Here is a 70,427-nt window from a genome sequence, read left to right on the forward strand (position 1 = left end):
GTGGCTTGCCTTTTGGGTAACACTATATTTCTACTGAGCAACACTGCTCCGTAACCACAAATATCTCCAGAGACAAATCAGTTCTTGGGTGAGCAGCTTAACAGTTCCCTGTGAGGTTGGCTAGAAAGTCTGTCCTCCTGCCCTCTGAGCGAACCTGCAGCCTAGTGTTCTAAGAGTCTGACTCTGGGCTGTGAGGCCACACCCAGACCCTGCCTCAGGGTGCGGCCAGGCCTTGGTCTGGGATGTGTCACACACTGGGGCCTCAGTTATTCACTGCCCTTTACTGCCCAAGTGCTCCCCCCACCCCGCCATGTTCTCTGGCTTCCTTAAGGGAACTGCAAATTCTCCCAAGGTGGCATCTGTAACTTCCATTTCTATTCCCTTCTTTGGCTATCTTGCTTGAGGCAGAAAGAGGTCTGGAGATTCTTCCTCCTAAACCTTACTCCCATCCATTCCCTCTGCTTCACTAACCCCTCCTGCAAGTTCTGCCCAGGCTCTGGCGCCCTGCCTGGATTCTTTCCCAGGGCTCTGTTCTTGCCCACCAAGCCGCACTCAGGTTCTCTCTGCAACAACGCTTCAACCTGTGGGGCCCCTACCTAACCCCACCCCACAAAGACTCCCCCAGGACTGCTGGCAGTGCTATCCAGAAGGGGTGGGGAGCAGGGGTGGTGTGCAATCGCCCGAGACCGTTCTTTCCTCCATTACCTATTTCTGTACTGATTTACTTTTTCACAGTGGACATGAACTGTTTGTAATCAGAAGGTAACAATTAAAGTCAACCCTAAAAAACACAAATGTACATACATGCTTGCATATGCAGACCGGTTGAGGCAGGACACGCAAGAAACAGATAAGCCACGATCATTTTGAGGGAGAGGAACTGGATGGCTAAGAGTGAGGGGTGGAAGAGCGATAAAGATTTGGGCTGCATGCTTTTAACTGCTACACTGTACTGTTTCGCAGTCAGAGAGTTATTTTTCTCAGCAGTAGAAGAGATCTTATGATCAGGTATCATTTTAAGATTCAACCAAGGCTAAATGCAATGTGGTATCCTGGATTGGATGTTGGAACAGAAGCAAAGACTTTATTATAGTGATGTAAGATGTTAACCAGAGAGGAAACTGGATGAGCGACATATAAGGGGATCCTCTATCATTGCAATTTGTCTATAAATAAAAATTATTCCAAAATAAAGATTTCTAATAATAATAAAAAAAGATAATGGTGGCAGTAAGAAACCAGGAAGGTGGAGCAGGCCAGACCATGCAGGAAGGGATCTAGAGGCCATTTTAAGAATTTAGATTTTGTTTTGTTCTAAATATATTTAGAATAGATTCTGATTGGGAAGCTATTGAAAGAAGGCACCAAATAACCAGCCAGCCTTGCCAGTTAGTCAAGGCATTAGAGGAGTTCCTTGACTGTGCTCTCGTCAAGATTCCCACACCTAAGGGGATGGCAGGGATGGCAGGGATGGCACTGAGGAGGTGGAACCCTCATCAGCCCCAGCTGCTTGAAGCCAGGACCAGAGGGTCTCTCAGTTGAGCGAGGATTTTTAACTTCCAAGCAAAAGAGGCTATAGAGAATGTGCAAACCCCTGCAACTGCACACTTAGGTTTCGTGTATATCTTATTTTCAGGAGTGAACCCTGAACTTTTATCAGCTTCTCAAAGGAGTCTCTGGCCTGAAAAAGATTAAGACCCACCACTGTATGAGGGACAGGATGTATAGTATGCTACCTCTGTGTAAGAGGAAAAAAGCAAATACTAACCTAGAAATAAAAATAAATTTGGGCTGATTCAATTTGCTGTGGGCCAATTAAAACAAAAAACTTAAAATCTTTAAAGCACATATGCACACCTCCTGAGTAACTCCAGTTGCCTCCTGCATGAAGCCCAAATTCTCCTGAGCCTTGTAAAATAGGCTTTTACAATCTGATCCCCTCCTCTATTTCCACCAGCCAAACAGCAGCATCTGGTCCCACTTATGCCTTGTTGATTCCAGCCCTCTGACCTGAAACCTCCCCACCCTCTGATGCCCAGCTGAAACAGCATCTACTACCTGGGTTTCTCAACCTCAGTACTAGTGCTATGCTGAAGCGGGTAATTCTTGGTGGTGGGGGCTGTCCTGTGCACTGCAGGGATGTTTAGCAGCGTTCCTGGCCTCTACCCATTAGCTGCCAGTTGCACTGGATTCCCAAGCTGTGGCAATCAAAACTGGCTCCAGACATTGCCTAAGGTTCCCTGGGAGCAGAACTGCCCTGGTCCGAAAAGCACGGTGACAGGAAGCTGGCTGATCTCTCCTGCCCCCACCGTACTTTTTTTTTTTTTTATAGCCATTGCACAATTTATCCCACTGGTCCACAGTGAGCCACATTTGGTTTTCTCCCCCCACTGCTACGTACAGGTGCCTCAGGGACAGGCACCAGATTTCTTTCATGGCTGGAATCATACTGAAAGCTCTCTCTGTACCACTTACTTGCTGTGTGACCTCAGGAGAGTTACTTGACTTCTCTGAGTCTCTGTACCCTCATCTGTAAAAAGAGAATAACTACCCCATCCCAGAGTGCTGTGTTCTGAGTACCTGAGATGCACAGTGTCTGGTGCACAGCAAGTGATGGACAGAGGTTGGCTTATTATTAACAAATGCCCTGAAGTGTTATCAGTGCTAAGAGAAGAGTCTGTCTGAGGTATGGTGGAGGCCACAGAAGCACCAGGAGTCCTCTGACCTCACATTTGCAGGAGAGGTGCTCTCCTGCACCAGGAGTCCTCTGACCTCACATCAGCAAGAGCTTCGGAGAGGTGACACCTGACACAGAGCTTGAAAGGTAAAGAAACAGGCCCCCAGAATCCAGTGCCTGGCTCATGTTAAGGATTTACGGAATATACAAAGGACACAACACATGTGGCTGGGTTTCGGAAATAAAGAACTCCAAGTCTCCTGACACTGCCTCTGCCCCTGGAGCACACCAATCGTGGGCTCTTAAAACACCTCCGCCAGGTTGCTCGCATATGCCCATGGCCAGGCACCCACCCCAAGCATCTCCCACTCAGTGGTTTCAATGATGTTTAATAGAAACTCTCCTGTTTCTGACTGTCTCTCTTTGGAGTCCTCTGGGACAGGGTGACCCAGTGCACTATGTGGGCATTTCAGTCCCTTTCTCCCACAGCTAGGGTCACAGAGGACCAGGACCAAGCTGTGACATAAATAGGTGTCTTTGTCATCTCCCAGCAGGTTTTCTGAGTCACCAACTCCAGGGTGTTCTGCTTGGAATGTCAGCAGTCCCAGGTCATTGCCAGGGTTGTGGTGTGAGTCTGATTCAGGCCTCTTTGACTACCCTGAGGCCTGGAACAGGAAATCCCTGGGTCTGTAGCTCTGCCTGGGGGAAGCTCAGAGGCATGGATTCTTGTCCCTGGAGTCTCTCTGGGCAGCTCAGGTAAGCCTCTGCACTGCTCAAATCTTGGCCCATGGAAGCAGCAGAAAGGAGCTCAGTTTTTCAGGAAGACAGGTTGGAGAGGACACGTGTCTACAAGCAGTGAATGTGAACAGTGTCTCCAGAGGCTGGGGTTAGAGCACCGTAGAATGCCCAGCCAAGGAGATCTGCTCCGCCTGTGGCCTGAGCACCCAATCTCTCTGACTGGTGGCTCCAAGAGCAATGGGAAATCAAGAGCCTGGAGGCTGGACTCGGTTCTCATGGACCTTGAGGTCCCAGAAACTGTGGGCAGTGGTTGTCGGTGAAAAGGTCTGTGGTGGCCAGGCCTGAACAATTAGGGGTCAACGAAGGAGACGGCGATGTAGCGGGTGCCTTTGGTGGTGGGGAGGCCCTCATGGTAGTGTGTGAGTCGCCCGGGGTGCATGAGGGTCCAACCCTTTCGTGGGGCACGAACGGAGCAGTCATAGCGCAGGAACCGGCAGCCCCCACCCTGGGAAACAGAAAAGGAAGCATCAGCAACCCGGCAGGAAGCGTCAGCTCCCCAGCAGGAAGTGTCACCAACTTGGCAGGATAAGTCACCAACCCAGCAGGAAATGTTAACAACCCAACAGGAAACAACAGCTCCCCAATAGGAAGCATCAGGTCCCCAATAGGAAGTATCAGCTCCTCAACAGGAAGTGTCAGCAACCAAACAGGAAGCACCAACGCCCGCTGACCCTGTTCAGCACAGCCTGCCTGGGGATGGGGGAGTGACAGCCACATGCTGCCTAAGGCAGACTCAATAAAGCCCGAGTTATCAAGAGCCCTGGCCTTGAGGTCGGGTCACCTTGTACAAATGTCGGCTCCACCATTTACTAACCTTGTCGTGAGCCACAGTTTCCCCACCTGTGAAATGAGGAATAAACTGCACAGGCTTGTGAGAATTAAGTGAGATAATTCAAGTAGGAGTTAGCTAAGGCAGGGGTTCTCCACCTTGGGGCTGCTGATATTTGGGGCCAGATAACTTGGCCTGGGGGGACTGCCCTGGGCATCCCTGGCCTCTCCCTACTAGATGCCTGTAGCACCCCTACAGCTGTGACAACTAAAAAGGTTTCCAGGGATTGTCAATGTTCCTTGGTGGACAAAATCGCCTGAGGTTAAGAATTCCTGGCTTTGGGCAGTGCCTAGTATATTAAAAGCCCCCAGAGAACTCTTATTTTCATGAGTGTCCTTTGTAGACCCTAGACCAGAGCTGAGTCCAAAAAAGACTCTGAAAAGATCATAATTTAAGGAGTGAAGGAATGAATGGTGGCTCCCTCGCTGGTCACACCTAGAGGCCTCACGTGGGACCATGGGGTCTCGAGAGGTGTTCCCTCCCCACCCTCATATCCTCTGGGTTTCCTCCGCTCTCCCCTCTAGCCACCAGCCTGCAACCTACCCCAAGACCAACACCTTCCCAGCCATCCCCAAAACAATCTCTCCCACAAAATTGTTACCAAGAGCTATTGCTCGAGTGCTGGTATAAGGTCTGTGTAAGAATGAGCTGGAATATCTCATTTAAGTCTCCACATTTCGTGGTGGGCACTATAATCCTTCGCATCTTACACAGGAGGAAACTGAGACTAAGAGCTCAGAAGGGGCAGGCCAGACCCCAGGTCCAGGCACCGTGGGCCTGGACTTCCTCACTCATGCCAGCTCTACTGCCTTTCACAGACCCTCCCTCCTGCCCTGAAACCACTGTTGCAGGAAGCCCCCTCCCCAGGGGCGTGGGGCTCTTTCTGGATTTCCGGCACAGGCATGCCCAGGGCCCCTCTGCCTCAACCATGCAAAGCTGCTCACCAGCCGGCCCACCCTCCACCTGCCCCTGCTCACCTCGTAATCCACCCCCACGCGGTTCAGGGCAATGTTGATGGTGAAAGTGGAGGCATCGTGGTGTGGCATCAGCGAGGGCTGCTCGTCAGGCTTGTAGCGGACAACAAAGGCCAGGTCGAACTGGGCCTGCGCCACAGAAGGGGGACCGTGTCAGTCAGCGGGAGCCGCCAAAGACCAGGTACAAAGGCCAGCTGCGGCAGGAGGGAGACGGGTCCCTCATCTAATCTGCTGGGACGTCAGCACCCTAAGGGCAGGTCTCCTCAATGCTGGGTCCTCCAGTGCCCAGGATGGAGAAGGAACAAAAACGTGAGGAGGGAAGGAAGGAGGGACAGAGGAAGGATGGATGGATGGGTGGGTGGGTGGATAGGTGACAGGGTGGATGGGTGCATGCGTGGGTGGGCGGGTGGATGGACAGGTGTGTAGGTGGGTGGGTGGATGGGGAGGGAAGGAGGGAGGAACTCAAAGAGGGCGTCAACAGGTACAGGAGAGCAGGTGCTAGAGAGAAACTGAGGGAGGAGGTGGGCATGGCAGCCAGCTAATGGGAGGCCTGTTTGCTGGGCTGGGGTAGGGGCCATGCGGTGGGGTTGAAGGACATGGAGGAGGGAGCTGAAAGACGGGGTGAGCTCAGAGTCTTCTCAGTGGCCTTCCTCACCCCAGACTCTTCCCCGAGGCACTGCCGGATGGGGGAGACCTGCCTCCTGCCTGGGGACCAGGCTGGGAAGGCTTCACGTGCCCCCGCCCCAGGCCCAGGCCATGCCACCCGCCCCGCTCCTGGCGGCAGTCCGTGCCGGCCCACCCGGGTGTAGTAGCCGGGGTAGAGCTTCTCCGTCATGGGGGCGATGTACTCCAGCAAGAACTTGTGCCACTCTCGCTCGAAGTTGATCTGGTTCATGTGGATGTCGATGGTCGGCACGTTTTCATAGCCACCCTGGATGCGGTTGTCCTGGAAGTGACCGGGAGGGGGTGGCACACAGAATCCTAAGCTTCTGGCTCCTGTGTACAGCCCCCCTCCCCCGTGCTCCCCTCCCCTGGGAAGTGGGGAAAGGCCTGTGAATTTGACGAGGTAACGTCATCAGGCCAGAGCAAGGGGATTCTGCAGATGGAATTAAGGACCCCAATCACCTTTAAAACTGAACTTCCCAACACAAGTGCAGCTCTGGGCCTCCTCCTTCAGAGGGCGCAGCCTCTCACATCCCCCCACTCTGGGCTCTGGGGAACTCACGGCTTCCTAACGGCTCCCGCACCCCCACCAGCCTGAGAAAGGGTGCTAGCGCACCCTAATAAGCAAGCAGGGGTGAAAAACCACTTCAGGTTCAGGCAGCGGCACATCACCCACAGCTGATGGCAGCTTTGGGACCAAGGCTCCGTGTCCAGTTCCCTGGCTTCCCTCCACTCCTAACTGCCCGCAGGCCTCCCGGCCGGTGCCCCCATGTGAAGGAGCCCAGAGAGGTGGAGGGGCGGCCTCCCCTGCCCATCCTGGAGCCCACCTTGTTATCGCCCAGCGACCACTGGCCGTAGTGCTCCATCTCCTCCACCAGCTCATCGCAGGCCACCTCCGTGAAGATGGGGAACCAGTAGACATCTGGGCAAGGCTGTTGCAGGTGGGACTTGGTCACAGGGTGGGGGCACAGAGACCACCCCTCCGCTTCCCCCACCCTGAGCCCTCTGCGGACCCAGCCCAGGACCCCACCCTGGCCTGTGAGCCCTCAGGGTGGCCCCAGGGAGCAGGGGCGTGGTCAATGCGGGACAGGCTGGGTGAGCTACGGGAGGGAGAGGAGAGCAGAAGCCCTGAGGGGGGCCTTCCTGGAGAGGCCACAGCACTCCTGCCCAGCGCCAGGGCCGGGAAAGGCAGGCGCGCCTGAGAGAGTGCAGCCCTCGGCCTCCCAGGGCAAAGCAGACACTTCTGGGGCAGAGAAGCGTCCTGGCTCCTGGCCCAGGGGCCATGGCCCACGCTTGATGGTCCATCTGGAGACTTCTTCCTCCTTCCTGCCTGGACCAGGGAAGGGCCCTGGGCGCCCGCCATCCCTGCAGGCTCCAGCTGGGAAGGGCCACACCGCCGTCCATTCCCTTCCCCTCCACGGCTGCCAGGGCAGTCAGAGGGGTGCCTCCTCCTGCTCCCACCACCCTCTGCCACCCTCTTCCCACGCATGGGGGCTGTGGGTGCAGAGGCTTCCTTCCCTGACCTGCCAGCCTTACCGTCTCTATCAGCTTCCCCGCCAGGGCCATGGTGTAGTTTTCATGGATGTACTTCTCTTTCCAGTCCTGTGGGGAGGGGGAGGCGGCTGGGCCCGGGCCTGGCCTGAGCCGGTGGGGAGCTCACCGCTTGCTGACCTCCTCGAAGTGCATCGCTGTGAGCAACCGGGACAACTGGGGGTGGGTGTGCGTGTGCCTGGGCTGCTGGGGGCACTGTGGGAGCGGGGTACAGCATATACCCCAGAGCCGGTGTCTGCGTGCGACACCCAAGTCCGCTCCCAGCTAAGGGGCGCTGTCACAGCTGCCACCCTGCTCTGACCATCAGGCTGGGCAGGAGACCCATTGTACAGCTAAGATAACTGAGGCCCGGAAAGGTGAGACTCTCCACTAGGTGGCACTGCCTCCTGCCTCCTCTCCCCACCCAAATCCTCCCCTGGGGGGCCCGCGGGGGGCCCAGCCACACTGGCTCTGAGAGGGGTGGCCTCCCTGCCCCGTGCAGGCCGCACCTCGGGGTTGCTGAACACTTCCCAGAGGTCGTTGTGGAGGTGCGAGGTCTGGTAGCTGTCCAGGGCCAGGAGGTGGCCGAAGGTGCGCCGGTTGGTCAGGAACATGAACACATCCTGGGGAGAGCAGACCCGATGGCTGAGACCCTGACCCGCCCCTACATGGCCCAGGGCGGCCAGTGAGGGGGCCAACATGCAGCCCCTGGGCCCACTGGATTTGAGTTCACAAGGTCAAGGACCGAATGCGGGTCACCCTCCATGCTCCAAGAGCCCAGGCCAAGGCTGACACAGGAGAGGGCTCCCTGGGCAGACATAACGAGGATAAAAGAATGAGTGCACAGGGGAAAAGAACGGTAGCTTGATGCTGAAGTTCGGACCAGAGGGGAAAAACACTATTGTGTTATCGTTCTGGAAAATAAATGAGTCACCAAAAATTTCAGGAAGGGGCTCGGGGACAGGCGAGGGTGTCTCTTCGGCACAGTACTTGGATTCTATTTAGGTGGGGAGTTTATCTTTAGGCTTCTCCCTGCAGACCACAAGGGCAGGCCCCGGCAGTCCCCCTGGAGTCTCAGCGGCTCCTGGTCCCACCCTCCCCGTCGTCAGGGTCCCCCGTGACCTCCCAGCTCAGGCTGACCTGCTGCCGGACGTTGGCGCAGAAGGCCATGTCGGGGTCCAGCCTGCGGTGGCGGAACAGGTCCGTCTGCTGCAGCTCAGCCCGCAGCGCACTGCCCTTGATCAGGTAGACGTTCGAGATGTAGGGCACATTCCAGACACCACTGTGAGAGGGAGACGGAGGGGGTCACAGGCTGGAGGGGGTCACAGGCTGGAGGAGCTGGGTCCCGGGGGAGGGCGAGGGTCAAGGGGGCCTCACAGGCTGGTGCTGAGCGAGCCCCCACCCCCACCCCGGGCACACGAGCCTGGTAACTGTCAGGAAGTCCCCGTGTGCCTGACTGCTGTCTTTCTAGCTTCATGTTGAGCAGGGACGTGAGGGCTCAAGGACAGGAATAACGGAGCAGGAGGTGCTGCCAGCCCAGGAGGACGGCCAGGGCGCCCCCAGCCCTGACACTCACAGGCGCCGCCCCTGCACAATGTCCACGTAGTCCTCTGAGCGTGCGTAGTAGCCGTCTGCACTCAGCGCCCCCCAGAAGTTTGACCACAGCCTCCCGTGGCGGGTCATCAAGGGGGCGATGACGTTCCTGAGGAGGAAGGCACCTCAGTGGGAAGCTCCCTGCCCATGGGGGGAGGGAGGGCAGACCTAACCAAGGGGAGGGACGTGGGGGGGGGCCCAGCAGCCTCCACACTGGGACCCCCAGGCTGGAGGTGAACTTGGCACGTCCAGGACCTGCTCCCTCCCAGAGGGCAGCGTGGGAATAGGGTGGGGCAGGGACAACTAGGCCAACAAGGGGGTGGGCACCATTCGCCATCAGAACCTGGAGCTGGGGCCAGGGACCCCACAGCCCAAGGTAATGGTTCCAGAAGCCAAGGACAAAGAGAAAGACTCAGGTCCACCACAGAGCAGAGCTGGGCTGGGCTGGGAGTCCTGGCTCGGGGGGCCCACCCAGCCTGCCTGCCCTTCGCACAGCTCACTTGTTCTGCTCAATCAGCAGCCGCAGGGTGTCGGGCTCCGTCAGGGCCACGTCAGCATCCACGCTGAAGTAGTAGGTGCAGCTGCGTTCCTGCCGGCACAGGTCCCTGCAGGGCAGAGGCTGGGCTCAGCGGGCAGCCACCCCACCCAGGGTCCTGGAGCTGCACCCTGCTCGCCCACATCTGGCCTCACTACATCCCGGCCGAGAGGACAGGGAATGCCAGCCCTGGTGGGGAGGGGACCAGCAGCTGGCAAGGCCCTCCCAACTCCAAGACTCAGACCGAAGGCCCAGAGCTGGGCAACTGCAATCGCGAGACCTGAAAAACCTGGTGCTGGCGAGACCAGGCAGGTCCCCACACTACAGGAGAGGGGGATCCCCAAGAGTAAACTGGCTTTGTCTTTCCAGAGGGCAATTTGGTAATTTGTACCAGAAGCCTTAAGAATCTGCTCTTTTTGTTTATCTGGTCTAGAGCGCAGCAAACTGTGGTTCGTGGTCTAAATCCCAAGAGGTAAGAATGTTTTTTGCATTTTGAGATAGTTGAAAAATCAAAAGAACATGTGAAAATTACATGAAATTTAAATTTCAGCTCCATAAATAAAATGTTGTCAGAACACAACCCCTGTTTATTCATTTGTGTATCATCTACAGTTGCTTGCACCCCACGAAGGCAGGGCTGAGCAGCCACGACAGAGCTTGCAAAGCTGAAATGATTTACTATCTAGTCCTTCAGGGGGAAGGTTCGCCAACTTCAGATCTGGACTAATTCTTCTACTTGGGTCAACACAAATAACTTAGTTGTTTTTCTTTTTAATAAAGGGAAGACACCCAAGTTCACTGCTCTAATTGTCAACATGTGTCTGCTTCCACCCCTCCAGCACTTCCTCTTTCCCTAATTTGCTTCCTGAGCCCACCTGACCCTGCTCCACCATGCCCAGGACCACTCCAGGCTGGCAGAGTGGAAACTGTTTCCCCATTTGGCAGGTGGGAATGCTGCAGCCCAGAGAGGGGCAGGAACTGGCTGGAGGACTCGCCAGCCCTCCCGTTTCCCAGCGCGCTGCTCCTGGCCCCGGGGCCCCTGTGAAGCCCATCAGGGGAGATAACCCTGGGCCCCCCGATCCCTGACTCACGCGCCCGTGTTCCTGGCATCAGCGCTCGCTGCCCGCACCTCGGGCCCCACCAGCTTCACGGAATGGTACTCGCTGCCATGATCTGCCAGGAACTGCTCCACCTGTGCCTTGTGGTGCTGCTCCTGGGGGTGGGGCGGGGATGAGGACAGAGGCACCACCCTGGGCCCACACTTGCCACTGCCAGGTGCCCCTGCATCCCTGGCACATCCCTGACCATCTACTTCCAATCTCTGGACCTCAGCCCAGGCCCAGACCCTCCTCCTGCAGTGCCTGTCCCAGTATGGCCAAATCCTAGCCATTCCCTAACCATCCATTCCCCAGGCCCCTCTCCAGGGATCTGATTCTGCTGGTCTGGGGTGAGGCCCAGCCATCTGCTGTTAAAAAAACGCTCACGCTGTGAGAAACAGTCCCTACCGAGAACCCCTCCACAGGGAGGTGAGCAGAGTCAGAACCAAACCCAGGGTTTAAAGCCAACCCCAATCTGCCATGACAGCCGCGTGCCTTCAAACACCCAGATGAAGAGAAGCTTCATCTGTCTCGGCCTCAGATTCCTCATGTGCAAAATGAGAGGCTACTCGCGCCTCCCTCCCAGCACTAATGAAGCACAGCAGTGCACAGGCGCTCATGGCTGCCTCGAGGCTACACTTTTTCAATGTGAAGTCAAAACTGTGCATGTGCTGTGCACGTCTCTGGGATGCCGTGAGCCTGCTGAGGCAGGGCCGACCCCCCCCACACACACACGGCCTCCACCTGGTATGCCTGCTGCACGGCTGAATGAGTGACGGGTGAGTGACAGGGACGAGAGCTGAGTGAGAGCTGAGGGAGCTGGGACCACAGCTCCCGGGGATGGGAGGCCCAGCCTGTCAGGGGTGAGCAGTCTCAGAGAGCAGAGGGGGTGGGTTATGGACTGAACTGTATTTCCCAAAAGAGACGCTAAACTCTAGTCCAGCACCTGAAAACATGACTTAGTTAGAAGTAGGGCTGCTGCAGATAAAATCAGGCCATGCTAGAGCAGGGTGGGCCCTTAATCCAATATGACCGGTGTCCTTACAGGAAGGAAACCTTGGACACAGACAGACAGAAAGAGGGGAGAATGCAGGCCCACCACCAGCAGAAAACCCCGACACCTGAGAAGGTACTCAAGGAAGGAAAACCAATGTAACCATCTGCGCTGTTCTGAAACTGCAGTATACCCCAGAAAAGCCATGCTCTTTAATCATGATTTAATATTGTAGGGTGGGATCCTTTTGACTGGACAGTTTCCATGGAGATGTGCCACACCCAACTGCAGATGTGACCTTTTGATTAGAGGGAGATGAAACTCTTGATTAATTTACTGGAGTCATTTAAAAGAGGAAATTTTGGAGAAAACACTGTTGCTTCAGAGCTGACAGAGACGCAGACATCTGGAGATGTTTGGAGTGCCGACAGAGAACAGAGGCCTAGACATGGACCTTTGGAGATGCAGAAACGAAGCCATGTGCCTTCCTATGAGACACTAACCAAGCCAGAACGTGCCCCAGAGGCGCCAAGTGAGGGCCCACAAACACTTAGGAAACCCCTGCACCAGGAGCTGGGAGCAACGGAACCAGGAACAAGGACCAGGAGAGACCAGCCACGTGCCATCCCATGTGACAGGTATCAGCCTTCCTTGAGTCAAGGTATTGTTCTCTGGATGCCTTAATTTGGACATTTTTATGGGCTTAGATCTATAAACTTGTAACATAATAAATTTCCCTTTTAAAAGCCATTCCATAGAACCTAAATTTTCTGTAGCACATAATCTAACTCAACCTTTCTGGATAGATCATTTAAACAATCCAAACACAGGGAGCCCAGAATGAAAATGAGAGCATTTAATACTGTACAGCTTAAGTTAATGCCTGGATATATCCCAGAATATATAAAGCAGATGAAAAGTACTGGCAAAGTCCCTTGAGGGATGGGTAAAAAAATATGGAACTATTAAACTTTACCACCAGGGAAACCCCTGATTCTGTGTCAAACATTAGGGACACCCAAATCAATAGGCCAAGCCCTCAATCTTGAGGCTTGCTCTTGTAGAAGCTTATGCCAATAGCGGAGAAGCTTAGCCTACCTATAGTTATGCCTAAGAGTTACTTGTGGAGGACCTCTGTTGCTCACATGTGGCCTCTCTCTCTAAGCCCAACTCAGCAAGTGAAATCATTGCCCTCCCTGCTACGTGGGACATGACATCCAGGAGTGAAAGTCTCCCTGGAGACGTGAGAGATGACTGCCTTGGATGAGCCTGGCCCTGGCACCAGAGGATCAACAATGCCTTCCTGACCAAAAGGGAGAAAAGAAGTATAACAAATAAGGAACAAATAAGGAGAGTTCAAATAGAGTAGAGAGGCTACTCTAGAGGTCACTCTTACACAAGCTTCAGTTAGACATTGCTACTTGTCATAACTTGCCAAACCCAACCAAAACCATTCCAGCCAATCTTAAAGAACACCTAGGACATTACATAAGATTCCACAAGGGTTCCATGCACTACGGTAACTTCCCAGAAACCCACAACCTCCAGTTGGGTCCCAGAACCAGATAAGTCCTGAAATGCAGAGGGGCCGGCCTCTCCAGAACATCAACTAGTTCCATCCCCCATCCCATATAATCAACAGCCCCTTTTGACACGAAAAAGTACAAATGGGCATAGCGCAAATACCCCTATAAGAGTGAGAGAAAGATCAAAGGTGATGGTGGAGTTATACAGAGAGAAGGTCAGGTTTAACAAACAAGTATGATTAATGAATCATTACATTGATTTTTCTTTTAGTCTCCAGTATCTTAAGAGCAGCTAGAAGTAAAAACCTAAAACTGTGGAACTGTAACGCATACCAAACTCTGAAGTCTGTTCGACAACCAATTGTTGTGATGTGCTTTGAAATTTATTGCTTTTTTGTATATATGTTATTTTTCATGGAAAAGAAAAAAAAAGTCTATTGTGATAATGAATGCACAGCTATATGATGATACTGTGAACCACTGATTGTACACTTGGGATGATTATATGGTATGTGAATATATGATATATATCAATTAAAAAGAAAGCAATTCCATTTCTGGTATATTGCGTTCAGCAGCATTTAGCAAACCAAAATACCAAACTAGGAAGGATAATAGCAACAACCGAGAGCACCCACTATGTGCGCGCCACATGCCAGGTACTCTTCGATGTGCTTCACACATAAATTCGTCTAATCTTCATGGAAATTCTATGTGTTTGGCACTATTACTTATCCCCATTTTATCGATAAAAGAGCTGAAGCCCAGAGAGGTTAAGTAACGTGCCCATGCTCACACAGCCAACAAAAGCAGTGGGGTCAGGGTTCAAATCCAGACACAGTGACATCTCTGGGCGTCTGCTACTCACATTGTTGTGGATGAAAAGTCGCATCTGTTTCCGGGGGTAGCGGAGGCGCAGGAGCCGCTGGAAGAAGAGGGACAGGAACGGTGTGGGCTGTTCAATGAAAATGCCGACCAGGACAGTGGGCAGAGCTTCTTCCTGCATGGAGGAGGGGAGACAAGTCCGGCAATGTCCACCCACAGTGCCTGCCCTTGAGCCCCAGGGTGGCCCGAGGGAGTCAGAGGCAGGGGTGGAGGCTGTGGACTTAGCTGGGAGAGGCACATCTGGGCCAGGGAAAAGCAGAGCTTACAGGTGGGCAGAGGTAGGGCCCGGCAAGCAAAAAGGAGGAGGACATCCCAGGGTGAGAAAACAGTGTGCACTGGGGCTCAGGGAGAGGACCAGGTACACGGCAGGGGAAGGGGGCTGCAGGAAAGCCTTAACAACCAGGCAGACGAAACCAGCCCTGAGGCACCTGGAGGAAGCTAGAGCCACACGAGTCTGAGGAAGCTTCCAGGAGATGGTGTCAGGGTAGGAACAGGGACAACCCCCGAGAGAGGACAAGCCCTCTTCCTCCTCCAAAGCCAGCAGGGCCCACAGCAGAACCAGCCATCCTCCCATTTCCCAGAAGTCCGAGAGCCCCTCACCGCGATGCCCTTGAGGCTGCGCAGGCCCTCGTCACACACAGTGCAGCCCGTCTCGAAGGTCCAGAAGCGCGGGATGTAGTTGCCCAGGTAGTTCAGCTGCAGCTGGTGGGGAGATGTGGGGGCTGGGAGGTGCCAGGCTAAGCCCACCCACTGACAGGCCTGCTGGGCCCACCGAGTCCCAGCTCCGTAGTCCTGGTGGGTCCGCACAGACCAACCCTCCCCACTCCAAAGAGGGAGCAGGACCGTGATTTTATCTGGGGCGGCACTTGGAGAGAATGTTCCAGCCCCTGGAGAGGCACCGCTGCTCTGAGAGGCAGATGGAGGAGTCTCTACTTTATGTCTGTTCATCTTAGGATCTCCCAGGAGCCGATAAAGGGCAGATTTCTGAGCTTCTCCAGTTGAGGTGATCTTAGGTGGAGTCAGGAAATCAGCCTTTCTAATGGGCTCCCCCCACCCCATGGGACTCTGGCCCAGGTGGTGGGGACCACTCCGGGAAGAAGCTGCAGTGTGAGATATGCCTTGCGGGGTGCAGCTCCCCAGGGCCCGGTGAGGTCCACTGCGCTCCTGGCCATGGTCTGCACCCCAGCCTGGGGCTCTGGGAGGGCCGGGACCAGTCTGTCCTTGGGGCAAACATTCATAGAGGTTTGTTGAATGAATAAATGCACATGCCTGGAGTTGGCTGGGAGGAAGCCCAAGGTATATGTCCTGCCATCCAGCAGGGTCGCCTGGGGTGTCAGTGACCGCCACAGCAGGGAATGAAGCACCATGTGCAGCTCGGACGTGGGATCCGAGGCAGCGAGTTCACAGCACAGCCCCGGTGGGTGGCCCCCTGCCCCAAGGAGCAGCGTGGCTGGAGTTCCGGCCCCCTCCCAGCCCCCCAAGAACAAGGCCCCTCCGTACCTTGGTGGGCCCGTTGCCGTGAATCAGGACGGGGAGGGTGTCGTAGGCCAGATTCCGCGCTCTCACATGGCCCATTTCGAACTTGAGCACGACCTCATCTGGGGGTTAGAGAGCACAGCGGCCTCAGGCCGGGAGGCCCAGGTGGGGGCCTGCAGGTGGGGCCCGGCTCAACCCAGCAATCGGCCTGTGACCTTGGGCAAGCCACTGCCCCTCTCTGAGCCTCAGTTTCCTTAACTGTAAAGGGGACAGTCACTTCTGGGTGGGGTGAGTGCAGGGCCACCATCTGGGGCTCACAGCCCAGCATGAGGAGGTGGGGAGGACCTCCCAGCTCCAGCCACAGCTCAGAGACAGCCCGAGGACAGGCACAGGGGAGCTGCACCAAGGACTGGCCCAGGGAGGCCTGGGCAGATGGGGGTCTGCAATGGTCACTTCTGTCAACTTGGTGAGTGAGACTCGGTACCCTGCTATTTGCTCAGACACTAGTTCAGGTGAAAGAATTGGTAGATGTGATTGGCACCTAAAATCAGTCAACTAAAAATAACGGGGAGGGCCTCATCCAATCGGTTAAAGGCCTTACGAGCAAAAACTGAGGTTCCCTGGAGAAAAACAAATTCTGCCTCAAGACTGCAACCTCAAGTCCTGTCTGAGCTGCCAGCCTGCCCAGCGGATTTCAGACTTGCTGCTCGGCGGGTCAGTAGCCACCTTGTCTGATGGAAATCACATGCAATGGGGCCTTCTCTTCTCAGGGGCTGTGCTGAAGTCGGGGGGAGGCAGGCCTTTGGTGGGTGACCATGTGAGGGGAGTGCAAGCATCTGGCCGGTCCAAGAGGTGAGCAGAACCCCACTTCCTAGCCCAGGTTCACAAACCCCCAGAAGCCAGACACAAAGAATGTGAGGTTTCCGCATTTTCCTGGGAGAGGAGTCACAGGGTCCACACACCCTAGAGAACCACCAATCAGTGATCTGGGCCAATTTCCATTCTCTAAAGCTGCGAAAGCTGAGGCCCAGGGTGGGGCGTGATTTGCCTGCAGACTCAACAAGACACTGGCATCAAGTCTTCACCAGCCACGAGCTTAGAGCCAGGTCCAAGGGTGTTTGCAGCTTCAAGGGCCAAGCAGTTTCCACTGCCCAAACTGTCTATCAACTTCCTGCCAGCTCAGTCCCCAACCCCAGCCAAGGAAGCCTTCACCTTTGAGGTAGGAGGGCAGGGGAAGGAACAGGAGCAGGCTCACCTGTAAGGACCTGTCATGCAGGCGGGAGGCTGGACACCTGCTGGGTGCATCAGCCAGCTCCTCCCTGGCATGGGCTCTGTGGACTGACCACTCGGGCCTCCCTTCCCCACCCTCCAGCAGAGTGGCTCTGCCCCAGGACATCCAGGTGGTCTCTGGGGGCCTGGAGGTGGGGCAGGCGACCTCCCAGCACCATGGTCAGGTTTTCCTCCTTGAACCCAGACCCTGCCTCACCCCCTCACTGACCTCAGGTTCAGACTCCTTGATCTGCCCCCACCCCTTCCTGTGGGGGCTGCTCACCCAAAGCTCCGTCCAGGTTCTGGAAGATGCGGCAACGGTGGTCCAGGGTGATATTGATGTGTTTCTGCAGGAAAGAGACACGGGGCTGTAGCAGGGACAGGCCCTGGGTGGAAGACAGGGCTCCGTCACCCCAGTACGGGAACCTGCCCCCATGCCTGCCACTTCCTCTCCCCACACCTGCTCTTCCTGCCACATGAGGGCAGCGGGGCACCCTGGGGATGCCAGCCAGTGGCCAAGCCCCTGGTAGCTACTGGTCTAGCTGGGCAGAGAACCAGGGATTCTCAGAATAAGAAGGAATCTAAGGAAATCACTGGTCCAACTACAACGACAGCCATCGTAACAAATACTTGCTTAGCACTTTACTACGTGCCAGCCAGTGTTCTAGTTCACTTCATTCAATTATACAACATCCCCACAGGAGAGTACTATCGTTGTCCCCATTTCATAGAAAAGAAAAACAAGGCACAGAAAAGTCGGGTAACTTTCCTAAAGCCACGCAGCTAGAAAGTGGCCGGGTTTGGATTTGAACTCAGGCAGTCTGACCCTTTAGTTCCTGTTCTTAACCACAACATGCCCTCTTCAAGTTTCAACTGTGTCTCATGGAGTCCTAGGCAAGGAAGGGCAGGTGGCACTCTAGGCTCCAGCCCCATCCCAAATAGGGCAGCTCCGCTTGGATGTTTTAGAGCGTGAGCTTCTGCAAATGATGTCACTGAAGGCAAAGGAGGAGGAAGGACACATTTAAGGAAATGATCATGGTTTACCCTGCATAAGCCCAACTGCTTCAGTTTATGGACGATAAAAACTGAGGCCCAGAGAGGGGAAGTGGCTTACCCAAGGTCACAGAGCACAGCATGGGAGGGAGGAAAGTGAGCAGGGCATGATTCAGGAACCCTGACCCCCTAGGGTCTCGCTGGGTCTGAGCTGCCCTGACCAGGCTCTGCTCCCTCCCCCACCAGCTCCCCTTGATGACCCCTGCCTCAGAAGGCTCTGAGGCCTGGCTTCTGGGGCTCATGCAGCCAACGTCTCATCAGGCCCCCCGGGAACCCCTCCCAGACACGGTGGGGGAGGGGCTGTTTCTTTCATCACTAGTCACCACTACGTGACATGAGGTATTGTGACCCCATTCTGTCGAGCAACGACCCCAATTGTCCGTTCACTGCTATAGTCCCCATATCTGACAGTGTCTGATGCATAATAGGTTCTCAATAAACAACCGCTGAACAAGTGAGTGAATCGATGAATAGATGGATGAATGGGTGTCAGATGATCAATCCAGGGGTCCCCAGAGGGACCTGTCCTCAGGCTGGTGCCCTGTCCTCAGCCCCACCCATGCTTCTTACCCTCTTCTCCGGGTCTAAGAAGATCTTGGTATAAAAGAGCTGGTCGCTGTCACTGTCCTGGCCCTCCCACTCAGCCACCAGTTTGCTGAGGCTGGGGGCGTAACCAATGAAGCCTGAGGGGTTGTGGGGGACACACAGAAACAAGACACTGAGCCTCCAGACCAAGGCCTCCCAACCTCCCCACTCAATCACCCCCCACTCTTTAACCAACCACCCCCACTTCCTCCCAGAAGTCCTCCTGGATTGAGGGAGGTGGCATCCGCAGGCTGGTCATGGGCCTGCCAGGTAACACCACGTGCTGAAGATTTCCCTCTGACCCCAAAAGAAAAGATGGATGATGGCATGGGACCGGGTGCCACACAGGTGGTCTGTGAACAGACCAGGCCAGGAAGCCCCTGGACAGTGCAGCACCTATTACAGTTATCTGGGAAAACTTGGCCCAGAGAAGGTCAGAGGCTTGGCCAAGGTCATACATTGGGGGCCAAGCCCTGGCAAAGTAGAGGAATCCCATACAGACTCCTGGCTAAACAGCAGACTGGTGACAGGAGAAGGAATGAGAAAGGGGAGAAGGTGGGCTGTGGCTGTGGCAGGGCACATCCCAAAAATCCCCTTTCTGCTGGGGCCAGGCCCAGGCTGGCTGGTCTGTGCTCACTCTCTCAGTCAGTGGAGAAACGTGGCTGCGGGGTCTGATCCCTGTTCCGAGGCTGGACAGAGACCTAGGGATTTAATTCCCCATGCAAGGGGAAACCACTGACACACGTGTGCGGATTCCTCTGTCTGCTGGTGGGGGTGGGGGAAGAGGCTGAAATGCATGAGGGTGGAGGCTGGTGGAGCAGTTGGGAGAGGATGCCGGCTAAGATAAGATGGTGGCAGTGGCATGGATGTAAGAGAGCAGATTCAAACCATCTTTAGGAGGAAGGAGCGATGTGTTTTGCCAATGGAGTGGAGGGAGAGGAGGGCGAGAGAGGGACAGAAATGACTCCATGGGTTTTGCCCCTTGTAGATGAAGGGGCTGTTCATCTACAGCCTGTTGTTCCCTGAGACACAGAAGACTACAGGGAGAGCAGGTGTAGGGGCTAAAAAAGTAAGGAGGTCTCTCCGGGACATTTTCCAATTGAGACAAGTGAGACCATTCACAGGGGTGTTGAGCATGGAAGATGCTCACGAATGCAGCGGAGGGGCCCTCTGCAGCCCTGCCCAGCCCCCACGCCACACCCAGGTCTCGCACCTCCAGAGCCCAGGAACCTCTTGCCATCAGAAACTGCCGGGTACTTGGCCTCCAGCCTGCGGTCTGGGTAGATGAGCTCCTCGGCCGAGAAGACCACTTGGCTCTTGGCCTGCCGGAACTTCTTCAGGAGCTCCCGGGGCCCAGACGCAAACACCACGTCGTAGCTGCGGCCAGAGTCGGGAGATGGAGCCGGGCAGAGGCGAGGGGACAGGCAGGAGGGGACCAGCAACGAAGGCCCTCCACGAAGCCTCCCTGCCACACATCGCTGGCCCTGCCTGCCGTGCACCCACCCCCGCTCTGGGCAGAGAGACGGCCCCCCTGAGCTGTCTGTGCCTCTCCTGCCCCCAAACCTCAAAGCCTGGCTGTCTCCAGGCGGGTCTCCACTCTCATCTTTCTACCCAGAGTGGGCTGGGCTACCCCAGAGGGACTTACCCTGGGGTTCAAGGGGCCCCTAAAACTGGAGGCAACCTCTAGTTAGAGGGATCCCCCCTCATCCCCAATGTCCCGGGGGAGGCCTCGTTTTAGGATATTCTCTTATCTCTCTGCTGAGGCATTCGGCTCAGGGAGCCACAGCCCACCCACCTGTCTGTGAAGAGAATGACCAGGTCCTCCTTGTCTGCGTGTTTCTCCAGAGCTCTCTTCAGCAGCCGAACCTTCTGGCCCCCACCGGCTGACACCTCCTTCTCCCCACCATGCCAGTCCTCCCCCAGGCCAAGCGCCTGCCAAGAAAGGACCCTTAACACATGCCACTGGCAAAGATTTCCTCCCCTGCTGGGTGAGTGGACGTCTCTGCTCTCTGTGTCCAGCACCTCTGCCCCTGCCCTGCATAGAAACCCTCCTGAGGCACATGTGGGGCTGACTGCACCTGGGGTGGTCATGTGACCCTGCCTGGCCAATCAGAATGTCCCACAAGCCCCACAGCTATAGGTTTGAGCATGTGACCACGCACAACCTATCACAGTCTTCCCTGGGACTGTCCTGTTAAAACTAAGGAAAGGCTGCCTTGTTCTGCTGAAGTTGCAAAGCCAGTTGCAAAGCCAGGGCACAGGAGCCTGTGGCCGGTGGTTATCCTGCCACCAGGCTGAGAGACCATGTCTGCGAATGAAAACAAACAGGGCCTAGAGATGGAGAGACAAAGTCCTCACCACGCCATTTGAACGCCTGGATCCAGCTATGCCTACAGCCACCCTTTGTTTCCATCCTCATTCATGTGAACTAACATACTCTCAGGCTCAGGGACAGCAGATTGCAAGCTCCATTAGGGCAGTGGCATGGTCTATCTCACCCATCACTCCATCCCTAGCACCTAACATTGTACCTGACCCAAGGAGGGCACAGCACACCCAGGTGAAGGGACGAATGTTTCCTTGCAGGGCTCAGTCCCCAGGATGGCACACAGGGGAACCCCAGGGAAGGTCTCAGACCATGCCCAACCCAAAATCACAGGTGGCGTGTGTGTAGATTGTGAAAATACAGATTCCCAGGCCCCACCCTGTAAAATAAAAGACAGCGTCATGCACCCTAAGGTTTGCACACCGCTACGTACCTCCCCAGCCTCACCTCTCCCCACACTGTCCCTCTTGCTCACTCATTGCACTTTGCTCATGTTTGGTCCTCTGCCCCCTCTTCCTTTTCCTAACGAACTCTTCTTCATCCTTCAAGCTTCCAGAGCCTTCTGCATGGCCCCAAGTCAGTCTGGAGGGCCAGCCCTGGCAGTTTGGGAGGGGAGGACACCAGCTCCTGGATTCTCCCATGGCCTTCTGGCTGTGTCTGCCTTACCCAGGGCGCTCCTTACCTGGATCTTGTAGTTGAAGAACTGAGCTGAGCGCCTAAAGCGTCGGAAGCCCTCTGTCTCCTTGGTGGCCACTGTGAGGACGAGGAGGTTGTCTGGAGACAGAGGAGGGCATGGTCAGCAGAACAGAGGATGAGGGAAAGTGACAGGAAGCAGTGGGTCATTGTTTCCAGTGAGCTGTCGAGTCCTTGCAGGTTATATCTTCACGTCAACCCACTACAGACCCAGGTAAGAAGAGATGGACCTAAGGTCTAGTTATGACAGAGCTTGGACATACCGTGGTCTCCTGGGCTGACCCCAGATCTCATTCAGCTTGGTAATGGACCAATATAACAGGAAGCATCCACAGGAGAGGTGCCTGCCCCTCCTATTGAGGAACTGAGTCCCTCTGGCCTTGGGAGGGCTCAGACCTCCCACGCCAGGCGGGAGTGAAGGGAAGGATTTGCTCTGCATTCTGAATACCAGGAGGACCTCTCTGTCCAATACTAGGCATGAGCCCAGGGGTGGGGAACACACAGTGCAGATACCACCACTCTCCATGCCTGCACCCAGTCTCTCCTGCCGAGTCTCCCATGAACTTGAGTTCTCCCAGCACAGCTCTCCAGGTGGATGCAACTACTCAAAGTAAGTCCAGGGTGGAAACCAACTGGCGATTCCTCTATCGGCCACCCCGACCTCTGGCCAGAGTGGTTTTTATTGCCTTCTTCATGAGGGCTCTTCCTTGGGCTTGGCAATGCGGCTTCACCTCTGCAAGGGAACCTGCTGGATCAACTCCCCACATGGCATCTGGTTTGGGGGAAGCCTCTCCCAGCCCACATTTTAGGTCTGTGTTCTCTAAGTTCTGATTAGAATCCCAGCTCCTGCTCCTTACCAGGTGTGACCTAGGGCAGGTCCCTGACCTCTCTGAGACTCAGCTCCCCCTTCTACGTGAGGATAATAATGTCCAGGTGCCAGAGCTGCTGGACTGAGTAGATGAGATCAGGTCTGTAAAATCTTCACTGGAGCGCCTGGTGCATGCTAAGAGCTACTCCTGGTGCTGACTAGGGAGGGTCAAATGTCTGGCCCTGGCATTCAAGGCCCTTCCTGATCTGGCCTGATGACTTACTCATCCCCTGCCCCCCACCTTCCCCTAATTGTGCAAGTTGTCCTCCAGCCAGAGGGGAGGGCGGGGGGGTCTCTCCTTGCAGGGCTACCCCACCACCACCACCACCACCACCATTCCCTCTCCCTGACCTTTCCTGCTCTTTTCTCCTGGTCCCAGAGCCAGTGACAAAAATACTCCCACTACCACCACCTCTATGAAGCCTTCTTGGATTTCTACTGCTCTCTCTGGACTCCAGAGTGGGAGGCCAGAGTAGGCCTCAGAGGCAGGATCCCACTTTGCAGTGGTCGCTTTTGTTCTGCTTAAGCCTGAGCTCCCTGGGCATCGGGCACTTAACCTTTCCCGGGTGAACACACACGCCAAGTGGCCGGAAGCAGGCCCACAAGGCCCTTCCCTGCCCCAACCCAGGAAGGGGAGACCGGGCCGAGAGAACAAAGGGGTCCGGCCCGCAGAGGCTGCAGAGTAGAGGGGGCGGTCCCTACAGGTGACCTCCGAGCAGGGGACTGGCTGGCGCCAGACGGCCCAGCAGGAATCCACAAAAACAAACCAGTTACTGGAGCTGGGGGGCAGAGAGTAGGGTCCTGGGGTTTGCGGGGGGGGGGGAAAGGGGGCAGGAGGGGCAGCTTCACTAGGCAGGCGCAGTCAGGACAGTCCTGATCCCAGGTCCCAAGAGGGAGGCAGCGCTCCCCCGACTCCTGCAGGCTGCCCAGCCTGCCCCCAGGTGAGAAGCGTCACAGCCGCCAGCTCCGAGGCCCAACAGCGGCAGGGGCTGCTGGTAGGGCTGCTGGCCACAGGAAGAGTGTCACATTTCAGGGACAGAAAAAGCCAGAGTGTGTGTGTGTGTGTGTGTGTGACTCTGGATTCCCAGGTCTCTCAAGGCTCCTTTTCCAAATTCCAGCTCCTGAATAATAACAGCAGCGGTGCTGGCTTTATGGAGAGCTTGCCCCAGGTCAGAAGCTGCTCTGAGCCCCTCGCAGTACTGACTCCCCACTTCGTGTTTAGGAGCCAGGGCTCAGAGCTGGTGAGTAACCTGCCCAAGGAAACTGGGAAGTAGCAGCACCCGGATTTGGGTGCAAGATGCCTGGATCCAGAACCCCCTCTCTTAATTTCTGCCCTGCCCCGCCCAGGCCTGGGACGGTAGCCAGACCGTCTTCTGAGGGGCCCCGTTTCCCTACTTGTCTAAGGCAGTTGTCTCGGCTGTATGGGAACACCCAGGCCGCATCAGACCCTCTCCAAACACCCACCTGCCTCCCGCTCAGCCTGTCTCCTGTTGTTTTCCTGGGTGCACCCGGGCACTTCCAAGAACAAATCCTGGGTTCCTTGGGCAACGCAGCATCTGCCTCCCTGCCCAAGGACACCGTGAGATCACCAGCCCTGAAGGTCCCCAACCTGCCTGCATGTCAGCACCACCAAGGGAGGCTGTGAAATCCAGGCCCCTGGATCCCAGGACCAGCAGTATGGGACGGACCAGGATTCTGGGTTTTTCCTTCTTCATTTCCCAGGTGACTTCTGACAGGGCCACATCTGAGAACTCCTGGGAACCAAGTTAACCTGCTAGGCATCTGATTTCAGGTTCACAGCAGAAGTCAAAGCAGCTCTCTCCCCCAAGGGATCCTGGCATCGCCTCTCAACAACCCCCACAAAAACAGCCTCAGAAAATCCAGCCAGTTGCTCCCCACTTTAGCCTGTACCGCATTCCCTTATTCTGTCTGCAAAACTCATTCCTCTCCTAAAGGGGCCTCCAATACACCTCTTCCAGGAAGTCCTCCTTCATCTCATCTCTTATCTGGTACGCCTTACCTGAAAGATGCAATGTGAGAAGATCATTCTAGTAAGAGCTGCCACTTGCTGAGCTGGCTGCCACGTACTATGTGAAGCCTGTTAGCCTCATTATTGTACTTAAATGTTCAAAGCAACCCCCTGAAGGAGGTGATATTTTTATCTCCCTTTTACAGGTGAGGAAACTGAGGCACAGAAAGGCTGATTAACCTGCTTGAGGTCACAGAGCCTCAGGATGAGAAGGGAATGTGTTGGAGTTTCCAGGGTCTGTGCTCTTAACCTCACCATCTCCCCAGAGTCCATATTCTGGAATGTCGGAACCTCTTGGCCACAACCCGACTCCAGCATCTCCAACCGCCTTCTCCGGGGCCTCCCCCACGTGGGCACTCAGCTCCCCCCACGGGTCAGGTCTTCTCCAGACTCACCAGCAGGCCCAGCAAGAGCTCTGGGCAGCCCACAGGGTGTCAACGTGGAGGATTTGGTTCCCAAGTACTGGAGTCCCGCCTGCCCACTGCCTGTCTGGTCCAGTCGGTCGGCCTTGGGCTGAAGCCAGGGCCCACAACAGGGTCGGGCCTGCTGCCCGGGGCACCTGCCCCGTGACCTGCTGCCCAAAGTCCAGCAGTGCTTTCCCAAGATGCCACAAGCCTGTGCTCCGGGCTCAGCAGAGCTCGATGAGACAGCAGGATGGAGTGGCAAAGGGATTTCTGGGCAAGTTACTTAGCCTCTCTGTGCCTCAGTGTTCTCGTCTATAAAATGGGACCCATGAGAGTAATACAAGCACCATCCTCCAGAGACTCGTGAGGATTAAGTGAGCGAATGCACATGGTGCTGGCACCAAGCCTGGCGTGGAGGGTGGGTGGGCTCTTGTTACAGGGAACCCCCCACCCACCCACCCAGGAGATGGAGCTGAGCAGAGGGTGTCCTGCCCTGGGCTCAGGGATGGAGAGCAAGGCTGATGTGCAGAGGCCTTGCAAGGGGTCTGGGGGAGGGGTGCAGGCCAGGTGAGGAGGATTCTGGGAGAACAGGACCTGCCTGCTACCTCAGGGGTCCTGAGGGCTCGCCCTGAGAAGCAGTTTCTGCCCAGGTGGGGGAGTAGACGGTCGGCGGGCAGTCTGATATGCAATGCCTAGTTCTCAGGACACACCCATCTTCTCTTTGGGGAGGCAGCCGTTAAGCCCCCAGCCTCTGGAGTTGAGTGAACCATGCTGGTTTCTGGCAGGAGATGGTGATTCCCAGTGCCGGGGACCTTGGCACCCACTCATTTCTGACTCCGCAGATCTCACCCCCACCTTCCCACCTCGCCCCAATTCCTGGGACATTTCCATTTCCTGCTGTGGAACAGCATGACCTGGAACTCCGAGCCAGCTGACATCCCAGGGCTTCTGATGTGGGCAGCTGTCAGGCCCCAGCTGCTCCTTCCCTCCCCTTGGCCAACCAAGGTCTGCAGGGAAAGGCGGTAGCCAGGGCCAAGACCAGTGGATCCTCTAGAAGCTTCCACAAAAGGGAGAAGGACCACTGGGCACCCTCTCAGCTCTGTGGGTATTTGCCTGGCTGGATGCTGCTTTGTTCAGTGTATTTTTCTATCTCCCATTTTGGTCTAAGAGGCGCTCACCAGTTCAGGAGTAATGTCTTTCTCTGCTCCCTGAGAGCAGAGGTCTCTGTCTCCCCCACTGGCCTGCAAGGCCACTTGGGTGAGGTGCTCCATGTCTTGCCTCAGATCTGAGAGCATCCCCAAAGTAAAAACCGTCCATCTTTTTCTCCCTGCCCCAACTCCACAGGCATTCATTAGAGCAGATGGACAAGGAGCAAGGGGTCCTGGCCCAGCCAGGGGAGGGAGAAGCTGGCCTCCCTGGGCGCTGCTGGTGTACCCCCTTTCTGATGCGGTCAGTAGGTGACTCCGGCCCAGCTTGCAGGAAAAAAGCACCATCCCTCTCTGTCCTCCTGTCCATTGGGACCAGGGTGCCACCTCGGCTGGGGGGGGGGGGGAGGCAGACTCCCCCAGTGTCTCCAGGCCACAGCCCCCCAACTTGGAGGTGAGGGCTGGCAGGAATGAGCAGCAGGTCTGAGTCCCAGTCTATGACTCCAAACAGCTGTGGCATCCCAAGAACTGGTGCTTCACCAGTCCGGGTCTCAGTTACCCTATTTATGAAATGGGACGATGTCTTCCTTACTTATCAAAAGGGTCTAAATGGTGTAAGGGGGCAAAGGCCTTGATTTGAGAGCAGCCAGACACTACCCGCCCCCCAACCTAGAGACTCTGTCTCTTGTCTGTCATCAAGTGCCTACCATCTGCTAAGCACTTTGCCCAAATTCTCTTTGCAACACCCTGAATCCTGCCCTGTGCCAGCAGCCGTACCCTTTGGGGGCTGCCTGCATCTCCTCTGACCCATCCTGTGTCACTGGCTGGCAGTCAGGGCACCTGAAGCCCTGTGGTACCCTCTGCCTCTCCTCTCTGGGCTCCAGCATGGCTAGCTCAGCAGAGAACTGGTTTCTCTCCTGGAATAGTGTTTGGTACAGGAGTCACAGCAGCAGAAACAGGGGGAAGGAACCCCAGAAAGAAAAGGCTCAGGCTCCTGGCTCCCAGTTGGGAACTGGGTCAGACCATGAGCCCTCGTGAATTCAGCTCTGACCCACTACCCTGCTGAGATATTCCAGGAAAGCTGCAGCACTGCCACCAGGAGAGAAAATGTCCTTTGCTGAGGGCCTTCCTGAGCCAGACAATAGGCTGATCCCAAACGGACAGGCCTCACCCTATGGAAGAATCCATGTCACAGCTCTAGGAGTGACAAATCACTCCCCCACGCTGCAAGTGGGAACACCAAGACTCCTGGGGATTAGCACCCACAGGCTATGGCACAAAGACATTACTCAAGAAATGGTGGTTTCCATCCCTTCCATGGCCCACAGGTCACAGAGCCTGGTTCCTTCTGCTATCCCAAGCCCCAGGCCCACTCTAGGCTCCCACATTCTCTAGGCCATCGAAGTGGAGTGGGCGGGGGCCCAAGAGGAGCAGGGAGCCACAGAGGACGTGGCCCAGTCTGGCTCCCTTTGGCTCAGGCCGTCCTGGGTCTGTGCCCTTCCTGGGGCTCTCCACACTCAGCGGACAGCCGTGGAAGAGGGCAGCACTCCCTCAAGACATTAGGGGACCTTCTGAAACCCAATCTGCCTCAGGGAGGTAGAAGAGACACTAGACCAGGAGTCCAGTGGGCCTCAGACCTGCCCCTCCCCAGGCTGGACAGCCCTGAGCAGTCACTTCCCCCCCCTGGGGCTTCAGCTTCCTCAAGTGTGAACTGGAGGAGCAATCCTCTCCTGGCACGGGGCTAAGTGAACCAAAGAGAACATGGGCGAAAGCGACAACTGCCCCGCACATCTGAACTACCCCCTCACCCCCCACCACCCAAAGGACCGGCCCCTTTTAACCCTAGGGTTGTGCCACTCAGGGGCTCTGAGCTGGACTCTGGGACAGGGTACACCTGGTTCAAGGTGCACAAGTTGTGTGATGCTGGGCAAAGCCATCACCTCTGCAGACTGAGCCTCAGCTTGTCCAACGGGAAAATGGGGACAACAGAAGGACCTCCGCCCTCGGGTCTTCGGGAGAGCAAAATGCCACCCACAGGAAGTGCTCCCTACACAGGAGCGCTTGCTCCTGTCCACAGGGTGAATGATCTTATCCGACCCTCTTCGTCCTCTGTCATCCTCTCTCGGCTGCACGCCTAAGTCCACCGCAGCCGCGAAAGGGAAGTGATTTGTCCCGAGTCCCCAGCGAGTAAACGGACAGCGGCCGGAAGCCCAAGCCGCTCCCAGCCCACCGTCCCGCGTCCGGGCCGCCCCCACCCCCCGCCCCGCCCGCCCCCGCGCCCTCACCCTCCGGCTTGGCGTCGTCCTTCGCCTCGGCCAGGAGCAGCCAGCCCAGCGGGGCCAGGAGCAGCAGGGGCCGCATGGCCGGGGTCCTGGAGCGCTCGGTCCGCCCGGCGCGGTTCGCACGGTGGAAAGTTCGCGACGGGCCGGCGGCCCCGCTGCCACGCACTGGGCCCGCCCCGGGGGCGTCACCGCGCCGCGCGCTCCTCCCTGGCCGCGGCCGCCCGGGGGAAGGGTTTTCCTGCAGCTGTGTCTGCGCGCGCGGGGGCGGCTCCCCGGGCGGTCTCTGCGCCTCCCAGGTCCTGGCGCCAGCACTGGGTTCTCCAGGGTGGTTCAGTACGACGAGGAGGAGGATGGGGGGCGGGGGGAGGCAACCCCCGTTCCTCTAGCCCAGCGCCCACGCCAAGACCGTAGGGCATCAGCAGCGGGAGCCTCGGCTCCCACCTTTGGAAGGATTATATAGCAGCTGTCAGAGTTCAAGAAATTGTTACTATAGCAGCAAGCGCGGAGCGCGTTGTCCTTCCCGGTTTGACCGAGGAGGTAACTGAACCCAGGGGGCTCCTGTTCCTTGTCCACGATCCTGCAGCCGCTAGCTGCCGAGCCCGATTTTGAACCCAGATAAATCCACCACTTGACCACTGGGCTCCGATTCTGCAGTTTGTTTGTTTTTTTTAACTGATTCTTTAAAGCAGTCACTTCATTTTTCACATTTGATCCCTAGAATAGGGGGGAAGCAGGTATTGTTGCGGGACACTGCTTTTACAAAGTAGCAAAACCAGAACCCAAAGGCATAGGGGATGGGAGCCCCGCCTCTGACATGTGCTTCCTGGGGGCCCCAGCACAACCCCCCACCCCCCAACTGCAGAGAGGCGCCTCTGATCCTCCTGCCCTGGTCGAGGCCTTCGGAAGGGGAGTGCCACAGGACCTGGGGATCCCGGCCAGGGGGAGGTGGTCTGAGCCAGAAGTGGGCAAGAGTGGACACAGGTGTGATAAGGAGGCATCACACCTGAGCCGTGGCCCTCCTGGCGGCTGGAAGTACAGACAGCCCCATCTCCGCCCTCCACAGAGAGAATCACTTCATCTGCCTGGACCACAGAAGTGGGCGGTGGATGCAGCCTGAGTGGGGCAGGCCCTGCCCAGGAGAAGGGGGTGCAGACTGGGGGAGGGAGGGTTGTCACCGTCACAGACAAACAACATAAAGCAGATGGTGCGTATGTGGAGGGACAAAGAGCGAGCAACAGCCCTGCCTTGAAAGGAAAATATGCTCTCAGTATAAGCAGAAAAAGCAGTATATATGGTATCATCCCACTCAGCAAAAATATATTCTTAGAGATATGGATATGCATAACGATAATGTTGGAAGAAAATTACAGCCAAATGCTTACAGTGAATATTTTCAGGATGCAAGATTATGGGTAGTTTTTATTTTCTCAGATTTTTCATAATTTCTAATAGTTTTTACGTTGAATAAATGCTATTTGGACCATGCAGGCAAAGCCAAGTCATGTTCTTAGCACCATCACAGAGGGCCTTGGAGATCACCTAATATTCAAGTACAGAGATTTGCTCATTGTACAGATGGGAGAAAGCAAGACACAGAAGGGCCCAGCAGTCAGCTCAAGGTCATGAAGCAACAAATGGGAAAAGGCATCAGTGAGATACAAGGCTACTACCTCCCAGCTGGGACCAGCAGAGGGGAGTTTCTGCAGGTGGGGACATGACTTGATGCCAGAAACTGCCGGATGTTTTGAATTCAGAAGAATGCAGACAGAGATTCCAGACTCTTTGAAGAGGAAATACAGGGATGAGTGAAGGACAAGAGAATGTGCATGTGTTGGCCAGCTCAATTTTCAAAGCTTTCTCTCATTCCATGCTCACACCAGTTAGGCAGTATTGCCCCCATTTGCAAAATGTGGAAACTGGGGCTCACAGAAGTGAAGCAACCTGCGTGACGTTGCACAGCTGATGTGGGGGTCACAGTCAGGGAGGCGGGATTGGAACCCAGCTCTAACTCCCCGTTTGCTGGGGTCCCGAGATAATCTAGAGGGCGATGTTCATGGCCAGAAAGAATCACTGGGCAGTGGGGTTCACATGGCCCAAGTCCCCCAGAGTCAGATGCTGGAGGAACCCTATGAGAGAGGTTTCACCCTGACGCAGCCACCCCATCCCCTTGGCATCTATTTCCTGTTCCCTTCACCAGATTGCTGGAACTTGAACCTGGTCCAATCTGAGCGCTGTCTCTTTAACCAGTAGTGGCTGGCGCCCAGATGTTACTCGCAGTACGTGCAGCACGTGTTGTGAGCTGCTAAAGGCATAGGACTCAGCTTGCCTGGGAAGGCGCAGCCGGGGAAAGGGTAGTCAGCACGGATGGCAGCTCCCTGCTGCCAGGAGGGGCTTTTCACTCTTTCTTCCTCTTCTTTTATCTACTTCTTTTGTTGGCCCGAGGAAGAGTGACTGGGCTTTCAGTGGGACGGCCACACACTGTGCTGCCAGGTGGACTGGCACCGGCCCTCAGCTCCCTCCCCCTTACACCCATCAGTCTACCCCCTTTTAATAATCATAACAATAATAATTTCAACAGTGATAATAATAATAGAACTCGCATTTTCAAGCTGTCCTCTTAAGTAAAAGAAATAAGCAAATGGGTATCATATGGTACAATTTCTGTAAAAAGAAAAAAATGCAAAAGTAGGCCAATAGAATATCTGGAAGAATATCAAATAACAGCTAGCAGCGGTTGCCTGGAGGAGAGGAACGGGCTGGCTGGGGACCCGGGAGGGAAGAATACTTACTTTCCACTCTTCACCCTTCTGTACTTTTTGAATTTTGTGTCATGATACATGTTCCCTAGTAAAAATTAATCACATAATGAATGCTTATTTTAAGCCAGGCAGCTAAGGTCTTCCCATGCTTGTCCAATTGAAGTCCCAGAGCAGCCCTACTTTGTCTTATGAGCCCATTTTATGGATGGAGAAACACAAGGCCCAGGGAAGTTAGTTGACTTGCTAGCAAGGAGAAGGGCCACGATTCAAAACCTGGGTCCTTCCTCCCTGACCTCCTTCCTGGATTCACAGTGGATGTGTTGCTGACCCTTGACCTTGAACTTCCCCTCTGGGGTTTGAGAGGACAAGGTATTAAGAGTAATGCACCTTCCCTTTAACCTCATGCACTTTCCCTTTCTGGGAATCGCTTCCACAGAAAAATTCACACAAGAGCGCCAAGATAAATGTCTATTACATCACTGTCTGTAATAGCAAAAATAATGATACAAAAATAAAAGAAGAATGATACAGGTTTACATTTAGAAAGCACTTACCATGGGCTCCAGGCTTGCTTTACCTGGATTAATGTATTTATTCCTCAAAAGCTCCAGAAGCAGTTTCTCTGTTCATCCCCATTTCTCAGATGGGATGAAGCCTGCATCTGCTCCTTGGCTCTCACAGCCTCACGGACTGATCCCTGTATTTCTAAGTGGAGGTCATACGCATGAACATAATCTGTGCGGTTTGTGAATTCCTAATGAGAAGTCAGAATGTTGTGTTTATGTCCTAATGATAAGCTTAAAAAAAAAAAAGTAAGCACACTCTAGGATCGCCTGGATCGGCTTCTCCTCGTCACCAACACATCTGTGTGTGCTCACGGCCCAGGGGAAACCTGAGTGACTGCTTAATTTTCACCCGTGTGTATACACTGCCCGGCCTTGCAATGCCTGAAACCAAAGTGGAAACAATCACCCCGTTGTCCATCCCTGTGCTCATATGAATTCTTTCCCCAGATACAAAGCAGAATTTCTCGTTTGCATTGATAATTTGCATTTTAAAGTCATTTCCAAAGTATGAGATTTCGAGTGTCTTATTTAACAAGTAGAAACTCAGGTTCGATGTCAAGAAGAAGACTTGGTGTAGTAAAGAAAGACCGACTGTTCTGGGCTGGATTTGTGTCCCCATATATCCTCCGGGTCTGGAAGAGTTGTCAACAAACTATTTCCTAGGAGAGCTAGTTTCCAGTATTTCTGTCTTCTTTCTCTTCGTCCCTCCCTTCCTCTCTTTTTCTTTGTTCCTTCTCTTTCTTTCTCTCCTGTTCCAAGTTTTTTGTAGTGAGGATGATCATTTTTACAGAAACAATAAAGTTCTGTGAATGTGTGTCTTCTTTAAATCCTAGGACTGTTGCATCCATCAGTAGCAAATGGGAGCTTTCGGACCAAATTTGACCTAACATGTGTTCAGTTGGATGGCCTGGTGCTTTTGCATTTTCTTCTTCTTTTTTTTTTAATGTGACTTGGATGCTTCCAATCCGCCACAGACGCCCCCCAATTTCCTTCGACTTCTCTGCTCCGGACCGGGGGAATGGGCGGTGCCTCCGCCGCCTCCTCTCTGGCCCGCCCCTCTCTCCGCCCTCCGCCCTCCTCCCCCCGCCCCCCGCCCTCTCTCCTTTCCCATCTGTCGCAAAGGACGCGGCGGCGCTTGACGGCCGACGTAGTCTGACGGCCGAAGACAACTGAGACGCAGGAGGCCACTGGGGCGGCTGCCGCGACGGCTGCGACCGGGGCTGGGGTGGGCGCCGCGGGCTGGGCCGGGCTGTGAGGCGCGGGCGGCCGGGCCGGTGGGTTGGGCGGTGGGCCCGGCGGCCGCCCCCGCCCCACGCCCGCGCCTAGCGGCCCGATGTGGCTGCAGCAGCGGCTTAAGGGGCTGCCGGGACTGCTGTCGAGCAGCTGGGCCCGCCGCCTCCTCTGTCTGCTGGGCCTCCTCCTGCTGCTTCTGTGGTTCGCGGGCTCCGGGGCGCGGCGGGCGGCTGGCGGCCTGCATCTTCTTTCCTGGGCCCGCGGCGAGCCGGGCGCCGTCGAGCCCTCTGCCTGCTTGGAGGCGGCCACCCGTACCTGGCGTGGCCTGCGGGAGCGCGGCGAGGCGGTGCCGCTGGGCTCCGGTGTGCCGGCCCTGGTGGCAAACGGCTTCCTGGCACTGGACGTGGTCGCCAACCGCCTGTGGGTGACCCCCGGGGAGCGGGAGCCCGCCGTGGCGCCGGACTTTGTGCCCTTCGTGCAGCTGCGCCCACTGAGCGCGCAGGCCGAAGCTGGGGAGGCAGTGCTGCTGCTGCGGGAGGGGCTGCTGCGCCGGGTGCGTTGCCTGCAACTTGGGACCCCAGGTCCGGGCCCTGCGGCCGCCGTCCCTGGACCTGCCTCGGCATTGGGTCTCGCTGCGGGGTCCGGCCATGACTGCGTGCTGCTGCAAGAGGACTTTTTAGCTCACCGAGGCCGACCCCACGTGTACCTGCAGCGCATCCAGCTCAACAACCCCACGGAGCGCGTGGCTGCGCTGCAGACTGAGGGACCCACTGCTGGCCCCGCCCCCAAGGCCTTCACTAGTACCCTGGAGAAGATCGGAGACCATCAGTTTCTCCTCTACTCCGGCCGTTCCCCCCCTTTAACCACGGGGCTAGTGCACCTGGTGGTGGTGGCTGCCAAGAAGCTAGTGAACCGGCTCCAGGTGGCTCCCAAGACGCAGCTGGACGAGACGGTGCTGTGGGTGGTGCATGTCTCCGGTCCCATTAACCCACAGGTCCTCAAGAGCAAAGGAGCCAAAGAGCTCAAGACCCTCCAGGATTTGGCCCGGAAGGAAATGCTGGAGCTTTTGGAGATGCCGGCCACTGAGCTGCTTCAGGACCACCAGCGCCTCTGGGCTCAGCTCTTCAGCCCAGGTGAGGCCAGAGGGTGGTTGGGTGAGGAGGGTACTCCCTGGAGGTGCCCCTCCGGAGATATGCAGAGGTGACACTGAAGGGCAGTAGTGGGGTTGTTAAAACTTGGGCTTGGTGTTTGACTGAGGCAGAATCTGCTCTACTACTTAGTGGCTGTGTGACTTTGGATCAGTCACCCAATCTCTCTAGGGCTATTTTCTCATCTGCAAAATAATAACAATGGCTTCTACCTCAGAGGGCTTTCTTAAGACTTGAGTGAAAGAAGGAGAATATAGGACATACAGATCTTACTGCTCTTTGTTCTTGTAGGTGAGCCCTGACTGAGCAGATGAAGGCTTTTAGGGTCAGTTAGTAGGGGTAAACCAGCAGACTAGGGTTGTGACCAGGCCCAACAAATCCCTAGATTCATTCCTCATTTCACCACAGTCTGGCTGGTAACTAGTGTGGGTTTCCTGACATGACTTCTGCCAGACTGAGGTGTGCCCTGTCTCTTGAGGCTGCAACTTTTTTATGGGGTGCTTGGGAAATCTCTCTACTGGATTGGGGTGTTCCTGCCAACTGAAAGATGCTTTCTCTGTTGACTATTTAAGAAAAGAAAATCCTGTTCTAGTTGATAGAGGGATTATAGTCTAAGCATTCCAATTGTCTGAACCCTTATGTTTGGTTGTTCAAAGAGAGCTTTTAGTTCATTCAATAAATGCTTATTGAATGTTTGTGCCAGGTGCTGGTCTAGGCTCGGAGGACACAGAAATGAACAGAACAAAGTTGCTGTTCTCATGGCCCTTATTTAAATTGGGAGGAGGACAGATATTAGAAAAGTCAACATTTAAATAAATAAACAAGATGGTTTTTTAGGATAAATATGCTATGAAGAAAAGTTTAAACTAGGGGTGATGTGATTGAGAGTGATTGGAGTGGGATGTACAAATATGGGGTTGAAGAGCCTCCTTTTAGCCCCAGTTGTTCGGGGAGGTCGCTCTGAGGAGGAGACCCTTGAATGGAGGTCTAAATGGCAGAAAGAAGCCAGTCCTTTGGTGATTTGGGAGAGAAGAGCATTAGGCAAGGGCGGAGGCTGAAGGCCAGAGCAGTTTTGGTTGAGTGACCACATCGCTGGCAGGCAGTTAAAGCAAGGAGGGCGTGTGGGATCTTGGTTCAACAGCTGGCTGGCAGTAAGCAAGGGAGGAGTGTGGGATGGTGGTCTAACAGGTGAGGGCAGCAGGCAGATCCCAAAGGGCCTTGTAGACCTGGAAATTTTACTCACGGTGGCATGAAGAGCTGTGGTGAGCCATGATCTGATGCACATTTTTAAAAGATCCCTCTGGCTGCTGTGTGAAGAGTATAGACTGCAGGGTGCAAAAGAGGTTTTCACAAGATCCCAGGTGAGAGAGAACGGTGTCTTGGATCCAGGTTGTGACCATGGAAGCAAAAAGAAGTGCATGGATTCTGATTTATTTGGAGGTGGATCAATGGATCCAGGTGGATCCAGGTCTTACTGTGGCTTATAGGGAGCGAGAGCTTGAGGATGACTCCCAAATAGTTCCATGGTTGGGATATCATTTACCAAGATAGAGACAACTTGAGAAACGTTGGTTTGCGGCTGGAATAGTTCAAACCACTTCAGGTCCAAGGTGCCTCTCAGGCATCCAGGTCAAGACACCAAGGATGCTGATGACTGAGTCTGGAGTGGATGTTCAGATGTTATTGAAAGCTATAGGGCTGGAGAGAAATGATAGAGAAGAGAAGCAGGCTCGAGACCTGACAGGGCGTTGATAGGAACTCTGTTTTGGTGTTGGTGGAGGGGCTGGACTTCCTTCTTGGCACCTTGGAGTTGGAAGTCCTGGCTAAGCCTGTGTTCTCAGCTCTGGCAGGAGGCCCTGCTGCCATGGTAACAGGACTTTAGGTTTTTAGTTGAGTCTTACAAAGAAGACAGGCAAGATGACTTTCTCCCATACTGGATGGCAACTGGAACTGCCGCCTTCATCACTAGAGACTAAAATTTCATGTCTCTGCCCTTGATTTCTGTTCCCTAACCTCTGTCTCCCAGCTGTGCCCCTCCTTAATATCCAGCCTTTGTGGTATTACAGGCGTGGAGATGAAGAAGATCACCGACACCCACACCCCATCCAGCCTGACCGTGAACCTGACACTCTACTACATGCTCTCCTGCTCGCCAGCCCCCCTGCTTAGCCCCTCCCTGAGCCATAGGGAGCGAGACCAGATGGAATCGATGCTCAACTATGAAGACCACTGCTTCAGTGGCCATGCCACGATGCATGCTGAGAACCTCTGGCCTGGGAAGCTGTCCACCATCCAGCAGATCCTGCAGCTCTCTGACCTGTGGAAGCTGACACTCCAGAAGCGTGGCTGCAAGGGGCTGGTGAAAGCGGGTGCCCCGGGCATCATGCAGGGCATGGTGCTCAGCTTCGGGGGGCTGCAGTTCACTGAAAACCACCTCCAGTTTCAGGCCGACCCCGACGTGCTGCACAACAGCTACGCGCTACATGGCATCCGCTACAAGAATGACCACATCAACCTGGCTGTGCTGGCAGATGCCGAGGGCAAACCGTACTTGCACGTGTCTGTGGAGTCCCGTGGCCAGCCTGTCAAGCTCTATGCCTGTGAAGCAGGCTGCCTGGATGACCCCGTAGAGTTGACCTCAGCACCGCAGGGTCACACCTTCTCTGTCATGGTGACGCAGCCCATCACCCCGCTGCTCTACCTCTCCACCGACCTCACGCACCTGCAGGACCTGCGGCACACGCTGCACCTCAAGGCCATCCTGGCCCATGATGAGCACATGGCCCAGCAGGACCCTGGGCTGCCCTTCCTCTTCTGGTTCAGCGTGGCCTCCCTCATCACCCTCTTCCATCTCTTCCTCTTCAAGCTCATCTACAATGAGTACTGCGGGCCGGGAGCCAAGCCCCTCTTCAGGAGTAAGGTATAGAGCCACGTCCTTCAAGCTCCAGGCCTCTGCCTTGTTTTATGTCCTGTGCCTAGGATGGGCCTGGCCTGGGGAGGGTGGGATGAGACCTGGACAGTAACAGGGGTGTCCTTCTCAGCTGACATAGGAGTGAGTATCATTTTAGAGGACACCAAAAAATGATTTCTGAAAGGAGACCATAAGAAAAGGAAAGCCATGGGAATCCAGGTGCTGAGTGGATGAGCCCACTGGCTCCAGGCTCCATCATTTCTGCGTTTTAAGAATTACTGCAGCACTCCCCTAGATTGCCTTTGAATTCTCCCTAAACTGCTAGTGGGACCCAACCTCACCCCTGAGGGCCTGCTAAGCATCTTTGAGCCCTGGTGAGGTCATCTTTTTGTCAGCCCAGGACAAGGCTCCTTCCCCCTGTTTCCTGAGACATCTTTGCCCCTAGAAAGTGTTGGTTTTGACCACAGTTGCTGAGGGACTGTTGCTTGGAATGCATGTTGGGGAGCGGGCTGAGTGTTGCAGGGTGAGTCTGCCTGCTCTGCCCTGCCAGCTGGTCTTTCTGCTTTCTTGCCGACAGGCTGCCCGGGGGAAGTCAGGAGGGAGTACCTCATTCACAGTCATTGGAGAAAGTTGCTTTGAAAGGAGCTGACCTTTTTCTCCCCTTCTCTTTTTTTTTTTCTTTCTTTTTTCTTCCCTCCTTCCCCCTTGCCCTCTGTTTCTTTTCTTAAGTCAAACTGCAGTGAGCATAGAGAGGTAGGTATATTAAGCCCTAGGTCTGTGTTGCCAAGCCGGTAAAGAGCCCAGGTTCCTTACAGGAGAAATGCTTCATCACATCCACAGAAGGGCTTTGTGGCTTCTGGTTTCTGGCCCAAGGCCAGGACATGGAGAAGGAAACAGCACTCCTCCACCTGAAAGGAGCAGAAGGTTGGGAGGCAGGTCTGAGTTCCTCAAGGTTGAAAAACAGATTGAAAGTCAGATCAAAAAGAAAGGTGCAGAACGCCTTCCTGGGTAGCTGTTAGGGAGCAGGTGCTAGGTTTGCATTGTTAAATAAGTGGGCTGCTGTCCCCTATGGGTTAACGTGCCTCTCTGCGCTTACTCCTGAAAGGCGCCTGTCTACCCTTGGCTACGTAATTGGGTAGGGGGATGGGTCAAGCTAGACTGCCCGTAGTTTACTCACGCTTGAGCTGGACCATGGAAGAGCAGAGCCCAGAAACACTTGAGTTCCACGGGCCACTGAATCCAGGGCCATGCTAGCAGGGCCACCGGGGTCGCCTCCAGAGCCTGCTTCTCTTAGTAGTTCTGTAGCTGTTCACAGGGTGGGCGATGAACAGTAATAACTTGTTTTGTTAATTGAACAGGAAGATGCCAGTGTCTGAGTGAACTAACAGTCCTGCTTTCAGCTGCCGTTTGCACAAGACACCCAGCACCAAACGTCCTGCTGCTACGAGCAAGGGTCTTTGAAAGCAACCACCCTTTTGTGCCTTGTTGGGGGAAACCAGTGGTGTAGAAACATTTGTGGATCTTAAAAATTTACATTGGAAGGAATGAGCGTTAGGTGGGTAGCAGGGAGGGAAGGGAGCTAGTAGACATTTGGTAAGTTTTTGACTCAATAAAGTGAACCTGTATGGAAATACTTGAAATTGAACTCACTCCTTCCACTTTCCCGTTTTCTTCTGTCCCAGGAAATTGACCCTCTTATGAAAAGACTTGTCTAGGAAAAATTGTGTTCTTTTCCTAATTTAATGTGTTCTTTCTCAAATGAATTTTTAATTTATTTTTGTTGAGATTTTGTTAGATGGCTTTTGCCTCTACTTTAGACGGTGAACCTGGGTGTTGACTTCTAAGTGCAGCTGTCTCTGTGGCGGTGGGGCCTGCACAGTTCTGCGGCCCCTGGGGAGCCACATTCTGCACGGAGGGCGGGCAGAGGGTCACACTCAGGTTTGCACATCGTCTCTTTCTTATCATGAGCCTGTGGAGATCAGTGGTTTTGTACTTTTGGGCTTTGGGGAGGTGTTTAACTTTCTAGTGATTGATGATTGTTGGGTTTTGAAATACCAAAGCTTCTTTTTGTTCTGTTTTTAAATAAATGCCTTTCAAATTTCCATGACTTGTTTTATGTGTGGTTGAACCCTCTGGACACACTCATATCTTCCTCCATTGCAGGTCTTTTGGGTAGTGTCAGAAGTTGGACCCACCACATGGCCCCACCATTGAGATGGTAATTCTCTTCCCAAGTCCTCTTCTCTTCAAAAGAGTCAACTCAAGAGATGGGATGGTGTGTTCCTTTTTGCTCATCTGGGGTGGGGGTTACCGATGGCCTGAGTGAGTGGATTGACTGAAGGCCTCTAGTGTCACCCAAATCCTTTCTCTACCCTGAATCACCTGGATTCTCCTGCCCAGGCTTTTACTGGCCATTGGACTAGGCAGCAGGAGAACCAGCCCCCACCCCATCCCCCAGTACCCCTAGTGGGCTTTCTGGGAGGTGTTAGCAGGAGCCAATGTTAGACCCCTCCCCTTTGGTGGGGGGGAGACGGGAGCTGTCCCAGGGAGACCAAAAAAGAACTGAACTGAATAGTCTACCTTAGGGTCCGTTGTCCTCACTATTCTGGTCATTGCCCTGAGTTCCCAGACCTGTGTTTTAAGCAGTTTGACTTGCCTGGAAGCCTGGCTTGCTCAGCAGGGGTTTGGATGCCTGGCCCACAGCAGATGGTCATAAGAGAGTCAACGCATGCATCAGGCTCTGCTTGCAGTTGCCTTGGTTCTCCAGTCCCTTCAGCCCATGCAACTTCAGTTCCTGCTCTGGATAGTGCAGATTCAGAATCGTTCTCCCCTTTCAGCTGTGGCTGGCTGGCTGGCCTGCCTGTTACCAGAGGGCGGGAACCTCATGTTACCAGTTGGGTGTCATTTACAGTGTCACATGCTCTCTAGTTGTTCCAGTTAAACCGGAAACTGCTACACCACAAGAGCCACACTCCACAGCTCCACTCACTCTGCCCGAGACTTGGTGCTAGGCATGTTGTTGGCTCCCATGAAATACTGATTAAATGACTAGAATTTCAGAACCCTGACTGATTCTTGGAAACGATCGCTCTCTTTTAAGGGCTCACCATGGGCCAGGCATTGTGTTCAACGTTTCACATCAACATGGCCCTACAGAGGAAGAGGTTGCATAGGGTGGGGATAGTTAGAATCTCGATTTGAGAGATGAGGAAATTGGGCCTCACAGCTACCATGTGCCCGGCTGTGATGCAGACTTGCGGTCGGTGTGGGCCCCACACTTTCTCCATGTCCCTACACTGCCTTCAGTTTGCTCCCCACACTGCTCCTCCAAGGCTTGCTTGGGCTGGGGGTGAGGTTTTTTCTTCTCTATCTCACTTTGGGATGGTGTTGGGATTGAATCATGTCCTGCACAAAAAGTATGTTGAGGTCCCACCCCCTGGTCCTGTGGGTGGGAGCCCATTTGCAAATAGAACCTTTGGAGATGTTATTGATTAAGGTGTGCCTGGGCTGAATGAGGGTGGTTAATCCAAAATGGCTGAAGTCCTTATAAGCAAAGGAAATTGGGCACAGAAAGAGAAGCTACAGGGAGCAACCAGAAGCTGGAAGTCAATGGAAATTGGAAGAGAAAGGGGAAGACAACCACCTTGTACAGTGCCATGTGACACAAAGGCCAAGGAGCCCCAAAGATTACTGGCCAGCCGGAACTACTGACCCCAGGAGGAAGCAAAATTTCTAGCCTCTGAAACCACGAGCCAATAAATTCCTGTTTTTAAGCCAACCCACCGTATGGTATTTACTTTAGCAGTTGGAAAACTAAAACAGATGGCATCAGCAACCCGCTCTAAAAGTGACCCAGTGTCAGCAGTGAGTTGCTGCAGTGCTTTCAATTTGGCCAACTTGGGTCACCCCTGCAGAGAGGGAATGCTCGCAGGCCTCAGTTGGGAGCAGGCTGCCCTCAGTCATCCTGGGATGGTCTCCTGCCTAAGCTAGCCAGTGCCCCTGGGAGGAGCTTTCTTCTTGTTCTCTGCAGCTGGATGCACAAGGGGGCCTTATCAAGTTGCCTTGTCAAGGGCTGAAATCTGGTATGAAAAATACAGTTGCACACTACCCAGAACTTCCCAATAGCTGAAAAATAGCTTTGAAAATGTGTTAATTCCCTGAAAGTCTAGCTGCATTGAACACCTCTTATGTGCTGTCTCACATCCTCTCAGCTCACCTTTTACTCCTGCCATTGCTGCAGCAAGCAGCTTACACACGGCTGTAAGTAACCCAATAGCACCTGGCCTCAGCCACTCCCTATCTGCAGGAGCCTGCCAGACATCCCCAGCAGGTGCAACCTTGGAATGCAAGAACCATACCCTGCAAGGGCACCCTTGACTGATGGGGTGGGGAACCGGTGGACTCACGTTCTCCTTTCCTGTCCCTTGAATGGGCAATCCCAAAGCACATTCCAAACAGCTACTCAGAAGGTCCCAGCAGGAGCAAGACCCAGTTGCCCACAGCAGTAAAGAGCTGAAGAAGCCTCCCCCTCCTTGATTTTGTTCTCCTTCCCTCCTGTTTTGCCTTCCCCATCTCCCACTCCTGTGCCCTGGAAGCCCTTACCAAATAAACCCTCTGCACACCAGCTCTTTGTCTCAGGTTCTGCTCTCCCCGGAAGCCCTGGCTAAGACACGAGCCCAAGGTGCATGGCTTCTCAGGAGGAATTTTCCAAGAGGAAGATGTGTTCTTCCATGGGCATCTACTTCCAGGGGATGAACGGGACTTGTGAGAAATGCTAATAAAAACCAAGAATACAGAGATTCATGGGATCTTTGATGAAGAAGAAATTTCAGAGTTTTCTTGCTCAAGAGCTTGTAACTAGGCTTCAAGGGACCTGGGATCACCCTGGAATTGAAAAATGTGTGTCCCATTTTGTTTTTTTCTTTATTGTTGTTTTTCTTTGAGGAGAGGTTCCATAACTTTCTTCAGATTCACGAAAGGATATCTGACTTCAACATGTTTAGGAACAAAACAACCTGCCCTTTGGGGTTTTGTTTTTAGGGACTCCCCTAATAAACAGCAGTGGCCTCAGCTCCTGGTGTCTAGCTAAGACTTTGGCATCTGCAGGGGTCACCCACCCGCAGTGGGGAGTTGCCCTCCCTGCAAAAAGGGGCTCAGAAAGGGTGGGGGGCAGAGAGGCCATCACAGCTGCTGGGTGCTGGCCAAGCAAACAGCCTCACCCTGAACGAGCTACCTGCAGCCTGACAGTCCTTGTCCCTGGAGCCTGTCCTCAGGACGTAGCCAGTGGAAGCTTCATATAAATTACTGGATTCAGTAAGCACATGTAGAGAATCTTGTAGCAGACCATGCATCTGGCTGCTTGGGTGACAAAGGGGTGTTACGGTTGATGAGCACTGACTCTGCTTGTGTTTCCCCATCAGCTTAAGTCCCTTGAGGGCAGTGGCTATGGCTGTCTTGTTTGTCCCTGAATGCTTGGCACAGGGAAGGTGTCTGCCAGAGCTGCTGCAATAGAGGACCATAGGCTGGTTATCTTAAACAACAGGAATATAGTGTCTCCTTTGGAAGGGTAGATGTCTGAAAATTAAGGTGTGGGTAGAATATGCTTTCTCTAAAGTCAGCAGGGTTCTGGTGGTGGCTGGCAGGCCTCACCTCCATCTCTGCCTCTGTGGCCGTCTGTCTCCTTCTCACTCTTACTATGTCAGATTTCTCTGCTGCTAAGGACTCCAGTCATAGTGGACTAAGGCCACCCCCCCCCCCAACCCAGTTTGGCCTCACCTGAACTAATAACCTCCAAAGATCCCATTTACAGATGGGTTCACAGTCACAGGGTCAGGGATAGGAATTGTACCTGTCTTTGTGGGGGATACGATTCAATCCACAAAGGATATTTGTTGAATTACATTCATGCACATTATGTCATTTCATCCTTGTGTATCAGTTAGGACTTTTGGGGCTGCAAGTGACAGAAACCCTGATTAAAACTGGCTTAAGCAAAAGGAAATGGGTCAGTTCAGTTCACATAACCTTGTCATCTGGGAGGAGCTTTAGGAACAGCTTGATTCAGGCCTCAGTTGACTTCCAGAGGAACCATCTCTTAGCTCTGCTCCCTGTGTACTGACTTCTGTCCTCAAGCTGGCTACCTTGTGGGTAACAAAAGGGCCGCTGTTGTCACAGCCTGGTGCTTTCCCTGCATCAAGCTCAGTGGAGTCTGCGTCCCAGGATTCCCACCAAAAGTACCAAGGCTCTCCTCTGATTGGAAGGTCCACCCCGACCCAATTCCCATGGCCAGCTGAAAGGGGATGCCACTTAGGTTAAGCCAACCTGGCCATGTCCCTCAGAGCTGGGGAGGGGCCAATCTCAGACAACTGAGTAACATGGTAATAGGAGAGCCATGGGTTCCCCAAGGAAATTTGGGGAACTCTCCTGAGGAAGAGGGGGAAACAGATGCTCCAGGCTACCCTGCAGGGTAAGTTTCATTCCCATTTTGCAGATGAGGAAAGCAAGGCTCCCACGAGTCAGTAGGTCAAAATCACACAATTAGCGGAACCTGGAATGTGATGCCAGGGCTGTCCAGCTCCAAAGATAGATGTCTCCACTGCTAGCCCAAATCATGTGGATATATTTTGTCAAGAGCCACTTGTCACCCCTGGTTGCCCAGAAGCAACACCAACCTCCTTCGGGGCAGGGATCCTACTCCTTCGCACCCAGGCGGGTCTCTGGGCAGAGCAGGCTGGAGGAGCCCCTCTGAGGATAGGGTGGGGGCATTTGGTGGACGGTACTTATCTCCAAGCCCATTTCCCTGATGTGGGGATCTCAGGCCCTATATAATCCTGTTTAGGAATCTTTGGGGCCAGGAAGAGGGGAACAGCCCAGCACGGGCCCTGCTCTCATGGAATGCACAGTCTAAAGGGAGAGACAGTGAGACAAGAGGACACTTAAGCTCCACTGGGGCGGTGGGCGCAGGAGCCAGCACATCTCACCTAAACTGGAGGGCCAGGGACAGCTTCCAGGAGAAGCAGGAGCCCCGAGGATGCGGGAAGGGACCTCACTGCACGCCTACTCCGGTTTGCCTGGAGTGTAAAACCCCAGGAAGGAAGGAGGTGGGCGATAAGGCTAGAGAATCGGGGCTATTTACCCACCAAATGACCCCGTTGCCTTCTGAAGATAAGGAGCAGGCTCTGTCCTTAATTCATGGTAATAATAGCAGTAGGCTTAGTAATTCCCCATGCTGCACGTTGGTCCTCTCCTCTGAGCCCTTTGGTCATTTGTAATTTTAGGCAGTGTTTACGGCGTCCCTGTTTGAGGACAACTCAACAACCACTTTGCAAGTGGAAGCTGAGACCCATGAAGGAGAATGAGTGACTCACCAAAGATCAAAGAGAGGCCCACAGGCAGGTGAGGGGTGGCCCTGGCTAACAAGTGAGGAGCGCGCTGTAAATCCTGCCTCTGGTGCACGTGCAAGCACCAGGAATCTGTGGGATGGCTCCACGGTCCAGATAGAAGAGAAACTGAGGACAGGGAAGGAGGGGCAGGTGCGCTCAGGGGGACAGCTGTGGCTTCTCTCAGGAAAAAAACTGGGAGAAAGTTAACTCAGCCTCATTCCCAGAAAAGGAAACTGGGTGTAAAAGCCCCAGCACTGGCCGGGGGTCAGGGGACCCCATGTCCCATTCTGTCATTTTATCGTATGGCCTCTAACAAGTGAGTTAGTGTCTACACCCTAGGATCCCACCTGTAAAATGGGTCTAATAACACCTTCCAGCTTCATTAGAAGGTTGGGAAGTCCTGATAAATGACCTGGTGAATGTGTGCTGGTAAATTCCAAACTTCCCACCAACATGAGGGAGACTCTGTCTTGTACACCTGGAGGCAGGGGAACGCAGATCAGGGTTTCTAAACCAGGGGTCTAGGATAGAGTGCTGTCTATGAACTTGGATTGGGAAAAGCATCTTTATTTTCAACAATCTTGAACTGAAATTTAGCATTCCTTTCCATTATTGATTTAGCCATCTGGGTCATAATCACAAATAGAAAGCATAAGATATGTTCCAACACAGGGCATTTGTAGATACTTTGAAATTACTGTAGTCATTACACTTGCCACCGGATCACGATATTTCATTTAATAATAGAGACACATTTATTATCATATCAAAAATCTAATTTTAAAGTATATTTAAAGTGAAATAAATCAAACACAAAGGGACTGGTAAGTGTATGATTCCACTTATATGAAATGACTAGATTATGCAAACGCATAGAAACAGCAGGTAGAATACAGGTTACCAGGGGTTGAGGCAGGAGGGGTGGGGAATGGAATAGGGAACTAATGCATAAAGGGTGCAGGGCTTCTGTTTGGGGTGATGGGGAAGTTCTGGTAATGGATGGTGGTGAGGGTAGCTCAACACTGTAAATGTAATTAATCCCACTGAATGGTCTGCTTAGATGTGAGTGAGTAGGAGTTTATATCATATATATGTTGCCACGATAAAAAAAAAGCGACTAAAGAGACATTGGCAATGAAATGCAATACACAATACACAATTCTGGACTGGATCTAACAGTGGAGGAAAATGGCCCAAAAGGACATTTTTTTATCTATATGAAAAAAAAAATTGGAATATAGACTGCAAGCTTTATATCAATGTCAAAGTTCTTAAACTGGATAACTGTATTTAGGTGGTTACATAAGTGAATATCTTTATTCTTAGGAAATATACAGGGCTATATTAGATGTTCATACAGCATGATGCACACAACTTACTCTCAAATGTTTAGAAAATACATAAATTGATGGATAGATAGAGAAAATGAGGCGGCAAATGTGTCAAAATGTTAAAATTGGTAGATCTGGGCATCTAAGGATGTGTTGGAGTTCTTTGTATGGGTGTATTCTGTATTATTTTTGCAACTGTCCTGTAAGTATGAAACTATTTTAAAGTAAAAAGACTAAGAAAATAAAAGGATATTTAAGACTTCCTTAAAATGAAGGGTCATGTTTGACATGCACAGAACTAGAGCCAATACTGTAAGGAACCCCCTGAGCCCATCAGCCCGCCCCCACAACCTTCGCCCTGCGGCCAAGCCTCTGCTCAACCACTTCCCATCCACCTCCCCTCCACTCATTTCTTCCCCAGTTGCTTAGTAGACTATATATTTTTATAACAGTTTTAGATGTACAGAAAAACTGAGCAGGTAATATAAGGCTTCCCATATAAACTCCTCACACTGTACACACAGTTTCCTCTATTATTAGCATCTTATCCAGTGTGCTAATTTGTTACAATCAGTGAATGAATATTGATACATTATTGTTAACTAAAGACATAATTTACATTAAGGGCCATTCTTTGTATCACACATTTCTTTGAGTTTTGACAAATGCGTAATGTCATATATCCATTGTTACTATTTTCACTTCCCTAAAAATCCCCTACACTTCACCTCGTCCATTCTGGACTCCTGGTAACCACTTCTCTGTTTTCATTTTAATGAAAGTTTTTCAAATTTTATGAACACTCTATACCCATTGTGCTGGTTTGCAACTCTTGTGTACCCCAGAAAAGCCTTGTTCTTCTAATTCTGATTCAGTATTGTCGGGTGGGACCTTTCGATTAGATTACTTCCATGGGGATGCCACACACCCGATTGTGGGTGTGACCTTTTGATTCAAGGTGGGTGTTGATTAGTTTACTGGAGTCCTTAAAAGAGCCGACGCAGGGAAACATTTAGGAGAAAGCTTAGACACAGACGTTTGGAAAGGCAGAAGCCCCAGGAGATACCAGGAGCTGAGAGACGACAGAAGCTAGAAAGGAAGCAGTGCCCACAGATGTCGCCCTGTGTCTTTCCATGACAGGAAATCCTGTGTCTTTCCTGTGTCTTTCCAAGACAGGAAATCCAAAGTTTTGCCTCAGAGCGGCTGAGTCAGGACCCACAAAGGCTTAGAGGGGAAGCCCCTAGAATCAGAAACTAAAGGCAACGGAACCAGGAACAAGGACAAGCAGATGCCAGCCATGTGCCTTCCATGTGACAGGCATCTGCCTTTCTTTGGAGTTAAGGTGTCTTTCCCCGGATGCCTTAGTTTGTTCATTTTTAAGGCCTTAGCACTGTAAACGTGTGACTTAATAAACCCCCCTTATAAAAGCCACTCCATTTCTGTATATTGCATTCCAGCAGCACTAGCAAATCAAAGCATCCACTAAGAAACAACTTCCTCTCCCCTCCTTCCCTCATTCCCTGGTAGCCTCTACTCTACTTTCTGTCTTTATGAATTCCATTTTTAGATATTTCATATAATTGAAATTGGACAGTATTTGTCTTTATGTGCCTTGCTTATTCATTCACCATAATACTTTCAAGGTTCAACCATATGGCAGCATGTCTCAGAAGCTCATTCTTTTTTATGACTGAATAATATTCCATAGTATGGAGATACCACATTTTATTTAGCTATTCATCTGTTGTTGAACACTTGGTTCCATCTTTTTGGCTATTGTGAATAAGGCTACTCTGTACTTTGGTGCACAAGTATCTATTTGAGTCACTGTTTTCAATTTCTTTGGGGTATATGCCTGAGAATAGGATTATGGGGTCATATGGTAATTCTGTTTAACTTTTTGAGGAACTGTATGCAACTACTGACCTTTTCATAGTCCCTTTAGTTTTGCCATTCCCAGGATGTCATTAGTTAGAATCATACAGTGCGTGTCCTTTTCAGGCTGTCTTCTTTCACTTAGCAATGTACATTTAAGGTTTCTGCATGTCTTTTTGTTTACCCCCACGGGAATTTTATTTAACAGCAAATTCACATGTAGAAATCTCATTATACAAACACACACACAATATGACTGAACAAGGCTAATTGTGTCAATATTACAATGAGAAATATTTCACGCCATATTCCCAAGCACTTTTTTTTCTTCAATTTTTTAATAGTGGAAAATAACATAATAAAAAACAATAAATTTCAAAGTACACTGCAACTATTAGTTGTAGAACAATCTCAGAATTTGGTATGGGTTACAATGTCACAATTTTAGATTTTTATTTCCAGTAGCTCAAAGACACTGGAGACTAAGAGAAATAAAATAGGAATATAATGATTCCACAATCCTGCTCATTTATTAAATCCTGTCTTCTGTTAAAACAACAACATCTTTGATCTTTCTCCTGATATTTAGGAGCTATCCCCAAGCACTTTTTGAATATTGTGAATATATACATAAAAATTTTTAAAGTCACAAAAACATGTTCTATATAGCTATACATAAGGATAAATTATTTACAGACACTTTTTCTGTCATTGAACTCTCCCCTAGCAGTAATTTCTACGGAACCAATACATGGAGAAACATTCTAATTGGCATGGATGGGAAAACCTCTTCCTAAACCCAATTCATAAAAAGCAGCAGTAGCAGTCACTTTTTGGTAACCCCAAAGTCCAGAATCCAGAAATACACATTTTTATTCAAGAAAGCAGTCAGCATTGAGGATGTTTAGGACACAGCACATAAATCATTGGGATGCAAGGCAATTTAGCTATGGACTCTCAGCCATTTGTTGTTTATTAAAACATTGTCCAGGGTGGTGCCTTGGTAGCTCAATGACAGAATTCTCACCTGCCACACTGGAGACCCGGGTTCGATTCCCAGTGCCTGCCCATGCGAAAAACAAAACACACAAAAAACCCCACACATTGCCCATCTGAAAAAAGAGATGGCAGAGTGTTCAAAGCAGATTGCTTCTCCTTCCCAATTAGAACTAATCTTTTCATTAACTTTTTGTTCCTCTTCACACCTTCAGGACACAGCATATTGTCTTCTACATCTGCAGATGCAAAAGTGCAGGCTGGTAACAGAAAGAGAGAGCTCATCCTCTTGGGAGTTTCAGGTACCCCCACATGTCCTGCATGGAATTGCAGGCGAACCCAGCCCTTTGTGTCTGCAGGGAGAACTTTGCATTGGACCACCCAGCATCTGATACCTGAGGCTTGCAGCAGTAAGGTCTCAACAGAAGTAGGCATGGGACATGAACTCACAGTCTTAGGCTGAACTGCTCTTGCAGCAATTCTTGTCCATGATGCCAGCATTACCTCCTGAGCTGAAGTTATCACTTCAATATTTTTTAGTCATTTCTCCTCTCCCTTTTCTGACCCTTTCCTGACTTGGTCAACGTCTTGCAATTCTTCGAACGTGACAGCAACGTGGCCTTGCACTGTGTGTCAGGAATATGCTGCTTTTGCTCAGGGCGTGTTGCTGGAGCCTTCTATTTTTGGGCCATTGTTACTCAAATTAAAATGTTGGCACCACTTCCTCAAAGTGTCCCGATGTACCTTATTAATTGGAGGCAACATGGTTGGCAAGGGACGCGCTGTACTTTAGGTTTTGCACAAGCTTTGAATTGCTCATTCGTTTGAAGGAGAGGAACTTTATCCCTTTTCCTAGACTTCTTTGGTTTAACTTCTGCAGTAGAAGTATTTGGTTCCATTTGCTGCTCCTCTTGGGGTTCTTCTTTTATTGGAACTAAAGTGATTATCACATGTTCCTCGTCTAATTCCTCCTCAAAGACCATTCTTTTTCTCTCAAACCCAAGGGCGAAGAAACTCCATTCTGGTCCTGTTGTAACAAAGCTCTCTAGGAAGGACAGCTGGCTGGGTCTCATGCTCCCTGCATATCTCTTTGAGGTTCGGTAGCTCATTTATTTATTTTTTATTGCTGAATAATATTCCGTTGTTTAGATGTGCCAGTTTCTTTATCCATTTATCTACTGAAGGACACACGAGTTGCCTCCAATTTTTGGCAATTATAAATAAAGCTGCTATAAACATTCGAGTGCAGGTTTTTGTGTGGCGTAAGTTTTCAACCCACTTAGGTTGAAATATCTAGGCGTTCAGTTGCTGAGTTGCATGGTAAGCCTATGCGGAGCTTTGTAAGAAACTGCCAGAGTTTTCCAAGGTACCTGGACCATTCTGCACTCCCACCAGTACTAAATGAGAGCTTCCTGGCTCCACATCTCACCAGCATTTGCTGTTGCCAGTGTTTTTTAAGGGTGCCCAGCAGTACCTCGTTTTAATTGCAGTGCCCTTTTCTCTAATGGAATGCTGTGCAGCAACTTTTCATATGCTTATTGGCCATCTGTGTATCTATGCATCGATTCATCTCTTTGCCCATTTTTAAATTGGGCTGTTTGCTTTCTTATTGTTGAGTTTTAAGAATCCTTTGTGTATTTTGGATACAAGTCCTTTATAAGATACATATTTTGCAAATATTTTCTCCCAGTCTGTCTTTCCCTTGTCTTTTCATTCCCTTAACACATGTATTATTTTGAAGCAAATCTAAGACCTAATATAATTTCATTTGTAAATATTTCTTTATGCTCCTATAAGGATGTAAAAATATATATATAACCACAATATAATAATCATACAAAAAATTAACAACAATTTCCTTAATATCATCAAATTTCCAGCCAGGTTCAAATATGTAATGAATTACATTTATCAAATGTAATAAACTCTTTTCATAGTTTTTGTTTAAACCAGGATCCAAATAAAGGCCACACACTGAGATCAGTTGATATGTCTTTTAAGTCTCTTTCAATCTGTAGGTTCCGGTGCCAATTTGAAAAGATTTATGAACCCTAAAAAAGCCATGTTTTAATCCTAATCAATCTTGTTTCTTTTAATCCCTATTCAGTACAGTATGTTGGAAATTTGAATAGATTATCTCCACGGAGATGTGATTTGCCCAATTGTGGCAATTACTTATTAAAAAAACTTTTTTATTACATGGGCAGGCACCAGGAATCAAACCCAGGTCTCCTGCACGGCAGGCGAGAACTCTGCCATTGAGCCACCATGGCCTGCCCTGGCTATTCACTTTTGAATAGAGAGGGATGTGACTCCATCCATTCGTGAACCAAGGAGCCTGGAGAAGAGGCTAGTAGATACTGCCATGTTCACCATGTGCCCTTCCAGTTGAGAGAGAAACCCTGAACATCATCAGCTTTTCTTGAGTGAAGGTAACCTCTTGTTAGTGCCTTGATTTGGACATTTTTATAGAAGTGCTTTAATTTGGACATTTTCACGGCCTTAGAACTGTAAACTTGCAACTTTAATAAACTCCTCTTTTTAAAAGCCATTCCGCTTCTGGTATATTGCATGCCGGCAGCTAGCAAACTAGAACAGTTCTCTTTTTGCCTCCCTCTGTTTCCTTACAATTTATTTGTTGAAAAAGTCTGATTACCCTGGAGCCTTTCTCACTGCCTGGACTTTGCAGATTGCATCCCTGTGGTATGGTTGAAAATGCTTCTCTGCACTCTGCATTTCTCTAAACTGAGAGAGTTAGAGGATTGATCAGATTCAAGTTTTTTCCTGGCTAGTCTACTTCATAGGAGTAGTGTGTTCTTTCATCAGAAAGAATATGACATCTAGTTTTCTCTCTTTTGGTGATGTTGTAACCAAGAAGGTAAGATTTAATGAATAGGGCAGGCCACAGTGGCTCAGCAGGCAGAGTTCTTACCTGCCATGCCAGAGACCTGGGTTCGACTCCCATGCAAAAAAAAAAAAAAAAAAAAAAGATTAATGAATGCTTATGACTTTAGAATCATTATGTAAATATTTCTTTTTTTTCCCTTTCTGGTATATTAGAGTAGAGAGAAGGAAATTCCTAAAATCTCTGGACTATATTCAGTTGCCCTGATCTTTGACGATGATAGTAAAAGCCTTTATCTTGTGCCTTGTGATTGTAAAAGCTGTTACTCCCTTTATCGGGTCTTTTTCTCAAAGTAACTGGTAAGGGCAAATCCCCTAATGCTAATGGAGGAAACTGAATCACCTCTGAACCAACCATTAACTGCAGCCCAGTTTCACCCCTTTATATTTGTAAACTGTTTCTATCTATACCTGCTGTCAAAATAACTGTCTCTCTCACTTCTGCTTATACTTACTACTGAAATAGTAATGACTTCATCTCCCCTTGTTAGAATCCATAAAAACCTCAAACTCCCTAGACTCGGGAAGACACATTTTTCGGCTGCAAGCCCAGCTGATCTCCTGCTTCACACCTAGCAATAAACTCTCTCTTTGAGACCCCAGTGTCTCAGGGATTGGTCATTTGAGGGGCAGTGGGCAGAGAATCTTCTGCCTTTGTCCTGTAACACTGTTAGCAGCTCATGCTCAATGTCTAGATCTACTGGTTCATTATGGGTACCAAAATGAGGATTTTTTTCAAAATGGTTTTTAAAATTTTTTTTTCTGGAAACATAAATACAACCTAAAACTTCCCATTTTAACCATATTCAAACATAAAATCAGTGGTGTTAATTACATTCGCAGCATTGTGCTGCCATCACCACTATTCGTTAACAAACCTTTATTCTTTTACATATGGCTATTCAATTTTCTCAGCCCCTTATTGAAGAGACTATTTCTTCCCCACTGAGTGGATCTAACCCCCTCGTCAAAATTCAACAGGTGAACTCACTGCCCTGGCATCATGAGATTTGAGAAAAACTTCTTGACCAAGGCAGAAGAAAAATGAAGCAAATTAAAGTTTCAGTGGCTGGGAGGTTTCAAATAGAGTCCAGAGGTTGTTCTGGAGGCTATTCTTATGCATCATAGAGACATCTCTTTTTAGTTTTTAGTGTGTTAAAATAGCTAGAAGAAAATACCTGTAATCCAGTGGCTTTGGTTCTTGAAAATAATAGTATAACCACATAGCTTTTATAGTGTGACTGGTTTTCATATGAAAATCTTGTGACCGACACTTCTTTTATCCAGTGTATAGGCAGATGAATAAGAAAATAAAGAGAATAAAATCAACTGGTCATAGATATGAGAATTTATTTCTGAACTTTCAACTTGATACCATAAATAGGGATATTTATATTCTCTCCTTTTTCATTTATTTTAGCTGGAATTCTGTAAAATGAAATCTCCCCTCATCTATGATTTGGTTACTGAGTAGTACAGTTCATATATATAAAAAAAAAAAACAGGATAAATGCTTGTTTCTTTCTAATTACCTATTTTCAAAATGTTAAGTTGGTTTTCAAACATCCTCTAATGATGACTAAGCAGGTTTTTTAAAAAAGCATGTTTACAAACTCATGGATTTAGACGTCTTTGACATGTTTTGTCCCTTGAATTTATTAGACTCCTTGATGGTCAAGTGATAACCATCTCTGGCCCTTGGGAACCTTTCCAGTCATATATTTTCTGGTTCATATTTGGAACCAGCCGTTTCTCCAAGCAGCCTGTTTCATTTCATTTGAGAGTGGTATTTAGAACCCATAACCCAGCACTAGGAGTGCTCATTGATGTTGGGCTGTTTTTTAAAAAATATTTTGCTAATAGCATTTCAATATAATCAGTTTCTTTCATGATCCTAGGTATTTTCTTTATTTAAAACCTTTTTCTGAGGAAGAGAAACCCCTTACATGGCGTTGGTTCCTGGGGTAAGGATGAGAAGGCTGCCACAGGGAGGGGTGCAGGAGGTCCATTAATGGAATCCACGGGGAAAACTTCAGGGTGCGTTGCCTCCCTCCTTTACTGAGGCCGACACTGCTAATTTTCTTTTCAATATTCAATCTCTCCCTCCTGGAATCTTGCATCATTATCTTGGCTCAGGGCTCTATGGAGTAAAGACTACATTTCCCAGCCACTGTTGCGGCTTGGTGTGAGCACGAGACTGAGTTTTCACCAACAGATTGGTCAGAAAACTCAGCTCATCTTGAGTTTCAGCAGTCCTATTATAATCACCAAATGTCTTTCTCAAATTTCCTATTTTTTTTTAAATTTATTAATTAAAAAATTAACAAACGAAATAAAACATTAACATAGATTATCAGTAATTCACAATAACATCACTTAGTTGCATATTCATCATTTCTTAGAACATTTGCATCCATTCCGAAACTCAAATTTCCTATTTTTAACAAATGTTCCAGTTCTAGTTTGAAGGCTAAATGACCTCATCAGGAAACAACATTCCTAAACAGAAGCGTCATAGACAAAGCAGCCAATTATACTGCGGCTAAAAACAGTTATTTTAAAAAGCAGTTAAAACTTGCAATAAGCACAACACTTGGAGCCAATGTGCAGAAAGGTGCCTGGGCCTTTGAGAGCATTGACCTCCTTGAAACACGTGAACAGCTATGGCCAAGACTTTATCCAAGACCTGAGCAAAAACAGGTTACGCACCTTACTCCATATTTAGTGAACATCTGCTCCCGGCCCCGCAGGAGACCAGAGGCAGCACAAGCGGATGATTGGCGGTTTTCTGTATGTGAGCACTCCAGCTACAGGAAATTTGGTGCCTAAAGGAAGTACATCGGTATGTCTCCACGACGCTTTTTCAGTTTCTTCTTTCTTTTTTAAACTTTTTTTATTAATTAAAAAAAATTAACAAACAAAACATACAATCAGTAATTCTTAATATCATCACATAGTTGCATATTCATCGTTTCTTAGAACGCTTTTCCAGTTTCTTACAGCTCTGCTGTCGCTCGGGGTGTCGGGCTTGGCTTTGCGCCGGCCTTTCGCAAACCCGGGGTGCGTGCAAGAACATCCTTCCCAACTTCAGCAAGGACGCACGACTTGCCCAGCACAAACTGCACTCTCCAACCCCTAACTCCGTACATGCAAGACAGGACATCTTTAGACCCGCACCTTCCTCTTCATCCTAGCCTGTATTCAATCATCAAACCTGCGTGGCTCTATCACACAACCATAAACAGAAGACACAACCACTTAACACAACCTTCTTAAAGTTCACACGAAAATCACACTTAAAAGAAGAAACAAAAGACGCAGAAACAAAACAAAAACAAACACCGAAAAAAACACAACCGCTCCCATAAATCACATTAAAACCCACAGCACACACAACCATACCGAAACCTTGCAAACACGAACAAACAGCAAACAAACCACAAAAGAACAACTCCCCAAACCCTTCTACTACGACATAAATCCTGCAAAACCCAACACCTCAACACAACAGCTACAAACACAAACCTACAACACCCCAAGGCCAAAACCCCACAACACCACAACTACCATGGTGGTGGTGGCGGCGCACAGTACTCGGATAACTGCTATCCCTAACACAGTAACGGCAATCGCTCGTCAGAAAAAGCTAGTGATTTCAGCTTTTCCTCCAGATAATTCCGTATGAAAAACACCATTCTGGCGAGGAATAGCTCGAAGGAAAAAGAAGACTCTAGCAGTTTTACAGTAAAAAATTGTGCTGTGTGAAGTGCATTGTGGTTATGCAAATATAAATGAGTCACTCCCTGGTTTCCGGAACTGGTCTAAATGAGCTGCGCCTGCGCTGCGCCTGCGGCCAGCACCAGGTGGCAGAGCGGAGGCGAGCCTGGCGGCGATGTAGAGCCCCAGCGGGACCCTCCCTTAAAAAGTCTCACTTTTTTCTCTTCTTTTAACGCCCCCAGTTGAATTTTCGTTTGCATTAAAAATAAAAAGGCTTGAAAACAATTGTCTTCATTCATTCAACAAAAACTTGAGCACTAACGGTATCAACCCACTCCCACCCACCCACCCCCGAACTCTATTCCCAAGGTGGAACGTTGAGTCGGGCTCTGTGCGGCGGCCAGACTGGGAGGCTGATGGCTATTGGGTGTCCCCGGCCACTCCCTGCAGGACCCACCGCGGCCCCACGCTGCGCGGAGAGGGCCTTGGATGGGAGGTGAGGACTTGGAGGGCCTCCCATGCCACGCTAAGAACTCGGATTTTATCTTGGGGCAATGGGGAGACACTGAAGAGTTTAAAATGCGGGCAGCGCTACCAGATTCGCGTGTTTTTGTTTTTAATACTTTTTATTGATAAGACAACATACAAACAAAAACATTCTTAACATACAAACTTTCCATACACGGTGTACAAGCGATGGCTCACAATATCATCACATAGTTGTGTATTCATCACCATGATCATTTTTTAGAACACGTGCATCACTCCAAAAAAAGAAATAAAAAGTAAAAAGAAAAAATTCATACATGCCATACCCCTTGCCCTTCCCTCTCATTGACCACTAGTATTTCCATCTACCCAATATATTTTAACTTTTGTTCCCCTATTATTTGTTTATTTTTTTATCCATACTTTTTACTCATCTGTCCATACCCTAGATAAAGGGAGCATCAGACCAAGGTTTTCATATTGTGAACACTGTATCTTCATACAATCATCTTCAAGAAACAAGGCTATGGGGAACACAGCTCTACAGTTTCAGGTAGTTCCCTGTAGTCACTCAAATACACCATAAACTGAAAAGGAATCAGATTTGTGTTTGTTTGTTCTTCAGATTCACGTTTTAAGACAGTGGTTCTCTCTGTGTGGTTCCCGGACCTGTAGCATCACCTGGGTACCTTTTCCAAGTGCAAATTCCTGGGCCCCACCCCAGATCACCTGAATCAGAAACTCTAAGGGTGGGGCCCAGCAATCTGGGTTTTAACAGGTCCTCCAGGAGACTGTGGCGCAGGCTAAGTTGACAACGCTGGAGGACAACCATTCCTGCTCATGTGTGAAGGTGGAAAAGAGAGCAGGAAGCTTGGAGGACAGTTTAGGAAGCTGAGCAGTGGTAGTCTGGGCCAGGCGTGGAGGGCAGGACTGCTCAAGAAAAGTGTGCAAAGCGAGGAGGGGGTGGTGGCATAAAGGAGGGGTGCAGGAGGTGGTGCATGAGAAAGAGACTAAGAAGAAGCAGCCAGGAGGCAGGAGGACACCAGGAGAGGGGGCTGCACAGAAACCAAAAGGAGAAGCTGCAAAAGGGAGGGTGGGTGGTGTCAAATATGGATGAGAGGTCAGGTAAGGTGGGGGCTGCAGAGGTCATTGGATTTCACAACAGGGAAGGCGCTGGTGGCCTTGGCCAGAGCTGTTTCTGTGGGGTGGGGGTGGGGGTGGGGGTGGGGGTGATGGAAGGCTGGTGCAGGGAGGGAGCGGTGGGAGGCAGAGAATGGAGGCAGAGAGAGACTGTGGCTGGAAGGGATGTGGGGGTGAAAGGTAGGCGTCACTATTTCTCTCTTTAATATTAGGAAAGTGTAGAAAGGGCTTAAGCTTTGATGGAAAGGAGGCAGTATAGAGGCAGAGGCTGAAGACCCGAAGAAAGAAGATAAACACTGGGTGGGAAGTGGGGAGAGGGTGTGTGTCTGGCATTGGGGAAGAGGAAGGACCCCAACTTCTCGGTAGCAGAGGGAGGGAGAGGAAGGGGACGCACGGGTGAGAATGCCACCACCGCTATTGGCACTTACAGAGCTGGTGGCCCTTCTGTCACTCTGCTCATTGCCCTCCTTTCCCTCCATCTGCCTCCCCCGCCCTTTGCTTTTTCCCCATCTGACCGTGGCAGACTTTACACCTCCTTTCCTTGTCCTAGTCCTGCAAGTCTCATTCTCCAAGCAGCACGTTCCTCATGTCTGATTGCACGCGTGTGAGGGTCTCACTCTGGGCGCCTCCTTTGCAGGGAACCATTTTGTAACCTGTTTAGTTTGCTAGCTGCCGGAATGCAACACACCAGAGACGGAGTGGCTTTCAATAAAAGGGGAATTAGTTTGTTAGTTCTTCAGAGGAAAGGCAGCTGACTTTCAACTGAGGTTCTTTCTTACGTGGGAAGGCACAGGATGGTCTCTGCTGGCCTTCACTCCAGGCCCCTGGGTTCCAACAACCTTCCCCAGGGTGATTCCTTTCTGCATCTCCAAAGGCCTGGGCTGAGCTGTGAGTGCTGAGATGAGGTATGCTAAGCTGCTTGGGCTGTGCTACATTGAGCGCTCTCATTTAAGCACCAGCCAATCAAGTCAAACGTCATTCATTGCAGCAGGCACGCCTCCTAGCCGACTGCAGATGTAATTAGCAACAGATGAGGTTCACCTACCATTGACTCATGTCCACAGCAACAGAACTAGGTGCCTTCACCTGGCCAAGTAGACAACTGAATCTAACTACCACATAACCCAAGGCCCAAAGGTCAATTTAAGAGCTCCTGTCACGGCTTCCCCTTTTCACCAAGCTCTTTTGTAGAAAGTGTTGATTCTGCTCTGTCTCACGGTGCTGGGGGCATATCCTAGGCATGACCTGTCCGTGGAACTGGAAAGGCCCAGGGTCATGATTCATGGAGGAAGGGATGTGTTCGGAGCTGTGGCCAGTTGAGGAAACACAGGGAACATGGGTGTCCTCGAAGGTCAGCGGTAAGATTTCTGAAAGACACAAGAAGAATATTATATTTGGGGCAAGGGAAGGAGGTTATCAGGTATGAAAGTGCAGGCCTCGAGACCAGACGCCCAATTTACCAGCATGGTTTTGGAAGTGAGAGATTGTTGAGTCGAGCTGTTATTCTGAAACCAAAACAACTAATTAAAGACACTGTGATCATTATAAGGAGGAAAAAGATTGACAGTGTTTGGAATATGCCCCTAATCCAGTCTCCCCAAGATCTAAGATTCAACCATCTAAATAAACCCCAAGCCTCGGAAGCCCGCAATTCTTGTAGCATCTGAATCTTTTCTCTGATGTCCTTAATGCTTTGTTCAACTTTGCCTGACTGATTTATGTGAAGGCAGGATTTGTTCCCCTAAGAGGGCACGTGCCTCCTCGGTGGGGTGTGACGACGCTGAGCACTCACGGTTTTGTAGGACAGCCTTCTCGCGGTTATCTGCCTTGGGTTGTAAGAACGCTGATGTCTGATGGCATTTTTTTTTAATTAATATTTTTACTGACAAATCTTCAAACACATACAGTCCATACACAGTGTACAATCAGTGGCTCACAGTATCATCACATAGTTGTGTATTCATCACCATGATCATTTTAAGAACATTTGCATCATTTCAGAAAAAGAAATAAAAAGAAAAAACTCATACCTACCATACCTCTTTACCCCTCCCTCTCATTGACCACTAGTATGTCCATCAAATATCCAATTTACTTTACCCCTTACCCCCTATTGTCTATTTATTTATTTATATTTTTATTGTAAAAACTTAACATACAAACATATATTCTTTTTATTTTTTAAATTTTTAATTAATAAAACCAATCAACATATAATATGAACATTCTTTCTTTTTTCCATCACATAGTCGTATATTCATCATTACAATCATTTCTTAGAACACTTGCATCAACTCAGAAAAAGAAACAAAAGGAAAACAGAAAAAACTTCTCACATACCATAACCCCCACCCCTCCCCCTCACTGATCACCAGCATTTCAATCCACTAAATTTACTTTAACATTTGTTCCCCCCATTATTCATCTATTTTTAATCCACATGCTCCACTCATCTGTCCACAAGGTAGACAAAGGAAGCATCAGACAAAAGGCCTTCACAATCACACAGCCGCACCGTGAAAGCCGCACCACTACACAACCATCCTCAAGAAACACAAACATATATTCTTTTTTTAACTTTAACCATTTTTTTATTTTTTTATTTTTTATTAATTAAAAAAATTACAAGAAACAAACATTCCCAACACACACACTCAGCAATTCACAATATCATCACATAGTTGCATATTCATCATCATGATCATTTCCCAGAACATTAGCATCAATTCAGAAAAAGAAATAAAAAGACAACAGAAAAATATAACAAACAGAAAAAAAAATTTTACAGGCCATACCCCTTACTGATCCCTTTCATTGATCACTGGCATTTCAAACTAAATCTATTTTAACATTTGTTCCCCCTATTATTTATTTTTATTCCATATGTTCCTCTCATCTGTTGACAAGGTAGATAAAAGGAGCATCAGACACAGGTTTTCACAATCACACAGTCACATTGTGAAAGCTATATCATTATACAATCATCATCAAGAAACATGGCTACTGGAACACAACTCTACATTTTCAGGCAGTTCCCTCCAGCCTCTCCATTACATCTTGGATAACAAGATGATATCTACTTAATGCATAAGAATAACCTCCAGGATAACCTCTCGACTGTTTGGAATCTCTCAGCCATTGACACTTTGTCTCATTTCACTCTTCCCCCTTTTGGTGGAGAAGGTTTTCTCAATCCCTTGATGCTAGGTCTCAGCTCATTCTAGAGTTTTTCTCAATCCCTTGATGCTGAATCTCAGTTCATTCTGGGATTACTGTCCCACGCTGCCAGGAAGAGCCACACCCCTGGTAGTCATGTCCCACGTAGACAGGGGGAGGGTGGTGAGTCTGCTTGTTGTGTTGGCTGGAGAGAGAGGCCACATTTGAGCAACAAAAGAGGTTCTCTTGGGGGTGACTCTTAGGCTTAATTTTAAGTAGGCTTGACCTATCCCCTGTGAGGTTAAGTTTCATATGAACAAACCCCAAGACTGGGGGCTCAGCCTATAGCTTTGGTTGTCCACACTGCTTGTGAGAATATCAAGAATTCAACTTGGGGAAGTTGAGTTTCCCCCCGTTCTCACCATTCCCCGAAGAGGATTTTGCAAATACTTTTCCACTCACTGATCAAATCACTCTGGGATTCATCAGGGCATCACCTGGACAAACCAACAAAATCTCATGTCCTATACAAAGTTCCATGTACTTAAGGTGTTCAATCAACTATCTACATAAGTTATATTAGGAGATGCACTAGTCAAAGTATAGATTTGTACCAAATAAACATTTTTTGCTTTAGTCTCACACATTAGTTGAAATTTTAAAATATTAAGTACCATCTATTTTCAGCACACTGCAGTAATGACATTCTTTTGTTCTTCCTCATGCAAAAACATTTTTTAAATTTGTACATTTAGTCACTATCACTATACGCTCTAGGCATTCCTAGATTACACCATCTCAATTTTTATCGTCTTTCTTTGTGATTTCATTTATGCCGCAGCCCTCCTCCCTCTATTATTCTCATATGCAGCTTCATTCAGTGTTTTAACATAATTGTATTACAGTTAGGTAATATTGTGCTGTCCATTTCTGAGTTTTTATATTCAGTCCTGTTGCACAATCTGTATCCCTTCAGCTCCAATTACCCAATATCTCACCCTATTTCTATCTCCTGATGGTCTCTGTTACCAAGGAAATATTCCAAGTTTATTCACTGATGTCAGTTCATATCAGTGAGACCATACAGTATTTGTCCTTTTGTTCCTGGCTAATCACACTCAGCATAATGTCCTTAAGGTCCATCCATGTTGCTACATACTTCATAACTTTATTCTGTCTTACAGCTGCATAATATTCCATGTTATGTAAATGTCACAGTTTGTTTAGCCAACTGTCTGTTGATGGACATTTTGGCTGTTTCCATCTCTTGGTAATTGCTAATAATGCTGCTATAAACATTGGTGTGTAAATGTCATTTGTGTCCTTGGCCGCGTGTCCTTTGAGTAGAGACAGCATATAGATGGGTCCTGTTTTTTAATCCATTCTGCCAGACTATGTCTTTTGATTGGAGAGTTTAATCCATTAACATTCATTGTTATTACTGCATGGGTAGTACTTTCTTCTACTATTTTGCCTTCTGGATTTTATGTCATATCTAATTTTCCTTCTTTTTACCTTTACTCATAGTCTTCCTTTCTACACTCTTCTCCACACCTCTCTGTTCTGTCTTTATATCTGTCTCTAGTGTTCCCTTTAGTATTTCTTGCAGAGCTGGTCTCTTGGTCACAAATTCTCTCAGTGATTTTTTTGTCTGAAGATGTTTTAATTTCTCCCTCATTTTTGAAGGACAATTTTGCTGGATATAGAATTCTTGGTTGGCAGTTTTTCTCTTTTAATAATTTAAATATATTATCCCACTGTCTTCTCACCTCCCTGGTTTCTGCTGAGAGATCTGCGCATAGTCTTATTGGGCTTCCCTTGTATGTGATGGATTGCTTTTCTCTTGCTGCTTTCAAGATCCTCTCTTTCTCTTTGACCTCTGACATTCTGATTATTAAATGTCTTGGAGTATGTCTATTTGGATCTATTCTCTTTGGGGTATGCTGCACTTCTTGGATCTGTAATGTTAAGTCTTTCATAAGAGTTGGGAAATTTTCAGTGATAATTTCCTCCATTAGTTTTCCTCCTCCTTTTCCCTTCTCTTCTCCTCCTGGGATACCCATAACACGTATATTCGTGCGCTTCATATTGTTTTTCAATTCCCCGAGTCCCTGCTCATATTTTTCCATTTTTTTTCCTATAGAATCTGTTTCTTGTCGGATTTCAGATGTTCCATCCTCCAGTTCAGAAATCCTATGTCCTAGCTCTCGAAATCTACCATTGTAGGTTTCCATTGTTTTTTTTCATCTCTTCTACTGTGTCTTTCATTCCCATAAGTTCTGTGATTTGTTTCTTCAGACTTTCAGTTTCTTCTTTTTGTTCTTTCCTTGCCTTCTTTATATCCTCCCTCAATTCATTGATTTGGTTTTTGATGAGGTTTTCCATGTCTGTTCGTACATTCTGAATTAATTGTTTCAGCTCCTGTATGTCATTTGAATTGTTGGTTTGTTCCTTTGACTGGGCCATAGCTTCAATTTTCCTAGTGTGATTTGTTATTTTTTGCCGGCGTCTAGGCATTTAATTACCTTAATTAGTTTATTCTGGAGATTGCTTTCACTTCTTTTATCTAGGGTTTTGTTGCTGGGTGAATTTGTTGTCTATCTGTTCTTTGACATTGCGTTCAGCTTTATCTGGACCTTTAGCTTAAGTTTTGTTTAACAGAGGAGAATTTTTCAGTTCTTGTTTTCTTGTTTCTTGCCCTGCTTGTGTGGTGCCTTCCCTCCCCCCCCCCCCCCCACACACACTTAGGAGGGTCTACTTAGATATTATAGACCCAAGCCAGATTTTCCCAGACCAAATTGGCCTCCTATCAGGAGGAAAGAGTCACCTGCGTTGGTTTTCCCTGAGGGTGAGACCCAGCAGGTTGAAAGACTTTCCTGTGAAGTCTCTGGACTCTGTTTTTCTTATCCTGCCCAGTATGTGGCACTTGTCTGACTGCAGGTCCCACCAGTATAAGATGATGCAGTACCTTTAACTTTGGCAGACTCTCCCTGCTGGGGGCATGGTGGAGACAGAGGAGAGGTTGTAGGCTGGTTTTAATGGCTTCAAATTACCAAGCCCTGGTGTCTGAATTCCTTGATGGAGGGATTCCACCTGAGTTGGGCTTCACCCCTCCCCTGGGGAAGGCACAGGCTCCAGACAAGCCCCCAAAAGAGTTCACTTCTGCCTATGCCTGGGGCAGTTGCAGCCTAAAAAGTCCTGCTGCTGTATCCAGAGGCAGTCAAGCCTTTGTAGATACACAGCCACAAAAACCTCTGTTTCCTTCTCCCCGCCCCCCCCCCCCTTTTTCTGTCAGTCCTGCCCCCTTGGTGCCAGGGCAAAAATGAGCAACCTCCACTTTGATCAGGTTCACCTAAGCTGGGGGCCTATTTTTAGTAGTCAGAATTTGTTAATTAATTCCACAATAGGTGTTTAATTGTGCTCAGTCCCTGCTGCTGGTAAAGTCTCTTTCCTTTCCCCTCTGGGAAGTGGCCTGTGGGGGAGAGGCGCTGGCTGCCGCAGCTTTGGGAACTGAAGGTTCTGGGGGATACTCGCAGCCAGTCCAGCTGGTCCAGACTGGGGTACACTGTGTGTCTGGTCACTGACGTGGCCCCAGGAGCTGTTCTGTACTGTTTCTGGTTATTTAGTAGTTGTTCTGGAGGACGAACTAAAATGCGCACGTTGTTAAGCTGCCATCTTGACCCGGAAGTCCTCTGTGATGGCATTTTTGATGGTGTCCTCATCAGTCTTTTACACGTTTCCACAGCTTTGTCAAGTTGAGGAATCCCATGAAACCAAAATGTACATCTCAGAAATTTCCAGCCTGTACCTGGCGAGGTAGTTTTGAGCTGTTACGTACCCCAGAAAAGACCATGTTCTTTTAATCCAGCCCTGTGGGTGCAGACTTCATGTGGGTGGAACCTTTCGGTTAGATTATTTCACCTGAGATATGACCCAACCCATTCAAGTGGGTCTCGATCCTTTTATTGGAGTCCTTTATGAGAGGATAAAAGACAGAAAAAGCCCCTGGAAGAGCTGAGAGAGGGGGTCACTGAAGCCGGAAGCGAAAAGCAATGACGTCCAGAAGAGAAGGACCATGTGACAGAGGTGTCCCAGATGCCTGCGGCCTCTCTTCAGAGAAGGTATCATGCCTTCATCCGACATTTTCATGGCCTTAGAACTCTGATTTTATAAGTGATCAAATCCCCATTGGAGAGAAAGATCAAAGGTGATGGTGGAGTTATACAGAGAAGGTAGGTTTTAACAAACGAGTATGATTGCTGAATCGTTATATTGATATCTCTTAGTCTCCAGTACCTTAGTGCAGCTAGAAGTAAAACCTAAAATTGAGGAATCGTAACCCATACCAGACTCTGAAATCTGTTCTACAACTAATTGTTGCAATGTGCTTTGAAATTTCTCGCTTTTTTTTGTATATATGTTATTATGTGTCAAGGATCTGGGCTGGTAATGTAGATTTGGCACACACCAAATTATTCCCCAACTCACTCTAATTGGACTTACTTTGTGTCACACTGCTTCATGTCACTAAATTCAGTGGACATTTTAAACCTCATTTTTACTTGACTTCTCAGCAGCCTTAGAGAAATCGTCCATTCCCTCTTTCTTGACACTCTTTTGGCTTCTGTGTCACCATAATGCTCATTTGTTTCCACTTCTCTGCTCCTTTTCTGTTTCCTTGGCAGACTCATCTCTGTCTACTCAAACTTTGCATGTAAAAATCTTTGGGCATTTGATTCCAGTTCCTCTTCTTCTCACTCTATGCTTTATCCAACCTGCCTCTAATTTATCCATATTCATTGCTTCAATTATATACCATCCAATGATGATGTCCAAATTAACATCTTCAGTACAGAATTCTTCCTTGACCTCTATACCTGTATTTTCTACTTATTCCTCAATATATGCATTTAGAGGCTTCTAAGTCACTTTAAACTCCACATGCCAATAACAAATAAACTATATAACAATTATATTTTAAGTGTAACTAACAAAAAGATATCTAGAAAAGCCCCAGATTTGATATTTAAACAAGACCCTTCTTAATAATCCATGATTCAAAGAAATCACAAGTTTAACTGAGAACTATTTCAAACTCGATGATAAAAACATATGTATAAAAAAAGATGGGATACAGCTAAAGCAGTCCTTAGAAGGAAATTTATAGCTCTAAATAAAATATTTAAAAGTCAGTGTTCTAGGTTTCCACCTTAAGAAGCTAGAAAAAGAAGAGTAAATTAACCCCTAAGAAGGGATTGAAATGAGTCATAAACCTAAACATAAAAGCTGTATTATAATGCTTCTGTGAGAAGATGTAGCAGAACATCTTTGTGGGCTTGGAATAGGAAAAATTTTCTTATAGAGAACAGCAAAAAGCACTACATATAAAAGAAAACTGGTAAATTGGGGTCCATCAACATTAAAAACTTCAGTTTATTAGGTTACTGTTAAGAAAATGAAAAGGCAAGCCACAGACAGGGAAATAATATAACACATGTACCTGGCAAAGGACTTGTATGCAAATATATAAAGAAATTCTACAAATCTGTTAATAAAGAAAAGCAAGCAATTCAATTTAAAAATAGGCAAACAGTTGAATGGGTATTTCACAAAAGAAGATAAATGAAGGCTCAATTAGCACATAAAAGGTACTCAATATTATTAATAATCAGTGCCCAGACCAGCGCGGCTCAGTGTCGGGACTGAAGGGAGGCGATGGGAAATTGAGAAAGAAACACAAGAGACAAAGATATAGTTAAAGCTGGGACCAGGTGGGACACTGAGCTGCCATGAAGACTCAAACACCTCTAGAGGTTCAGCACTGTTTATTTTATAGGGCTGTGAGGTAAAGAAAGTCAAAAATGTAACTAAAGAACCAGGAGGAGGAAGCACAAGCTGAACCAGCTGCTTCCTTGTGACCCGATGAGTCAAAAAGTTACACAGGTTTCCCAAGGCCTCTTTCCACCCCAGACTCCAGCAGCTTTATAACACTTCAGTCTTTCCAGGACATCAGGTGCCTTTTCCCACAGAGACAGCTTAGCTATATCTCTGCAGCGAGCATGAGACCTCTGTCTCGTCCTTGACTGACAAATCAGGAAAGTGAAAATTAAAACCACAATGGGATAACTTCTAGAATAGCTAAAATTAAAACATTTACTCCTGAAAATGATGGTAAGGACTTATAGTATTAACTACTATAAAGTTTTGTCTTAAAGCTTATAGTAATTACACTATAGTAATTAAAGTGGTGTGGTATTGGTGTAAGGATAGATTAGACAAATGGAGCAAATTAGAAAGTCCAGACATAGAGCGACAACATGTAGTCACCCAGTACACAACAACTACACATATGTATTTCTCTGATATACTTTTCAATAAATGATACTGTACCATTTAGATATCCAAAGCCTGACACTTGCCTCACACCATACACACAGACCAATTCCATGCAGATATAGACCTGTGTAAGGTAAATGATAAGTCTTATAAAAGATAAACTAGGAAATATTTCATGAACTTAGGGCAGAAAAAATTTTCTTAATTAGGAGTCTAAAAACACTAACCGTACGGGAAAAGACCAATAAATTGGATTATATTAAAATTAAGATCTGCCATTAAGATACCACTGAAGAGATTGCAAAGGTCACCAAAGAGGAAAAGATATTTGCAATACGTATATGGACAAAGGATATGTATCCAGAATGCATAAAGAAATGCTACAAATCAATAAGAAAATGACAATCTGATAGAAAAACAGGAAAAACTGGAATAGGGCTTCACAAAAGAGGATAATCACACGGTCAAGAACATATGAAAAAGTGTTGCACATATTAGTCCTCAGAAGTGTGTAAATTAAAACCAAGTGTGGAAATACGGAGCAACGGGAACTCTCGTACGCTACTGGTAAGAGTGCACACTGATCCAACCACATGTAAAACTGTATGGCAGCATCTACTGAAGCTCAAAATGCACCTGCCCTGTGACTCAGTAATTCTACTCCTGTCTATATAAACAAAAAATGCATGCATATGTGCACCAAATGTCAAGGGCAAGAATTATGACAGAAAACTGTACCCAACTATAGAATGTCCGTCAACCATAGAAAGGATAAATCGCGGTACATTCACACAAATGAAGAACAAACAGAAAGGGAGAACTAGTTTCACACAATAATGGATGAATCTCACAAGTAAACTTTAAGAATAAGAAGACAGACACAAAAGTGTGCATACTGAAAGATTTTATTTATATAAATTTTTCCAAACAGCCAAAATTAATCAACCGTGGTAGAAGGCATTTATTCTTGACTGGAAGGGGCCATGAAGAAGGTTTCTGGGAGATGGGGAATGTGCTATACCTTCACCTGGTTGATTTGCTGTAAAAATCCATCAATCTCTGCGATTTACTCTATGTATGTTCATTTTGATAAAACCATTTTCTACATATATGCAATGCTTTACAAATAGAGATTAGGAGAACTAACACCAATCTTTCAATTTTTGATTCTTAGCTGCTAAAACAAATACCATACAATGGGTTGGCTTAACAACAGGAATTCATAGACTCATAGTTTCAGAGGCTAAAAGGCTTGCATCCTTCTGGGGTTGGTATCTTTGGCTCTCCAGCAATCTTTGGGGTTCCTTGGCTTTTCTTTCATGTAGAAATGCACATAGGGATGTCTTCTTCTTTCTGCTCTGGATTACATTGATTTTCAGCATCTGACTGCTTCCTGTGGCTTCCCTCCATCTGATTTTCACTCTGTTTATAAAGGATCCCAGTAATCTGGATTAAAGCCCAACCTGATTTCACTGGGCCACAACTTAACTGAATAGATCTTATTTACAATGGGTCCGTACCCACCAGAATGCAAACTAAGACCAAGAACATATCCAAATTGGGATACACAATTCAATCCACATCTCCTCCTTCAACTCATCCAAAGAACAAAGGAGGAGGAAACACTTTAAAACTCATTCTATGAGACCAACATTAATTACCCTGGCATCAAAGCTAAATAAAGACATCACAAGAAAAGAAAATTACAGACCAACATCCCTTATGAATATAAATATAAAAATCATCAAGAAAATACTGGCAAACAAAACATAATGGTATGCAAAAAGGATTATATACCATGACCAAGTGAAATTTATTCCAGAAATTCAAGGGTGGTTCAACAAATAAAAACCAATAAATGTAATACATCCCCTTAATACAATGAAGAGGGAAAAAAATCACGTGATCATCTCAATTGATGCAGAAAAGGCATTTGACAAAATTCAGCACCTTTTCTTGACAAAGACACTCAGAAATTTAAAAATTAAAGGAAACTCCCTCAACATGATAAAGGGCATTTTTGAAATACCCCCAGCTAACATCATACTCAAAGGTGAAAGACTGAAAACTTTTCTCCTAAGAACAGGAAAAAGATAAGGATGCCTGCTTTCACGAGTGCTATTCAACATTGTATTGGAAGTGCTAGCCAGAGCAATTAGGCAAGAAAAAGAAATAAAAGGCATCCAAATTGGAAAGGAAGAAGAAACACTATATTTCATTGCAAATGACATGATCCTATATATATAGAAAATCCCAAGGAATATACTAGAAATCTACTAGGGGTAACATACAAATTCAGCAAAGTTACAGAGTACAAGATCAATATGCAAAAATCAGTTGCATTTCTATGCACAAGCAATAAATAATCTGAAAGGAAATTAAAGAAACAAATCCATTTACAATAGCATCTGAAAGAATAAAATGTCTAGGAACAAATTTAACCAAAGGGTAAAGACCTGTTCACTGACAACTACCAAACGCTGCTGAAAGAAAGAAGACCTAAATAAATGGAAATATATCCTGTGCTCATGGATTGGAAGACTTGATATAATTATGATGTCAATACTACCCAAAGCAATTTACAGAGTCAACATAATCTCAAAGAAAATTCCAGCAGCCTTTTTGCAGAAATAGAAAACCCAATCATCAAGTTCATATGGAAGGGCAACAGGCCCCAAATAGTCAAAATAATCTTGAAAAAGAACAAAGTTGGAGGACTCACACTTCCCAATCTCAAAACTTACTACAAAGCCACAGTAATCCAGTGTAGTACTGGCAAAAGGACAAACATATAGATCAACAGAATAGAATTGAGAGCCCAGAAAATAAATCCACACATCTGTGACCAATTACCTTTGACAACCGTGCCAAGTTGACTCAATAGAAAAAGAATAGCCTCTTCAACAAATGGTCCTGGAACAACTGTAAATACATGCAAATGAATAAAGTGAACTGCTACCTTACACCATATATGTGTTAGTTAGATTCAGTTGTCAACTTGGCCAGGTGAGCATACCTAGTCTTGTTGCTGCGGATATAAGCCAACAGTATGTGAACCTCATCTGTTGCCAATTACATCTGCAGTCAGCTAGGAAGCGTGTCTGCTGCAATGAGTGATGTTTGACTTAATGGCTGGTGCTTAAATGAGAGATTGCAACATAGCACTGCTAAGCAGCTCGGCATTCCTCATCTCAGCACTAGCAGCTCAGCCCAGGCCTTTGGAGATGCAGAAAGAAGTCACCCCGGGGAAAGTTCTTGGAACCCAGGGGCCTGGAGAGAAGACCAGCAGAGACCATCCTGTGCCTTCCACATAAGAAAGAACCTCAGTGGAAAGTTAGCTGCCTTTCCTCTGAAGAACTAACAAAATAAATCCCATTTTATTAAAAGCCAGTCCGTCTCTGGTGTGTTGCATTCCAGCAGCTAGCAAACTAGAACAATATACAAAAACTAACTCAAAATGGATCAAAGTCCTAGAAGACAACTAGGACTAGAAAAACTACCAGAAGAAAACATATGAATAAATCTTCAAGATCTTGTATTTGGCACTGGATTCTTAGATATGAGAAAAATCATGAGCAACAAAAGAAAAAACAAATATATTGGGCTTCACCAAAATTCAAAACTTTTTTTTTTAGACCCACAACATTTTATTATAAAAATTTTCAAATATGAAGAAAAGGTAAAAATAAATAATGCAATGAACACTGTATCCCACCACCTACATTCATTAAGTGATAATATTTTGCCACAAAATTCAAAACTTTTGTTTATCAAAGAACATTATCAAGAAAGTGAAAACACAGCGTACAGAATGCAGAAATATTTACAAGTCATATATTGGATAAGGACTTAATATTCAGAATATACAAAGAACTCCCAAAAACTCAACCACAAAAAGGCAAGCGATACAATTTAAAAATGGGCAAAGGATTGGAATAGACATTTCTCCAAAGAAGATGTACAGATGGCCAGAAAGCACATAAACAGCTCAAAACACAAGTCATCAGGAATTGCAAATCAAACTCACAATGAGATAACACTTCACACTCATCAGGTTGGCTGTTATTAAAAGTCCTGGATGTGGGGCGGGCCACGGTGGCTCAGTGGCAGAGCTCTTGCCTGCCATGCCGGAGACCCAGGTTCGATTCCCGGTGCCCGCCCGTGCAAAAAAAAAAGAGTACTGGATGTGGAGAACTTGGAATCCTTGACATTGCTGATGGGAATGTAAAGTGTAAAATGCAGCTGCTATGGAA

General features: G+C 49.2%; 2 protein-coding genes across 3 annotated transcripts; one reads left to right on the forward strand and one right to left on the reverse strand.

Moving 5' to 3' along the window:
• Nucleotides 1-3,050: 3,050 nt before the first annotated feature.
• PLOD1 (procollagen-lysine,2-oxoglutarate 5-dioxygenase 1) lies at nucleotides 3,051-28,387 on the reverse strand. The gene is made up of 19 exons (XM_077151279.1): nucleotides 28,235-28,387; nucleotides 21,493-21,584; nucleotides 20,280-20,416; nucleotides 19,698-19,861; nucleotides 18,470-18,582; nucleotides 17,130-17,193; nucleotides 15,602-15,699; nucleotides 14,702-14,803; nucleotides 14,085-14,216; nucleotides 10,691-10,812; nucleotides 9,565-9,669; nucleotides 9,048-9,173; nucleotides 8,612-8,753; nucleotides 7,981-8,094; nucleotides 7,478-7,543; nucleotides 6,769-6,873; nucleotides 6,078-6,224; nucleotides 5,282-5,407; nucleotides 3,051-3,920 (listed from the first exon to the last, which is right to left on the reverse strand). The coding sequence occupies exons 1-19, from the start codon at nucleotides 28,308-28,310 to the stop codon at nucleotides 3,765-3,767; spliced, it is 2,187 nt and encodes a 728-aa protein (XP_077007394.1). The 5' UTR covers nucleotides 28,311-28,387; the 3' UTR covers nucleotides 3,051-3,764.
• Nucleotides 28,388-32,874: 4,487 nt separating this feature from the next.
• Nucleotides 32,875-38,950, forward strand: KIAA2013 (KIAA2013 ortholog). Of its 2 annotated transcripts, XM_077151280.1 has the most exons (4): nucleotides 32,875-33,922; nucleotides 36,004-36,857; nucleotides 37,426-37,601; nucleotides 38,207-38,950. In XM_077151280.1, exons 1-3 carry the CDS (start codon nucleotides 32,890-32,892, stop codon nucleotides 37,495-37,497), a joined length of 1,959 nt encoding a protein of 652 aa, XP_077007395.1. In that variant the 5' UTR covers nucleotides 32,875-32,889; the 3' UTR covers nucleotides 37,498-37,601; nucleotides 38,207-38,950. The 2 variants fall into 2 exon arrangements, with proteins under 2 accessions (XP_077007395.1, XP_077007396.1); XM_077151281.1 differs by lacking the exon at nucleotides 37,426-37,601.
• The last annotated feature ends 31,477 nt before the right edge of the window (nucleotides 38,951-70,427 follow it).

The sequence above is a fragment of the Tamandua tetradactyla genome, chromosome 2 (genome assembly GCF_023851605.1).
Source record: "Tamandua tetradactyla isolate mTamTet1 chromosome 2, mTamTet1.pri, whole genome shotgun sequence".
Taxonomy (NCBI): Eukaryota; Metazoa; Chordata; class Mammalia; order Pilosa; family Myrmecophagidae; genus Tamandua; species Tamandua tetradactyla.

Excerpts from the sequence above, each read along its gene's own strand:
- PLOD1 (XM_077151279.1), bottom strand. The coding sequence starts at position 28,310 with ATGCGGCCCCTGCTGCTCCTGGCCCCGCTGGGCTGGCTGCTCCTGGCC. Across the intron at positions 7,544-7,980 it reads AAGTGTTCAGCAACCCCGAG|GACTGGAAAGAGAAGTACAT; the intron begins GTGCGGCCTGCA and ends CCCTCCCCACAG. Across the intron at positions 3,921-5,281 it reads GCGTGGGGGTGGATTACGAG|GGTGGGGGCTGCCGGTTCCT; the intron begins GTGAGCAGGGGC and ends TCTGTTTCCCAG.
- KIAA2013 (XM_077151280.1), top strand. The coding sequence starts at position 32,890 with ATGTGGCTGCAGCAGCGGCTTAAGGGGCTGCCGGGACTGCTGTCGAGC. Across the intron at positions 33,923-36,003 it reads GGCTCAGCTCTTCAGCCCAG|GCGTGGAGATGAAGAAGATC; the intron begins GTGAGGCCAGAG and ends GTGGTATTACAG. Across the intron at positions 36,858-37,425 it reads AGCCCCTCTTCAGGAGTAAG|GCTGCCCGGGGGAAGTCAGG; the intron begins GTATAGAGCCAC and ends TCTTGCCGACAG.